General features: G+C 45.4%; 2 protein-coding genes and 2 pseudogenes across 2 annotated transcripts; all 4 read left to right on the top strand.

The window, feature by feature from the left end:
- Window positions 1–453, top strand: part of LOC149867156 (gamma-crystallin M2 pseudogene) — a 3102-nt pseudogene extending 2649 nt beyond the window's left edge.
- A 12500-nt stretch (window positions 454–12953) lies between these two features.
- LOC149867155 (gamma-crystallin B-like) lies at window positions 12954–23780 on the top strand. The gene is made up of 4 exons (XM_090041685.1): window positions 12954–12964; window positions 13528–13693; window positions 20265–20507; window positions 23493–23780. The coding sequence occupies exons 1-4, from the start codon at window positions 12954–12956 to the stop codon at window positions 23778–23780; spliced, it is 708 nt and encodes a 235-aa protein (XP_089897811.1).
- A 13443-nt stretch (window positions 23781–37223) lies between these two features.
- LOC149867154 (gamma-crystallin M2 pseudogene) lies at window positions 37224–40151 on the top strand (annotated as a pseudogene).
- A 20227-nt stretch (window positions 40152–60378) lies between these two features.
- Window positions 60379–70669, top strand: LOC149867153 (gamma-crystallin M2-like). Its single transcript, XM_090041682.1, has 5 exons — window positions 60379–60505; window positions 61653–61777; window positions 62042–62188; window positions 69117–69359; window positions 70400–70669. The coding sequence occupies exons 1-5, from the start codon at window positions 60379–60381 to the stop codon at window positions 70667–70669; spliced, it is 912 nt and encodes a 303-aa protein (XP_089897808.1).
- Window positions 70670–72089: the final 1420 nt, after the last annotated feature.

Raw genomic sequence — 72089 nt, 5'->3', positions numbered from 1 at the left:
ACCAAGTTTACCTTCTAAGGAAAAAGGGCCTGATTCTCTACGAGTGACACAAATATTATACATTGTGGCATCAGACCCCTTTTCCCATTGATTGAGGAAAAGTAAGCATTCATTTATGTATCACCAGGCTGTTACTTACATCCCATGTGCTTGTGTTGATATTTGTCTTCATAGTACCGGGGCACTGGAAAGATCCAGATCTATGAGAAGACCGACTTTGGAGGCAGGATGATGGAGTTAATGCATGACTGTCCTTCTCTCTCTGAAGCATTTCGGTATGGAGATATCCAGTCTTGCCGGGTTCTGGAAGGATACTGGATTTTCTATGAGCAGCCAAACTACCGTGGACGGCAGTACCTCCTGAGACCTGGCGAGTACAAGAGATTCACTGAGTGGGGAGCTATGACTCCCAAGGTTGGGTCCTTCAGGCATGTGACGGACAGCTCTTACTAAGCAGCACAAATGCTCCTCTTCACCGGTTAATACCATGTGTAGCTCAGTTAGGCTGGGACTTTGAAAGGCACCTAAAGGAGGCAGGCTGCCAGATCTCTTGGACCCTGATCCAAAGCCCAGCGGAGTCAATAAAAGTCTTTCCATTGTTGCACGGGCTGTGGATCAGGCCTAACATGATACGATTCAGTCCTGCTCAGCTTCCTCACAAAACTGAATCAAGTAAAGTGAACAGTATTTTGCCCATAATGGTTTAGCTCCCAGCTCCAAAAATGTAAAGGAAAAACAGGCACAATCTAAATTGCTGAAGAAGAATGTGATCTGCAGGGTGAGATGAATATGAACGGCTGGCTGCAGGAATTAACCGTCTCAAAACTAATTCTCAGTTCTTGTAAGCTGAAGATCAAGCATTCAGCTTGTGGATTTTCTTAACTCTAGAACAGCTTCCACTCCCAAATATTTATTCCCATGGCCTAGAGGCACTGGGCTAAATTCTGCACCTCCTTCACTAGGTGCTTTGCCTTATTTGAAGAGCTGGCCCATTGGCACTAATCATGGAAGTATTACTCAGTAAGTAATAGTGTCAGTGTTGATCCCACCGTTGTCTTACAAGTGGCATCCTTGTCCTAGTTATAGTGGAAACTAGGTTTTACAATGACTTCTGCAGTACCAGGATATCTGGATTAGGCAGGGCCAAAGTGTTTCAGATTGCTACATACCATCTCGCTGAACAAGATTTTTTTCCTAGCAATCTCCATTTGTAGTGTGATTGATATGGTGTCATAGAATAAATATCTTTTTTCAGCTTTCCTGTCTTCTTCCTTCATTTCTCAACAACAAACAACTCCAGAACTAAACAGACTAAAATAACTAAGCAGCAACATGGGTGTAGGTTGTAGCCATGTTGGTCTAAGGACATAGGCAGACAAGGTTCTTTGGGTTGTTGGTGTCACTGGGCATAACCCTAGGTAACTCAGAGGGATGGAAGACCACGAGTGTCGATGAAGTCCTTCTGCTCTGGGCTCAGACGAGCCAGGACCCCCCCTTGCCCAACCTTTGTAACCCTTTCTCTGGCGCCTGTAATCTCCTGTCCTTCTGGAAAACAGGCGAGCTAAAATCTGTGGAATGCAAGGGCACCGCTCAGAGAGAGAAGGGAGGAGGGAAAGGGGAAGAAGAGGGGGGCCAACTAGTGGAAAATCACTGCAGAAAATTGACCAGGGTATAAAAATACACTGTTGCAGGGCTAGGGGTGCAGGATTTGAGACTATACAGTCTCCCTGCGCCTTTTACTTGAGCTCAAATAAACTTTGTCTACTTCTCCCCCCAGTGTGTTTATTTGGTGCGACGCACACCGGGCAACGAACCCAATTGTTTCCTCCCTCGGGCACCTTGTGCCGGCAACAGTTTTTGGCGCCTAACGTGGGGCTCGAGGCTAACATTTCGCCTTGCCCGGATCCCTCCTGGGGTCGACGACTTGCAGCAACAACCGACGCCCAGCGTGCACTGTTGGTTTCATTGGGGGCCTCGGCAGAGACGCGGTTTGATCGACCCCGGAGGGCACAACAGTGCAACGTGCTCAAATAGTGGAGAAGTGATCGTGGGTGACGGTGTGGAAACGGTCCCTCGGACAAGGTAGGATAAGCTCAGCAGTCTGAGCATTGCCTGTTAAGACCTGGGGACGCCCAGTGTCTCCCTGGAGTATGGGGCAGGGACAGAGTACGTTTGGCAGGGCACAGTGTACACCCTTAGAATGCATTCTGACTAATTGGAAACTGTTTAAGTCAGATTTAATGACTAAAAATAATTTTAAAAGGTTTTGTACAGTGGAATGGCCTCAATATCAACTGGAGGATCAGGAAAGGTGGCCTCCGGAAGGGTCAGTTAACTACAATACAATCCTCCAATTACTCCTGTTTTGTCAGCGGACGGGTAAGTGGAATGAACATTTGTATGCACAATTGTTTATGGCTTTACAAAATAAGACAGATATTTTGCAGAAGTGTAATTTGACTCCGACAGGATCGGTAGTTGTCAGTGTTGAGTCTCAGCATTCCCCCCCAACCACTGTAATGCCAGAGCCGGCGTCCCCTTTGTCTTTAACCCCTCCACCATATAAAGGTCAGATGCCCCTGGTTCCAGAGATCCCTCCCTCAGTGGGATTTTACCCTTTACTTACTGAAACTGTAATAGCCTGGCCTGGGGCAGATGGGCATGTAGCCCAGACCATGCAAGTATACACCCATGTACCTTTTAACCCGGTGGACCTGGTGGCTTTTAAAGCACAGGCTGGAGAATTTTCAACTAGCCCGAGTAAGTTTATTTCTGTCTTTGAGGGATGTTTAGCTAGTCACAAGCCTGATTGGGATGATTGTAATATCCTTATGTGAACCTTATTATCTGAAGTAGAGCGGAGTCAAGTTATTTCCAAAGCAAGGGAGGAAGCACAGCGGAGGCATGAAAGGGATCCCGCCAATGTTCCTGGTCCGGCAGATGTGGTTCCCCTAGCAGACCCTAGATGGGACCCTAACAATCCTGTGGATCATACCCGTCTTACCTCTTACAAAGAACTGCTTATGCATGGACTCAGGCACTTGGCTGTCCAACATAATAATTGGGCAAAGCCGTATGAAATAGTACAGGAGCCGAAGGAAAGTCCAGTTGCGTTCCTACAGCGCTTCCGGGATGCCATTCGGCAAAATACCAATGCAGACCCTGATGACCAGGCGACGGAGGCAATTATAAAGGGTATTTTTTACCAGCCGCGCAGCCCCTGATATAAAGAGGAAGTTACAAAAGAAGGAAGACTTACTGGGTATGTCTGTAGCACAAATCCTGGAAACTGCAAACAGGACGTATACTCTCAGAGAAGGAGAAAAGGACAAGAGACAAGTTAGAATGCTAGTAGCAGCAGTACAGGCTGGAGTCAGAGAAAGGCCACAAGAAGGTGGGAGAGGCAGAGGTATAAGGGGTCGTGGGTGCGGGCACCCTGGCCCACAAGAAAGACGCCTGGGACGGAACCAGTGTGCCTTATGCCGGTGAGAGGGACACTGGAAGAATGAATGCCCAGAGAAAGGGAGAGACTGTACTCCTGTAATGGCAGCGGAAGGACAGGAGTAGGGGTGTCGGGGAAACGGACCACCCCACCCCTGGAACCCCGAGTAAAAATGTGGGTGGGGAATTCAGAAATTGATTTTTTGGTAGACTCCGGGGCAGCACAGACCGCTGTAAATCAACCTCTTCAATTTCCCGTAGCGGACTCTCTCACTGTGGTAAGTGCCACGGGAAAAAAGACTCAGTGCCCAGTGTATGCTCCTGCAGAATGTGCTCTGGGAGACCGGGCTCTTTCTCACAAATTGGTCTACCTTCCAGATTGCCCAACACCCCTGCTAGGACGAGACCTGCTTTGTCGATTAGGTGCATCACTGCATTTTACCCAGGATGAAATAACCCTCACATTGCCCCCTGAAAATTCATGGATAATGACCCTCGCGATTGAACCCTCGGCTATGAACGCCCCCCCGGAGTGGAACCAGTGGGAAGACCAGGTATACCCTTTGGTGTGGGCAAGGGGGGTCCCTTGAAAGGCTACACATCAAACCCTCATTAATATCCAACTACTGCCAGGAAAAGGTCCGGTATGAATCAAGCAGTACCCAATCAAAAAGGAAGCCAGAGAGGGACTGCAGGAGACTATAGACCGTTTCCTAAAGTACGGCATACTGCGAGAGTGTCAGTCAGCCTGGAACACTCCTATCTTGCCTGTACTAAAGCCTGATGGCACATATCGACTGGTGCAGGACCTAAGGGTGGTTAACGAACGGGTTAAAACTATTCATCCCCTCGTCCCAAACCCGTATACCTTGCTGGCCTCCATAGGGGGGCAGTATACTCATTTCTCAGTTCTTGATTTGAAAGACGCTTTCTTTACGATTCCAGTTGACCCCCCCCCCCCCCAGGAGATATTCTCTTTTGAATGGGAGGACAGAAAAAGGGTTAAGAAACAACTTTGTTGGACAGTATTAGCCCAGGGATTTAAGAACTCTCCTACCCTTTTCGTCCAGTCCTTAGCTAAAGACTTGGAGGAGTGGAATAATGAGCATGAAGTTCTCTTGTTACAATATGTGGATGATTTATTAATTGCTGCCGTAGATTTAAACTCTTGCCTTAACGCCACTGTAAGCCTCTTGAACTTTATTGGACTTCGAGGATATCAGGTGGCTCGAAATAAAGCTCAAATTGCTCTCCCCGAAGTACGATACCTGGGGATTTCACATAAGACAGGTTTCAAGTGAGAGAAAGGAGGCTATATGTCAGGTTCCCACCCCAAGCAACCGTAAGCGGCTCAGGGCATTTCTTGGCATGGCAGGTTTTTGCAGAATATGGATCCCTGAATTTAGACTATGGGCAAAACCACTATATGACTGTGTGAAAGGGGCAGACCATGACCCCTTTTATTGGACTTCAGAAGCCGACAAGGCATTTAAAATACTAAAAAGGAAACTAATGGAAGCCCCTGCCCTGGGTTTACCAGACCTTTCTAAACCTTTCCAATTGTATGTACATGAACGAAAAGGGATGGCTCTGGGAGTGCTTACTCAATTGTTGGGGTCGTGGAAACGTCCTGTTGCTTATTTCTCCAAACAGCTTGATCCAGTTGCCAAGAGATGGCCAGTGTGTTTACGAGCAGTTGCAGCAACTGCCCTAGTACTTGAGGAAGCTGAAAAGTTAACGCTGGGAGGAGTCGTGCAGGTGTATACCCCTCATATGGTCCAGGCTCTGTTAGACGCGAAGGGGGGTCTCTGGCTCACCCAGGCTCGGGTGGCTCGGTACCAAGCTAAGCTTTTGGAGAACCCTGAAGTGACTCTGCAGCCCTGCCCCTCCCTCAACCCAGCTACTCTCTTACCTGAAACAGAAGAACAAGAGCATGATTGTTTAGACATCATAGATGCACAGTACTCCAGCCGTGCAGACCTACAGGATCAGCCACTTCTGAATGCTGATTGTGAGTGGTACACTGATGGCAGTAGCATTGTTGTAGAAGGGCAAAGGAGGGCAGGTTATGCTGTTGTGACCCTCTATGATGTTGTTGAGGCCAAGGGTTTGCCCGCCGGAACATCTGCTCAACTTGCTGAACAGGTGGCCCTGACCCAGGCGCTAGAACTGTCAAAAGGGAAACGGGTCAACATCTATACTGACTCTAGGTATGCTTTTGGAGTACTGCATGCCGATGCTGGCCTATGGAAACAAAGGGGACTGCTGACAGCCCAAGGCTCCCCGGTGAAGTATGGACCCCAAATTCTCCGACTCCTGGAAGCTGTTCAACTTTCCTCGGCAGTGGCAGTAATGCACTGTAAGGCAAATCAGAAAGAGGATCAAGATGTAGCCAGGGGTAACGCCGAGGCGGACAGAGAAGCTAAAAATGCTGCCACCCTGAGGACACCAAGACCTGCTGACACCCATATGCATGCCCTCATTCCATCAGTGGGGGAGCTCCCGGATCCCCAGTACTCATACAAATCAGACCCTCAAGCATCATCTATCAAAGATCTGCCAGGAGGCCTCTCTGTAATGGCCCGGTGCTTTGCCCCTTGCTCTGCTTCGCATCCGTGCCCTCCCCAAGGGAAGATTAGGGCTTAGCCCCTTTGAGATTATGTTTGGAAGGGCATGGCCTATGAACGGGACGCCGGTTCTAGCAAGGGAGTGGGAAATAGGCTGTAATATTTTGTCACGGTATATGTGCTCTCTGTCTGCTGTTCTTTCTTCTCTCCATAGGTACACTAAAGACTTGCAGCCTCTTCCGCTGGATGCTCCAGTCCACTCGTTACAGCCGGGGAATTCCGTGCTCGTTCGTACCTGGAAGGATAAGCCCCTCCAAGAGAAGTGGAAAGGACCTCACACTGTCCTACTAGTTTCCCACACAGCAGCAAAGGTCGATGGACACAAGAACTGGATTCATCACGAGACAGATTTGGCATGATCTTTCTCCCGTCGTATGGAGTAGGCCGGTTAGCCAAGCTGTATTGTCAACTTTCTGCGTTTCTTACAAAATTTGCCGGTGACACTTTAGCTATTGAAAAGAGCCTTAACTCTGAGATTTATCAACTTCGTTTATTATCTCTTCAAAACCGTCAGGCTCTAGATTATGTTTTAGCATCTCAGGGCAGGGTATGTGCTCTAATTGGGAATGAATGTTGTACTTATATCCCAGAAAATTCCCAAGATTTTAACAAACACATTTTGTCAGCTGAACAGGCTTTTGAGCAGTGGAAAAGTCAGGAACGTGAACCCACTGTTTTTGATTCTCTCTGGAGCTGGTTGCCCAACCTCGGAGGCCTAGGAACGGGCATCCTTCACCTCCTGGTCACCGGTGTTGTGTTGTGTTTAATTACCCTCCTCTTATTTGCATGCTGTAATGCGCTCCTGCGCAAAGTCTGTGTATCCCCCTCCCCAAGCGCTTCACTATACCCCTGCATTGAAGATCCCAAACCTCAAACACTCAATCACTTTTTATCTTCAGAATATGAGAAAACTCAGCCAAAACTTTGTTGAGTAGTCTCAAAGGGGGGAGTTGTTGGTGTCACTGGGCATAACCCTAGGTAACTCAGAGGGATGGAAGACCACGAGTGTCGATGAAGTCCTTCTGCTCTGGGCTCAGACGAGACAGGACCCCCACTTGCCCAACCTTTGTAACCCTTTCTCTGGCGCCTGTAATCTCCTGTCCTTCTGGAAAACAGGCGAGCTAAAACTGTTATCTGTGGAATGCAAGGGCACCGCTCGGAGAGAGAAGGGAGGAGGGAAAGGGGAGGAAGAGGGGGGCCAACTAGTGGAAAATCACTGCAGAAAATTGACCAGGGTATAAAAATACACTGTTGCAGGGCTAGGGGCGCAGGATTTGAGACTATACAGTCTCCCTGCGCCTTTTACTTGAGCTCAAATAAACTTTGTCTACTTCTCCCCCCAGTGTGTTTATTTGGCGCAACGCACACCGGGCAACGAACCCAATTGTTGCCTCCCTCGGGCACCTTGTGCCGGCAACAGGGTGAATCTGATATCTTTTATTAGACCAACTTAAATAGTTGGAAAACAATTATTAAGCAAGCCTTTGTCAGGCTAAGGACATTTCAGCAGTTGGTGTGTGCTCTTCCTGGATGAAATGGATAAGCAGCAACATTGCACATGGGGGTTTTTGTTCTCCCCCAGAATCCCATTAAAGTTATTGCAGCTATACTGAAGACTGCAAATATCTGACAGCAAAATGAGAATAGTGCTCTTCAATAATGCCATGGAACTAAGCTTATTTTACAATTGTGAAATATGAGGCAATCAAAAAGCATGGTGAACTGGCTACACTCCATGCTTGCTTTCTCGTCAAATATATCTTGAGGTAAAATAGAAATGTCTGCATTCTATTTTTGCTTAAGGTGCCATGGGATGCCCTTCCTCTGCCCATCAATATACTTGAGCACCAACCACATATCATCATTGGCAGTAACAAATCTCCCAGGGGATATTAGGCTTATATTGCAGGCTCAGCCTTCCTTCTGTGCCTCACCCAAAGAGTGAGAGGGGGCCTACAGCAGTGCTCCTCACACATGTGTGAGGCCCTGCCTTAGTATTAACAGATGATGTTAGCTATAGGAACAGCAGAAGCTTTGGTTGCTTGTACACGCGACTGGGGTTTAGTCCTTCAGGGTTGCATTCTGTGCCCTCTAAATTGAAAAGGTGGGTTTTATTTTTCCGCGCTGGTTACATGCCATCAATCTTAAATCACAGGGCATACTCAGTGCACTATTCACAGTAACTTACTGCGGAGGGCGCCACATAACAATCCACCCGCTGATCTCTTCATACTAAATTACAGCAGGGGGTGCCGCATGCTGCTAATCCCCTCTACAGATTAGCGATGTCTGTAGCTCACCACTCACTGATATGTACAGATGACCAAAAGTGGTCCGATTTCATTAATGTAGTTGCCATTTCATTAATTTCATTAATTTTTACACATATTTTTAAAAATGTTTTGAATTGGTTTTATACCAATATTTTTTAAAATGTTATTATTTTCTTCATATTCTTTTCCTTCCTGTCTTTATTTTTATTCTTATTTTTTATTTTCCTATTTCTATGTCATCAAGTAAGCGTTATTTCGTGTGTAAAACCACTTGTTTTTTCTTTATTTCACTCAACCACTCCTATGAACAGGACACTAAAATTCCCTGAGCGCTACATAATATGCGCACGAATCTGCACCCCATGAGTTTCTTATAGATATTGTCACGCAGATATTGGAGTGCTGTGGTACGCTAATTGGAACTCCAATAATTTGCTCCCTGCATTATCTCACCTGAAGACACCTGGAACCCCCCCTTCCGCACCCACTTTCTTGCACTGTTGGGGGCCATTGTTTCATTCAATGTTTTCCTTCCCTCCCCAGAAACTGTTCACTACATCTCTGTTCAGGTCTCTGTTCTTGTAGCCCTTCAAGTCCCAGGTTCCTCGGAGGGTGTCTCAGCCTCCACTCTGCCCACCACATTCAAATCCACATACCAAACATCCAAGCTGCCCCCTGCCCCAGGCTAACAGGAGACACTGGCCTTCTGACTGGATATAACCTGCACCCACCCCCCGCTGGGAGGCAGGACCAGAGAGCCGCTTCATTATCACTTCCCCCTCTTTGAACAGGGCGCTGAAATTCTCCGAGTGCTTATAATATGCACACAGATAAGGACCCCAGGAATTTCTTATTTCTTCATGTCCTATTGGGTGTTGAGTTAAAATGTGAGCAGCAGTAGGTAACGCATTTTAATGTCCGTGCCACATTTCATTCCCCATACACACAAAGCAAAGGAAAACCTGTCGACTTAAGTCCTCCCCAGCTCCCCCATGCCTCCCCCACCATCAGAGCAGCCTGCGCCTCCCCCCTCCCATGAGACAATGTACTTATGAGACAGACAGAAGTGTTGCAATGAAATTTTTTATTTTATTTATAGAAACACTCAATGGTAACTGATGAATAGTTTAGCATTTAGCACTGATCAATTTGTGGCCTACAGAGCACCCTCTCCATCTCCAGCAAAGAGAATGTGTGCAGCCAGGCAATTCCACACAATGACTCCCTGACTAGCATTTGCATGCTTATTTTAGGGGGCACCATGCCCTGCCTGCCTATATCTCTGGCCACTGCCTTCCTCACTTCCTCAGACCAGGACTCACTGAATACCTCACCCCTGGTCTTGCAAATACTGTGGAGCATGCAGGCTGCCACAATGAATGCCGTAATGTTTTCTGGTTCCGCCTTGAGCCTGTAGTTCAGTGACTTCCACCATGCTTTCAAGTGGCCAAAGACTCATTCAACAGCCATCTGGTATTTGCTGAGGTAGTAGTTGAATACCACCTTTTGCCAGTCAGTAACTTGTCCTCCATATGGCTTCATGCATGAGCCAGGGCAGGAGAGGGTAATCCACATCTGCTATGATACGCAGGGACACGGCAACACTCTGGATCACTGCATCAGTGACCCTGGGCACTTACTGTCCTTTCTCTATCATGCCAGGCGGTGGCAAGTTTCAAAAGACACACACATTATGTGTGCTGCTTGCCCAGACTGTATAAATGTTAATTTATACATCCTTGGTGATCAACTACAGCCTGAAGGATCACTGAAGCAAATCACTTCCTGTTGGTGAATAACCAGCTCCCCTGGGATGGGGATAGGACTGGGATGTGTGTGCTGTCCAATACACGCATGCCATTAGGGAACCACATTGCCTTGAAGCCTTCAACAACTTACCTGGGGTTATGGAGGCAGGTGAAGCTGTTTGGCATGGCTCCCTGCAGCAGCTGACATTGCCACTCAGTCATACAGGGAGCCATGCCAAACTGGTTCCTGATGAAGCAGAGGCTGGTAGGGGTGGCCAGTTTCATGATGGCCATGGCCACCCTCTTTTCTGGTGTGATGGGGTGACACATGACAGTGTCCTGGTACTGAATGTGCAGCAACAGCAGCAAGACTATGTGCACAAATGTGTTCCAACAGTTGATCATCCCAAGTCGACAATACAATGTGCTCCCACCAGTCAGAGCTGCTCGCGTGTGCCATACCTTGTGATAGTTGCTCTATAGGTTGATCCACAGAACCCTGTCAGCCTTGAGATCCATGGCTTACTCTCAGTTCTCCGACTCCAGCTCATGGGCCATTGACTGGTACAGCAAGGCCTGAGAAGCTGCTACCCTGCATTGGTGCCTTTGTAGAAGGTCCATCATAGCCTGCATTGAGTTCAGTACCAGTATCTCTGCATTATTGAGTGCCCCCATTCTCTGGCCATTCAATTACTACACTCCTGTCTCTGTCACATTTCTCAATGGATATTCAGATTCTTAAGTGAAATTGTGAGCTATTTGGTTAACAATTTAAAAAAAAGTTAACATTAGGGCCTGCTTGACCAAGAGGTAGCCAACATTTGGGGGCATGGAAACATTTTCCAGCGGTCCCTGTGCAGTTAGGGTAACCTTATGGTCCAATTTGTTTACCAAATGTACAGAATCCCCATTGCCCCGAACAAGGGTTAGAACAAAGTATTCCAAATAGTCTCCTCATTGGCTAAGTCTACACAGAAACCCAAAAATGTCATTGCAGCACAGGCAGGCAGACCTGTTCTGGTGCTAATCTGGTATGGGATAGATATCTGTAGTAGGGAATAGAGAGCAACCCAGGCTTCAGCCTCTCTACAAGCCTACCAGGGACTTGCTTGCTTGTGTTCTCCCTGCTCTTACATTTGCAAGCCACTCCATGCAGCAATCACACCTACCATTTATGGAGGGGAGACTGTCTATTTAACACACCCAAAAGCACACCAGCTCTGCATAATTTTCAGTACCTCATGACTTGACACACAATGCAAGGAAACAATAAAAGAGGTAAAGAAATGTATACAAACCCAGCAGATCTCTCAAACCATTCTATCCTTTGATCAGAAAACTGTGATTGATCAGAAACAGAAATCAATCTGTAAAAATTCTCCTTTTGTTCAATTGGTTCCATCATGCAGTTCAGAAAATAATGATCCAGAGAATAAGACTTATCCTCTGAACAGCTATTATTCTATTGAATTGTAAAAAATTATACCTTTAATGTATTTTAGTTCAAAAGCACATCACTGCCATTTTCTCAGCACTGATTTGCATTTCACCATGTATGCAAATACATCCAATGCAGCGCCAGGCAGTTTTAAATGCGCCCGGCACTGCATTGCATGTATGTGTACAAGTGTCCATCAAGCCTGAATTTGATACCTGCAAATGCAGGTTTCAAATGTAGCTCCATTTAGTTAAAGCACATTAACACACATGTAGACATTAAAGTACATTAACACTGTGTATATGGACTGACTTGGGGCTACCTTTAGTCCCAAGTCAGTACGGTGACAGTGTCAATGCACTCTAATGCCTACACATGTAGATGCTTGCCTAAACCTGCCTAACATGCATTAAATTTAGGTGTGCTTAAATGCATGTATAGAAATGTCCTGCTTATTCTATCATATATCTGAGGAAGAATGCCAGTGGGCTTGTCACATTTGCATCCATACTGATGGCAGGATATGGTATTTTCTTTTTGTGGACGAAGGACGATGAGCATATACAGTCCTTACATGTGCTATTCAGTGGCCCACCTTATAGTAAACACTGTGCGGCTACAACACAGCAGTAGTAACCAGCACTCCTGTCCATATTGGGATTTAAGATGAGCTAGACACTTTCTGTTGTCTGAAAACTTTGGGCTGGCTGTAGTTATCACCAGAGCTCAGTAGCCTTCCAATTGTACATCATTCTGAAATCTGTATATTTCTTTATTGTAACCCTAAAACTAAATATACATTTTTCTTCCGTTGTTTCCCTACAACTCTCACCTGAGCAATAAGTCTATACCAGTTTTTGTCACTCCCCACAGCATGTTTTCCTTCCATACAGATGAAAAGTCACTCAGTGTTAATACTCTGAGGTGTAATGCTAAACCTGGCAAAGATACACCAGGGCATGACTATAGTAGAAACCAGAAACTAGTGCTATCACTCTGTGCACAGTACACTGATCAGTTACAGTGTGTCTGTAGCCTGTAAACAGGATTTATGGAAGACTGTATGGAATATATGGAATGTAAATTTATTTGTTCCTCTTCTTTTCATTGTGGTTTTCTGAAGTGCCAAGCAGTCAAGAAAGCTGTGCCCATAGGGTTTATGCAAAACCCTGTATTCATGTTTGAAAATGATATAGGGTTATAGAAGGGTTCAGAAAAGATGACATAATAATGCCATCCAGCCTTGAAACACACAAATGTGTAAAAACATTTTACTGGTGCAGCTACACCCTTAATGCCAGTCTCTGCCTCACAGTACCAACTTAAGCAAGAATTAACAACAGGTACTTGGTAAATATTACCTCCTTCTAAAGACATCGGTTCTTATACTAAAGACTAGTAGGACTGCTCAAATAGAGATGTCACAATGGATCACAGGTAAGTTTTGCAACAATTACTATAATCAGGTTTTCTAGCATCTAGAAAAAACTTTACCTATTTTAACATTTCAGGGTCAAAGGTAACAAGTGCAGTGGAACACAGAAATTGAGTAAACATCAGTTCATTAATGAAACACCATGCATCTTACTCATAACACTTGCAGTGAATCTGGCTCACAAAAGAATTAAAAAGTTGATCCTCGGCTCTTTCCACCAGAGATTTCTATATGTGACATTAAGTAAGTTGTTAATGTAAATTATAATGTAGCCATCATAACATTAAGTAAAATAAAATAAACCTATATGCATACCTATATATCAAATTACCAAACTATGCCTTCTCAAATGCCATTTGGTGGCTTTTCAGAGATGGTAGTACCATCTCTGTTCCCTTGCCCCCAAAATCCCTTTCTTGTATCTTTTATTTATGTCTTCTGTATGTAAGTAGATGGTATGTTGCTAGTTAAAATATGTCACCAGTCCCAATTAGTTCAACAGAAAACATGAGACATGCAAATCTATCAATCAGAGTTCACTAAAACAAAGGTTTTGTTGTTGTAGGTACAAAGTAGTTGGGGTAACATACAATATTGGTGAACAATATCACAAACTTGGTGATACTGAGAGCTGGCGGTACTATGATGGACTTTTAGAATTCAAAAAGGTCGTATGTGGAGATACGCTAGCAACTGAAGAAGAGCTCTCCATAGCTTTTAGGAAGGAAAGTGTACCAAGCCATGTCACTGCTATATGAATATCTTAGAAACAATATGGACAGCTGCAAGGATACACATAGATACTTAAATACATACCAAAAACTCACTTGCAGGGAATTACGAACACTGTACTGTGACTGTGATCAATTCTGAGCTACAGTTAGAGGTTAATAGTTAAGGTTTTGCTTGGGGAGTACCACTGTTCCCCTTTTTCCTTGTAATAAGCTTTTTTTAATTTAACATTTGCTAGTGAGTGTACAGGTTGCTTTAAATTACGACACCCTGTTTTAAATTACTTTCCCAAGTTTCTGGGTGGTTGCTGGAGGTAAATGTGAACAGCTGTTGAAAAATCCCTAGGGGTCTCTATACACATGCTCTGGGGTAGGGGAAGAAGAGTGCTTTACTTAGAATGGCTCTGAGAGCCACTCTAATTAAAGTGCCCACAGTGTTACATGTATTCAGCATCCCATGCTTCAAAATGGTGGCGGGGGTGCTTTAACAAGACTTGTTCAAAGAGCTCTAGTTAAAACATTGCCACTGCCATTTTGAAAGCTGGGGACAGTGAATACACATGACGCAGAAGCTGGTAGAGTGCACTAATTAGCATGCTTCAGCAGACTGGCAGCAGACTTGATTAATCAAGTCTGCTCTGACATGTGCTAAATAACATGCAACAGGGCAGAGGTCTATCATGTATTTAGGTGCTCTATATTTGCATGCAGCCATTTTTCCTGCCATCCAGTGCCTGGTGGAACAGCAACACAGAGGTCTTAAATGTTGGGTGACAGCTGGCAGGATTACACTTAAAAAGCAAGTATTGCATGGAAGACAGAAAAGCCCAGATTTCTTCAAGAGGTTCCTTTGGCAGTGGGGACATGTTTTGGGAAGATCTCCTGGGAGCAGTTTTGCCAACTGCTCCCAGGAGAAGGGCAACTCCTTATTGGCAGCAATGTAAATAGCAAATGGGGATGGGGAGTAAATTGGTGCCTGGCACGGCAAACATGCTGTTTGGACCACACAAGACCGTGGTAAGAGGGGTGCAGGACAGTACCTTGGTGGCACAGAAGTGTGCCATGGGGTGGCCCAAAAAGGGTTTCTAGCTATAATCCTAGCTCAAAAGGCAATTCCTTATTCAAGCCTATGCACTGAGTACAGTGGTAATGAGGAGCTGTCAGTTGGCAAGGCCAAACCGTGCTTTCAGCCAGGTAAGTCTCCGGTCAGAGATGTCCAGGATAATCCCCCGGTGCCACAGAGGTATGACATGGGGTGGCCTAAGAAGGACTTCTAGCTGCAATCCCAGCCCAAAATCCAGGTTCTTATTTGGGTCCATGTGCTTACCACAGTGGCTGGGGTGCAGTCAGTTGGCAGCCTGGCATAGCCAAACCGCATTTTGGTCCAGGCAAGTGTCTGGTCAGTGATGTCCAGCAGAGACCTCCTGTGCCACAGAGGGATGGCATGGGGTGGCCCAAGTAGTATTTCTAGGTATAATCACAGCCCAAAATCCAGTTCCTTATTTGGCTCCATATACTTAGCACAGTGGCTGGGGTGCAGTCAGTTGGCAGCCTGACATGGCCAAACTGTGCTTTGGGCTGGGCAATTCTCTCATCAGAGATGTCCAGGAGAGTCCTCCGATTGCACAGAGGTGTGGTCTGGGTGGCCAAGAAAGATTTCTAGCTATTATCCCATCCCAAATTCCAGCTCCTTATTCAGATCAACATACTTAGCACAGTGGATGGGGTGCTGTCTCTTGACAGCCTCGCATGGCCAAACCGTGTTTTGGGCCAAGCAAGTCTCTATTCAGAGGTGTCCAGAAGTGTCCCTCAGTGGTACAGAGACATGGTCTGGGGTGGTCCAAGAAGGATTCCTAGCTATAATACCAGCCCAAAATCCAATTCCCTATTCAGGTCCATTAATTTAGCACAGTGGCTAGGGTGCTGTTAGCTGGCACCCTGGCATGGCCAAACTGCGTTTTGGGCCGGGCAAATCTCTGGGCAGAGATATCTAGGAGAGTCCCTTGGTGGCACAGAGCTATTCTGATGGGTGGCCCAAGCAGAATTTCTAGCCATAATCCCAGCCCGAAAGCCAGTTCCTTATTCAAACTATTATACCTAGTATAGTGGGCATAGGGGCTGTTAGTTGGCAGCCTGGCACAGCCAAACTGTACTTTGGGCCAGGAAGGACTATGGTCAGGGTACTTTGGGACAGTCCCCCAGTGGCATCACCACAATATTTGGGGTGGCCTAAGAAGTATTTTGCCCCATAATCCCATCCTAATCTGACCTACATTTAGGGCTCTGTACTTGATATGGGATATTATTTTACATATTAATCAGTACATATGCATAGCTAATAAAATTCTCTATCTTTTGGATGGGTAATTCATTAACAACAAATTTTTACTGGGCCTAGATTAGCTTTGAAAAAGGACCTGGGAACTGGGAATAAGGAACAAACTTCAGGCTCATTGAGACCAGCTGCGGGGAGGGGAGCTGACACTGCGGAGAAGGGCTGCTACTAAGGACAATTGCTTCCAAGGGGATGACTGGCAGAAGACTTGTGACTGAGCGAGCTGCTACTGAGGGCAGAGGAGCCACCAGCTAAGGAGTACCCAGGATTGCCTGGTATCCTTTACTGAAGGAGCAGGGGTTGTGCAAACGGGATCCCCTCCCCGCTCTTAAGCTCCCTGGGTGCAGGGAGTCACTGGGAGGGAATTGGGGACAGGGTTTGCTAGAGGAGGCTTTCTGGGAGAGCTGGAGAAAGCAGCAGGGAATTGTGGCTGTGGGAGCTCCAGCAAAGTTCAATAAAGTACAGCCAAGAAGGGGCAGTCCAGGTGCCAAACACAGGGGAGCTGCCTTGGGAAGTGTCTGGGGAATGGTGCGACTGATTGCAGGTGCCCAGCAAAGACTGGACAAGGGAAGAAACCCTGGTCTCCACAGCAGCCACACCTGAGGTCCTGACAGGCATCCCCGTCTCCTGTCCAGATGATGGCATCGCCGCCCCTCTTCCGAGGCAGAGCGAGTGCCGCTCCCCGGGGCTCCACTGCAGCCACTCCACAGTGGGCTACTTTGCTGCAGGCAGAGTGGTTTTGTGGAGACCTGGCTGATTAAGTGCATATATCTGTTATAAGTTGCCTGAGTGTTAAAGTTGGTAACATAAATGCTTTTGTTATATGATAAGTATTTGCTTTATCTGCTAGTATAGATTATTATTGAGGTCATTGAAAATATTTTGTTTGTTATTTATGGGATGTCGAATTTGTCAATCTCTCAGTTAGTTATTATTGTAATAATAAATTATTGTAAATAGTTATTTAGTGTGTGGTCTGGTGCAGGGAGGACCATGGGAGAGCACTCCAATGAGTGGCGCTCCCAGCCTGTAGACCAGGGGTAGGCAAAATGCAGCCCGGGGGCCAGATGCGGCCTGCCAGGCCATTCTATCTAGCCTGCAGGGCCTGTAAAAAATGTAGAAAATTTAATATTAATCTGCCCTGGGCTGCCTGTCATGCGGCCCTTGATGGCTTTCCAAAACTCAGTAAGCAGCTTTCTGCCACAAATAATTGCCCGCCCCTGATGTAGATGGAGTGGGAGTAGACCAAGACCTACCGGCACCCCAGGATCCCAAAAATTTGGACATGGCTGTGGGTAGCACCACTACCAGGGTTACACATATTTATTTGCATATTGTACACTGGGAAATATGCAAATAAGTCCTCTTCTTATTTACTTTATATTGCTCACTGTAAGCTGCCAGTGAGTGAGTAAAAACTGTCACACACCTCTACAGCAGCAGGTCTAGGAAGGGAAGAAAGCTAAGGGTTTTTAAATCCAACTCCTGTGTGGGGGGGTCCTCCTGCTCATGAGTGTCTCCAATCTTTTTCTTGCCCTGGGCCCCAAAAAGTCTTAATCTGCCTCTGCTTTTACCTCTATCTTAGTTTTACACTGCTGCTCATCATTATAGCTGAGCACCCTCCACATATAATATCACCAGGGGATACACAGAGTCATATTACAACAATGATTCTCAAAGGTTGCACCAAGAGTGATAGAAGTGTGCTGTTAGATCCTCCTGTGTAAGAAGGAAAATGTTCTCCTCCCACATCCAGCACCTCGTGCCTGTCCTTAGCTGCTCCTCAGGGGATTGCATTCTCATTTACAAGTACTCAGTTTATATTTCGAGGCAAGGACATTAATCTGGAACTGATCAAGGCAAGTGTGGAAACTATTTTGGAATTCTTATACCAAGGACTATGTTAAGCCATAAGCAGTCTCCCGACTAGAAGTAGAGTAGTCACTTGCATGGCATGCTTAAAGAAGGGCATTTATTACTCATAAGTAACAGTACTAATTTGTCTAGCTCCAGGACCATTAGTGGGCCCAAAACTTTGCACAGAGATGGCTTTTGATTCATGTGAGGTATTCCATATGTTATATTTGTAATGCATACACCTAAGGAAATACTGGACATTTAAATTAACATTACTTTTTTAAAATAACTTAAAACAGCCATATATAAGTGACTAGCTTAGTGCTCTATCTGTGCTTTCCCTTTTCTGATAACTTTGGTACGATAACAATCTGGAGAAGCATGGCCATTTTGAGGGTGCAACTGTTGGACAAAATATTTTGGCAGTTAGAACATGGCCAAAGTGTTAATACAAGACTACAGTTCCACAAAAGACTAAAGATGCACCATATAAATATCCATGTGACAATAATTTCAAGAAACAAAGGAAACAAAACACAACAACAGCAGACCTCTCATTTGGGCACTGGAAGGCTTCTCCCAGCTATCCTTTACTACCTCCATGGTGCTCAGGTATACCGTGAATGTCAGGGGAGCTCTAAAGTCTTTGTCTTGTAGGATTAGAGAACAATGAGAGATTAACAGTAAGAGCCAGAAAACAATCCCCTGGCAGCAATACCAGCATTTTCTCTTGAACACCAGACCCTTGGTGACATAATGACAATATTGCCCACATTCTCAGTAGTTATCGAGACTAACAATTAACTTGCTACTCAGTAAACAAAAGACATCAACAATAGTTTACAATGAAAAATGTTGCTGTTGATGTTGCTCATTTGTTTTACTGAGCAAAAACGGTCTCTTTTGTCCAAGTCACATGGACCCAGAATTGTGTTTCCTATATAAAGGCCCACTCCATCCTTGCAGAGCATTAAGGTCTTACCACTAAATAGGAGCTAAAATGGCAAAGATAAGAAAAAAATGAGTGAACATAGCCTAATACATTGTGTATGTAAAACAACTTTTTTATTTTCTGCTTAATTTGCTCAATAGGCTGTCAATAATTTCTTTAAAAACTCATATTTACATATTCCTTAGATTTAGGGAATGATTAGATGTTTTTATTTGATTATTGGAAAACTGCAGTATGGGAATGAATCTGAAAATTCTCTCCATACCTTTTTTTTAAAAGAGATGAAAAAATCTCACACGGCATTCAACCAAAATTTCACAATTACTATTGCGGCTAGTTGACTGTTCAGTATAACTGAAGCGTTAAATATATGCCTTACAGAGGCTGGGGACTAAGACCCGAATTCTGCCCCTTTAAGTTCAGTGGAACCATTGCCATTCCCTTTAATGAGCATAAGTGGTGTTGGCCATGGGGAGAGCACCGGAATGGAGAGAGGGAGGGTGCCTGGAGGACTGCAGGGGTCTGCAGGTCACCAAAGGCTGCTTGCTCCAGATGGGCTGATAGCCCAGAGTCATAATTCCCTTGGCAGCCTGGCTTCCCCTCCACCACTGCATTAACCTTTTCACAGCCACAGCCAAATTAAAGTTTTTACAGCTAGCATCTACAAGAAGATCCCAGCACCTGTGAAAGAAGTAATGGAGGAGAGGGTGAGCTAAGCTGATGAGGGGACTCTGCTTTGGAGTTGCAGCATGAGCCTGCGGCTCCCAGGAGAGCTCACACTGCAGTGGAAAAGACTCCGCCTGGCTGACCCTGCTCCCCCACTGACCCCGCTTCTCCTGCTCTCAGAACAACGCCCTCCCTACCCTCCATTCAGTGTCCAGGGCACAAAAATAATTAGTTATGCTGCTGGAACGGTGGTGCCACCCAATTCAGAAAAAGTATGGAGGTGTGCCTGGAGTCTGAAAAGGATGAGAACCACTGGCATAGGACCTGCCTTTGTCAAGGGGATGCTACCTCCTAGCCTTATCCCTCCATGATGCTGTAGTTCTATCAAAGCCTCAAAATCTCCAGTGTGCCAAAGTGGCTAATGATTCCATTCTCTTGGAGTCCCAAAAACATAGTACCCAATCCCCACTCCAACAACTGAGAAGCCTGCCAAACATCAGCACTGTGAAATCCCGAAGAAGGAGCTGTGAACATCTCAGATGCTCTTCGGCTGCTTAGCTAGTTACATTTTCTGATTAGGTAAGCAGCTAATGAAATCTATGTCCAGGTTTAATTACATATCCTGACAAAAAGTCCAACAAGGACCATAGAAGCATTTCCATAGATTTGGGTATATTGTGAAGTAAGCATTACTAAGTCAAAGCCAGTGTTAAAACCAAGGCTTTCTAATGTTACTAGTGTTGCCTTTTATTTTTATGCAGATCATATTTTATGAGGGCAGAAACTTTGAGGGCCGCTCCCATGAGGTTACCTCGGATCAGCCCGATATGGAGTCTTACCTAAGCCGCTGCAACTCCATCAGGGTGGAAAGTGGCTGTTGGATGATCTACGAGCACAGCAACTACTCAGGCCACCAGTACTTCTTGAGGAGGGGAAGCTACTCAGACTACCAACAATGGATGGGATTCAATGACTCCATCAGATCCTGCATCCTAATCCCACATGTAAGATCACTGACATTTTTGTGGTTGATCTTACTGGAATGAAACCTGTGTCAAGGATCCTCAGCTAAGTGCAGAACTCCCTGACCCTAGCTACTGCACATGCAGTTCCTCCCCCAAAAACTTGCAGTCTTGACTGAGAAACAGGCACAAGGTGCAAGATGACAAAGAAGGGCAATTAATTTGAGGCATTTTAAAAGGGGTTTAGATGCCTAAAAATGCAGAGTGGTGGGAAGTGAGATTTTCAATGAAATCAAGGACATCTCAACACCTGACCACCCTTGAAAATTCTTCCAGCGAGCATCTTCATCTTTCAGCATTTCTATAACTTGAAACATTCAAGCTAAAAGGGATTTTCCCAAGGAGCTGGTCCCAGTTTAGTGTCTCAACCACAAGACCCTCCTTTCTTCTCTTTCCTTCTATTATTAAGGTTGCTTGATATGCAGCATTCCAGGTTCTTGGTTGCCATTTTTAGACCTTTGCCAAACATTAATCCTTTCAGCTGAAATTCTCCTTGTTTTGTTGGGCATGGGAATTTTCTCTTTTACCAGGAAACTGTGCCCAAATTTGCCACAGTACACACCAAACCAGTTTCAGAGGGTGGAGTACTGGAGCTATAACTGATCAGGGCCCAGCTGTGGTAGATACTGTGTAAACACCTGATAGGAGACAATCCTGAAACACAGCATAGGAGCTAGATAGAAAAAAGGTTGGTAGAGGAGTAGAAGCAGTGGAAGATGAGATGACTTAGTGAAGGACTCAGACCCATGTATTTCTGAGTAGTGTCACATCTCCCAGATTACATTCACATTTAAAGCTCTTGGCATATGACCACTCTGGGAATCCAGCTACCAATTACCATTTTCTTTGTGTCACAGGAGCACTGAGGTGTCCTGTGCCATGGAAGTAAAAGGAACCAAGCTGCCAATCAACAGGGCAGTGCAGCTGGGGGTTGCTATGGCAACCAGCTGGTCAGGTGGCCAGAAGGGGGCAGGGCCAGGCCTTTATAAACAGCCCAGGCCGAAGCCTGACTAGCAGTTCCCTTCTGGCACCAGCACCAGCACCAGCACCAGCACCAGCACCAGCACCAGCACCAGCACCAGCACCAGCACCAGCACCAGCACCAGGACCAGGGTGTCCTGTGCCATGGAAGTAAAAGGAACCGAGCTGCCAATCAACAGGGCAGTGCAGCTGGGGGTTGCTATGACAACCAGCTGGTCAGGTGGCCAGAAGGGGGCAGAGCCAGGCCTTTATAAACAGCCCAGGCCGGAGCCTGACTGGCAGGGGCAGGAGGGGCAGGGGCAGGGGCAGGGGCAGGGGCAGGGGCAGGGGCAGGGGCAGGGGCAGGGGCAGGGGCAGGGGCTGGGGCAGGGGCAGGGGCTGGGGCTGGGGCTGGGGCTCTGTGGCTGAGCGGCCAGAGTTGGTGATTGCAGTCTTACCTGGCTGACCAGCTGCAATGATGCTAGGGAGGAGAGATCCCTGAAAGGAGGTATGGTGGAAGCCCTGCTGGGGGCTGGGAGCTTGCATTATGAGCGGGAAGGCTCTTTGGGTTTTTGTTACAGCTGTTTGGGCTTCGTTTGTGTTAGTTACTCCAGAGGGCCGGGTGAGGCTGTAGGAGCGTGAGGAGGCCTCACGGGAGCTCCCCAGCAGCTTGGGGGTTCCCGGTGCCCAGCAGGGGCACTGTGCCAGTAGGGCATAACTGTTTGTGCTGGAGAGGCACGGTGTGCGGGGTTTCGGACCCCAGCCCGTAAGGGCGGTGTTTTGCCCAGTAGGGCAAAAGACCCAGAGAAGGGTCAAGGGCTAGGCATGGCTACAGCCACCTGAGCCCCAAGCGCGAGGAGCGTGGTATAGGCCCCAGAGAGGACAAGGCCCCAGAGGGGCGGAGGACGCGGGCGAAGAGCGCGGCATAGGCCCAGAAGGGGGGCAATGGGCGCAGAGAGCATGGCAGAGACCGCTAGAGGCACGGGAGAGGCCCTGAGAGGGGCAGCCTAGAGGTGGGCAATAGGCCCCAGAGTGGGGCAATGGGCTGAGGAGTAGCACAAGAGCATGCCAGGCCCAGGGGCGCCGGTAGTAGCCAGACAGCGGTAAGATAGGCCAGGGGCGCCGGTAACAGGCCGGTGGGTAAGAGCCCGGCCCGGGGGTGCGAGGCGGGTGACGAGCCCAGGGTGCCAGAGGGAGAGCACCCAAGGGGCAGGGGACCGTACAACGTCCCACGGAACAACTGCGAGGCTTGGGGTGTGCTAAAGGGGAGGTTTGGAGGCACGCATAGCCCTTAAGGCAGGGGTACCCAGCAGTACCCCATATGGAGTAGGGGTAGGAACACACACACCGTCTACTTGGGGATAAAGGCAGCCTCCCATACAAACCTATTTATTATCAAAGTCGTGGCGGGCGAGAATCCAAGGGTGCTGAGTCCACCGTGAGTGACGGTAGGGGGCGCTAGGGAGTTCACGGCTGCTCCTAGGCCCCACTCCCTCACACTTTGGCCTGCCATTTTCTAAATGAAGCTGTGATATAAACCTACAGGGCTTAGTTAAACACTGCTGTGTCCCAGTGTCACTTCACTGATGATCAGAGCTTTGGCAGGAAATGGGGTCTGATTCTCTTCAGAGTAACACCAATTTAACAGTACTGAGTCAGGCTCCCATTCCTGCTGGTGAGCAAAAGTGATAATTCACTTAGGCAGAAAAGGTTCTTTGGTAAATGTGGTATCTTTTATTAGACAAACTAAATAGTTGGAAAAATTGTTCTTTGCAAGCTTTCAGGCGCAAGAAGGGCTTTTAGTTGGTCTAATAAAAGATATCACATTTACCAAAGAACTTTGTCTGCCTATGTCCTTAGACCAACATGGCTATAAACAACACTCCTGAAACATGGAAGATACAATCACTAAGGTATCATTCACAGCAGAAAAGCAATGAATCACTTGCTGGCAGATATAGCTAATATTTACCTCCTCTGTCCGTGTTTTTGCATTTGTCCTCATAGCCTATGGATATCAGCAGGATCCATATCTATGAAAAGAATGACTTTGGAGGCAGGATGATGGAGTTCATGCTCGACTGTCCTTCTATCTATGAGGAATTTCGTTTTGGAGATGTCCAGTCTTGCCAGGTTTTTGAAGGTTGCTGGATATTCTATGAGCAACCAAACTACCAAGGTCGACAGTACCTCCTGAGACCTGGCGAGTACAGGAGATTCGCTGAGTGGGGAGCCATGAATGCCAAAGTCAGGTCCTTGAGGCGTGCAATGGCCAGTACACCTCTCTGTCGGTAAACAGTACCTCCTAGCTTCTTCCAACTGGGAATGCTTCTCTTTTTTAGCTAATGCAGTGTGTCACTCACTCAGGCTGGGATTCTGAAATGTTAGGCTGCTAGATCTCCTTTCAGGATCAAGGCCTTGAGCTGAGCATCAATTGGAGTCAATAGAAGATTTTTTCAGTGTTCATGGGCTGTGGATTAGGCACCAACAGGATAATATCCAGCTCTGCTCACCTTCCTCCCAAAACGTAATTCCACTGAAATCAAAAAAAATGAGCAGGGTTCTGCCCATAATGATTTAGGTCCAAGCTCCAAAGGCAGCTATAAAAACATGTATCTAAATTACTAAATTCAACTCTGATCTGCCAAGTGGGATTAATTTAAATTGTGGCATGATTTGGCCCTCACAAGACTAACTCAGTTTTTGTAGAATGGGGAACAAGCATTCAGCTTCCAGTTTTTCTCAATACTAACACATTTTTCTCACCTGAGCGTTTATTCAGGTAGTATAATCACTAGGCAAAGTTCTGAAATTTCATTTACTAGGAGCTGTACCTTCACGAGGAGTTGGCTCACTACCATTACCAATGAAGGTACTAGCCAGCGGCAGCATTCATCATGTTGCTGTCTTAAAAGTAGTATCTCAATCCTAGAGATAGTGGAAGTTAGGATTTATAACTACTTATGCAGTATCAGAATGCATGGACTAGACTGGGCTAAGCATTTCAGATTGCTACAGACCATCACTACTAACAAAAATTATTTTCCTATATTGTGAAATGTTGGGTATGCTGTCCTAGAATAAATCTTTTGAGCTTACCTGTTGTCCACCTTCATTTCTCTAAGGATAAAACCACAGAAACTAAAAATAACCAAGCAACCAAACAACAGATCTAGGTGTTGGTTCCCTCCTGCAATGTCATTGAAATGGTTTATGTTTTTGCTTACCATTTACACTGGTGATTTGCGAAAGGGACTGAGGGATGGTTTGGAGATACAATTAGTGCCTGAGGGGCATGTGACTGCCTTGAACCCTGCCAGTGATCAAGCTCAAGTGGCAAACTGGAGCCAGAGCCCAGAGAAGAGCAGAGCTTGGGCCTGGAGGACCCAGCGCAAAGGACACAGGGGCCAGAGGCCCAGAGATGGGGGGCCTAGCCCAAGAAGGATGGAATCCAGATCAGGGGTCCCATGCTCGGAGAAGAATGAGGTTGGGGCCAGAGACCCAGCACAAGCGACAGAGGGGACAGGCCCACAGATACTAACAACCAGCAGGGCTGAAGCCAAGATAGACAAACCCAAATCCATGGGCCAGGGCTGAGGCAAAGCATGGTGGAAGGGGTGCCTGGAGCCATGTAATTAGCCATTAATAGAAAAGCTTTGTTACTATGGCCTATTTGGCCAGGAAGTGGCTAAAATGTGGAACCTTATGAGGTAGTTTCCACTGTCATGGAAATAGTTGATATCAGGTATGTTTCTAATGCAATTTGTTTACCGAATGTACACATCCCCCATGGCCCTAGAGTTAGGAACAGAGTGCTCCACAAAACCCACTCAGGGGCTGTGTCTACACAGTGAATCAAAGATGTGATTGTAGCACAGGCAGAGAGACCTCTACTGGTGCTAATTGCATCACATGGGTAAGGGTAGCAGTGAAGATGGAAGGCCCCAAACTTGAGCCTCTACAGAAGTTCCAGGAACCCCGCTCTGAGTACTTTGTAGCTTTTGTTGTCTCTGTGAGCCCACCCATGAAAACGAACACACCTTTATTTTTCCATGTGGATATCCTAATAAAGACCTCTGTCCATTCCAACAAGTGGTTGCATCTTCTGTTGAGATCTCCAAGCTCGCCATCAAATGCAGAGAGTTTCCTTGTAGGGGTCAGATGAAAGGTGCACTCCTTTCTGCTTAAAAAAACTGGCTTCTTCCACCATTCAGGCCTAAGTCTGAGTCTAGGAAAACCAGCTCAGACATCTAGGAAAAATCCTCCTGCTATGGGGTCTTGAGAAAAGCAAACTGACAGGTTTATCTCTGATGACTTGTATCACAATGATTTTGGTCCAAACCAGGTAGAGGCAGATCTGAGTTGCAAAGCCTGGAGGGCAATCTGTTTAAAAATTGTACATGTTCATATACCAGATTCTGGTCTAAGCAAATCACAGAAACAAACAAAATCTTTCTTCCATAGTAAACCATTTCTGGAAAGAATGACTTGGGGTTTAAGGTACCAAGTTTTTGGATATCTCTGAGCCCTGTGGTACAATGAGATGATCGTCATGGCCCAAGGAACTCCCTGGCCCCCATCCCTCATTTCTACATTCCCTACCCAAGAAAAGTACGAGACAGAAGCAACATGAAACTCAATGCAAGGAATACAAAGACCCTCAGCACCACACAAGCAAAATAGGTCTAGAGAGAGCCAGAACCAGCTGCAGAACCAATCAAACACTGCAGAGGCAGATGAGGAGAGCTCATATGGTAACTTTGACTGCTATACTTACCTGTTCCATTAAAAAACCTACTGCAATGTGGTTTGAAATGGAGATCTGACAGCAGGACTCAGATAACTCCTCTCAGTCAGCCATTATCTTTCTTCTTCCTACCACTACCCACCATCCAGGGGGGTTGGGTTGTCTATGCAATATACCCCCATGTCCATGTTTTGCACTACTGGCACTGCAGCACACATTTCACAACTATAAAATCTTACTACTTTAAAAAAAAATTTGTAAAGATGAGCTTCAATTCAAGCTCAGAACCTCCTGAGAGAGGTTCCTGCCAGAGGGCAGGATTCAGGAGCCGATGGCTTCAGTACCCTATCAGTTCTCTAGTACCAGCTCTAATGATTCTGAACCAAAGGTTGCTCTCATTTACCAATATACTGTAGCCCCTCAGGCTCCTCTGGGTCCTCTCCCAAGAATTCTGATTTTCCAGAACCCAGTCATCCCATCATTCCTGTAATCCTTGAGTCCTGGGGCCCAGAGATGGACCTACATTTTCACTCTCTTTCAGGGGCTATTAGCTCATTAGCATCTGAGATGCTTATTAAGGCTGTGCAAGGCTTTGGACAGAGCTTTGGATCCAGAGAAGCTGCAGACACTCTGGGGTCTGAAGCAGCATGTCCAGGTTGAAGCGCTGGCCTCATTGGGCTTCCCAAAGAACTTTGGAGCTGCCTCGGAGATCCAGCCATAGGGTATAATGGGGAAACAATAATATATCTATAATTTTGTTGTTTTTTGTCTGATTTGGATGAAGCTTTCAGAGGTGGTAGACTCTCCAGAGAGAATGAGGCAAGCCAAGTTTCAAAAAGATCAGTGCAGGAGTTTGGGGGGAATGGCACCCCAAGTTCTTGAGAGCAAAACTCATGTCACATCTAGGCGTTACAACATAGCAGGGTCAAAACTTCATGGGGTGGCTCTTACTGAGGCTACAAAGCCTGCCAGATTTCGAGAAGATTGGTGCCCCGAGGTGCATGTGCAGTCACTGCCAGTACGGAGATGATACCAAAGCTGTAGAGCCCAGTGCAGCTGTTTGCAGCCTGCCCCCTGCTTGCTGCAGCTGCCCAGAGCCCAGGCTGGCCTCAAACAGCTGCGCTGAGCTCCGGATCCCTGCCATCACCTCCGTGCGGGAAGTGGGGGAGAGACTGGGGCTGCACTGCCTCAAGCCCCTCCCTCACCACCTGCTTTGACGTGTGGGCACATGAGCCAGTGTGGATCTGATGCCAGAGCCCAGAGCCTGGCACAGCTGTTTGGAGCCTCCTGGCTCTGGGCAGCTGCTGCCAGCTGGGAGCCTGGGCTGCTCACAGCAGGCAGCTGGGATGCTGCAAGCCCTGCTGGGAGCAGCCTGGGCTCCAGTAGCTACCCAGAGCCAGGGTAGCTGCTAGCAGCCACAGAGCCTGGGATGGGGGGCAGGGGCTTTGCGTGGGGGGCAAGGGGCAGTAGGGGTGGGGGGCAAGAGGCACAAGCAAGGCATTATGCCATGTACCCCTTGCCCTCATTTTGTTTTTCTGGCATGCCAGCACTCTGGCTCCTTCCAAGGTAGGCATTGTGGTGTTTTTCAGCACTCTGGCCAAAAAATGTTGCCTACCCCTACTCTAGGACTTACATGGAATGATATTTCTTTATTGACACTCTAGGACTTCTTGTTTGAGGGACAGACAGTAGTGTGCCTTCCTATGAGATATGGTCTTTTAAGAACTACAGGTCCCAGAGTTCCTTAGTTCATGCTGGCTTTTTCTGTGTATTTGCAGAAGTCAACAGGGCAGCCAGTTGTCTGCAGGAGAGGGAACAAGCAGTCCCTCAGCTGCCCATACAGAGTGATTGTTCAGTAGTGAAGGCTTAGTTTTGCAAGGCAGAAGAGGAAAATTGCCAGATGTACATTTTGAAATGGAGCATGTTTAAACAGCTTCTGCTACGCAGCTGAATATTCTTTTTCTCATTTAAACTGATTTTCCCATTTCAGTGTAATTTTGATTTTCAGACACTTTCATTAGCTTTAATTCAGATGTACTCCATACCCTTTTGTTACCTTTTGAGCAATAAAAATTGTAAAACAGGTTTTCTGCAGAAATAGCTTCCATTTGTCACCTGGCTACGAATATCTCCTTTCTGTTATTCTGGTATACCTATATGATGCATTAACTTTTACAAAGTACTTCACATGGAGAGGGTGAGAGGGATCTAATATTACACAGGTATTGGTGAATTGTTATTCTGAAAACTGTATGACAAGTATAACATTGTTTTCAGGTAAAGCAGGATGAGTTCTGAGGAAATTAGTGTGTTTCTGTAGGCTTATGGAAAAGAAACCCACTCATTGCATTTGAAAATGAAAAATGATGGTAAGAGACAATTCACCATGTTTCATGCATTTCTCACGAATCAACTTAACTTTTAACTAGCTACTCTTTTTTAACTTACCTTTTAACTAGTTGAAAGTGGAAATATTTAGCTTTTAACTTAACTCAAGTTAATTTTAAAGGTTGCTAATTTTTAACTTTAACTAGTTACATTTTTCATAAACTTTTCCCATGACTGCTGTTGTGTGTTGGGGAGAACTTTTGGTACAGCCAGTGGAGAGGCCAATGGAGGAGAGGGGTGGGGGGAAACTCTTCTCAACTTGTAGCTCACAAACACAGAGAAATTCGCTGATAATGTGAAAGTGGAAAGTAACTTGGGTGATAGTGACCAGAAAGTAACATTGCTCAAGCGTTTAAGAGGAAGAAGGAAGGACAGCAGCAGAAAATTGATACTAAACTTCATAAAACTACATTTAACGATCTCAGAGAGCTGATGAGGAGAAGATGTTAAACAATACTGAGCACAGGACAGATGCCTGGGGAAACCCACCAGCACCTACAGGAGAACAAGGTGATCAGAACAGCCAGTATGGATTCACCAAGAGCAAGTCAACAAAGAGGTAGACAGATTGGAAAGAGTCTAGCAGAGTGTAACAGGGGGTACCTTCATGGCCAGATCCCAAAGCAGCCAGCCCACCTGCCTAGGGCAGTCTACCCTGTCTTGCCTGCCATGACTTGGTAGTTAACTTGGTTTATTAAGTGGGAGGCTGCCCATTCCTTGCCCTGATGCCAGGGTGCTATCTGTGGCTCTGAACCTTCCCTACACTGTAGCCCATGCCTCACAGATGGCATCCAGATTATGATTACTTCTCCCAGCCTGAGGCTTGGGCAAATTCATTCCATAATTGGGTTCCATTCACTCTCTCACTCACTCCACCCCCTCCTCACAGGGGGCCTCTTGCATACTGCCCATCCTGGGCCACGCTCCGCTGCCCTAGCTCCTCTTAAGCAACCCCTTGTGGGTTTTCAGGCTTAGCTACTCTCTCCCTGGTACCACTACACAGCAACTTTGATTCCCCTGAGTTCTCCTACTCTATGTGGCATAGCCTTAGACCAACACTGGGCTGCATTTGCCCCAAGCTCCTCACCAGGAAACGCTATACCACATGCCATCCTCATCATACTTACAATTAGCTACTCAAGGGGCTGGCCCTTGCGCTTGCCTTCAGGCTTACCCTCAGTTTGGCTCTACTCAGTGAACCCTTGGGACTGTCCTTCAGACCTACTCCCAGTTCAGCCCTACTCTGTGCGGGGCCTCACACCGTGGGAAGCATGGCTTATGAGGAAAGACTGAGAGAACTAGGATAATTTAGTCTAGCAAAGAGAAGACTGAGGGGGGATGTGATAAGTCTTCAAATACCTGAAGGGTGGTTTTATAAAAAGAATGGAGATAGGCTTTTTTTCAGTAGTGCCAGGGTACAGGACTTGGGAGTAATGACTTTAAACTGCAGCAGAGGACATTTAGGTTGGAGATTAGTAAGAACTTTCTGATTATCAGGGAGTCAAACATTGGAACAGGCTACCTTGAGAAGTTGTGGCATCTTCAGTCCTAGAAATTTTCAAGAGCAAGTTAGATAGACACTTCACTGGGATGATTTATTCAGGGATAATACTTTATTGAGTAGGGAGATAGATTAGATTGAGGGTGGGCAAAATGTGGCCCACCAAGCCATTCTATCAGGCCTGTGGGGCCCCTAAAAAATTTAGAAAATTAATATTTATCTACTCCTGGCTGCCTGTAATGCCCCTCAATGGCTTACCAAAACTCAGTAAGCGGCCCTCCACCCAGAATAATTGCCCCCGCCTGGATTAGATAACCACATGAGGTCCTTTCCTGCCCTACTTTTCTATGACACCCATCATCAAACAAGAGGGGTCAGGTAAACATCAAGCAACACTTCAGCAGTACCTTTATGTCAGTGTAAGGAATATGCAGTATTAAGTACACAATCCCTCAAGGTTCTCTCTCTCTCTGTCTCTCTCTCTCACACACAAGCACGCACACACACAAAATGAAGTGTATGTCTGTATGTATGTATGTTAGCTTATAGCTTGAGAATGGCTTGTCCTATCTACTTACTCTAAACCTTCCAAAATCACTGAATACCACCCAAGGAAAATTGTAAGCAGGTTATTTCTCACTTGACCCTTTTGGGGGTTTCCAGTGACTGGGATTACTTGACTACTTGACTTCTCAGACAACAAACTGGTATTACTCCATTTTGGATGCAGTGAATTCAGTTCAACTGTCATTATTATAAAATGAAGTGTATGTCTGTCTGTCTGTCTGTATGTTCATTTACAACTCAAGAATGGCTGGTCCTATCTACTTTAAACCATCCAAAATCACTGAATATCACCCAAAGAAAATTATAGGTGAGTTATTTTTCACTTGACCCTTTTTGTGGCTTCAATGACTATTTAAGGGAATAATGCTGGTCACACAGTTATACGTAGCTTGCTCCAGAGTTCGTAGTTGAAGAAGGTTGTATATACTGGCACCAACAGGAAACACTGTGAACATTGTTTACAAAGAAGTTCTACAATAAAGATAATCCATTTGGATGACATTTGAAATGTTGCTCCACATTAAATATTAAATGTTAAATATGTTGTACTATGTTCTTTAAAAATAAGCAATATTTTAACCTAAATATGTTGTATTAAGTACTTTTAAAAATAAACAAACACTGCAGTTACAAAAATAACGACCCGGGCAAAGTATGGGTACTTCAGCTAACAAAATAAAAACCAGTAGCACCCTGTGTGAGGTCCTTGGCATTAAACTTGTCTCACTGACTAACAATAAAGAAAATCATGTCCACAATAATTTTTTTACTACAACAACAAATGGATAACAAAAAAATCATGTAAACCATACAAAGAAAACATTATACAGCAGAATATATGGATATTAAATTGTTCATCAATGGCAAATAACCTTCAAACCCGCTTCTCCATCCCTGAGAACTCCTCCACTTAGTTTTCCTGTTCTAGTAAATTAATTAATTAGTTAATCAATTTAGCAGAAACGGGTGGATAAGATGGATCAAATGATGAAATAATGAAGCTGTCTGATCCAGCTTCAAAACTAGACTTCTTAAACAGTTAGGGACACTAACACACTACTAGAACAGAAGTAGGGTTGGCAACTCTATTTGAATCTATACCAGGAAGTTTCATCACACGACATAATGATATTCATGACTGATCTACTGTACTCTAAAACTCATTCACTACATAGACATCATTTGTCTTTAGTGGGAATAAGGAGCATCTTATAATCATAATAATGTCACACTTTAAGCGTATTGAATAAATAAACAAGACTGCAAAATCTCAAGTTGTAATGTGAATCTTATTTTTAAAAAGCGAGATCCAGTTAGGGATACTTTGCTTGTAAATACACGTTGAAATATCTGTGCATCTGTGTGCATGTGTGTGTTAATTTCAAAATACAGAAAATTAAATAATGTTCTAATACCATTATAAAATGACAGCTACAGCAAAAACTCATTAAATACACTTAAAATCAACAGTTATTGTATTCACCTTATAGATACTGCAGAAACATGCCCGCATGGTTGTGTATATCAGTTATGGATTACAGTGCATAAACTTTACATCTGGAAGGCAAATGCACATTACTGTTACACTTTAAAAACCTACTGGACTATTGTATAAATCGGATTCAACATCTAATATTTATTTTAATGAATGCTCTATCATTTAGCTCCAGAGTGACTCTCAGCAGTCTCCTGCTGGAGATTTACGTCTAACTCCTGGAGACTCCAGGGCAAACCTGAAGGGTTGGAAACCATGAACAAAACAGAGGAGTGACATACTTACATTAGGCCTTCCATGCAGATTGAAGTCTGAGGTCTCCTCTCACTCCTCTCACTCCTCTCACTCTCCTCCTCGTGAAGGAACACCTTCAGGTCAGCCGGCCCTGACAATCTACACCCCAGGGTACTCAAGGAGCTGGCGAGCATCACAGCCCAGCCTCTGGCATGGATCCTCAAGAACTCCTGGTGCGCTCATGTAGTGCCTGAAGACTAGAAGAAGGCCAATGTGGTGCCTATCTTCAAGAACGGGAGGAAAGTGGATCCGTCAAACTACAGGCCCATCAGCCTGACCTCTATCCTGGGGAAGGTCTTAGAAAAGATTATCAAAGAAGCCATTCTTAATGGGCTGGCCAATGGCAACATCCTGAGGGATAGCCAGCACGGGTTTGTTGTGGGTAGGTCTTGCTTGACCAATCTTATCTCCTTTACAACCAGGTGACCTATCGCCTGGACAAGGGAGAGGACATTGACATCATATATCTTGACTTCAAAAAAGCCTTTGATCTGGTATCCCATGATCACCTCTTGGCAAAACTGGCCAACTGAGGCCTCGGGTCCACCACGATCCATTGGCTGGGGAATTGGCTCCATGGTTGGACCTAGAGGATGGTGGTTGATGGAAGTCAATCATCATGGTCCCTTGTGACCAGTGGGGTCCCCCAAGACTCTGTCCTTGGACCTATATTGTTCAACATCTTCATTAATGATGTGGACATTGGAGTCAGAAGTGGACTGGCCCAATTCGCTAATGATACCAAACTTTGGGGCAAAGCATCCACACCTGAGGACAGGCGGGTGATCCAGGCTGACCTCAACAGGCTCAGCAAATGGTCAGATGAGAACCTGATGGTGTTTAACACTGAAAAATGCAAGGTTCTCCACCTTGGGAGGAAAAACCTGCAGCATCCTTATAGGCTTGGCAGTGCTACACTGGCTAGCACTACAGAAGAAAGAGACTTGGGGGTCATCATTGACCACAAGATGAACATGAGCCTTCAGTGTGATGCTGCGGCCGGTAAAGTAAGCAAAACACTAGCTTGTATCCATAGATGCTTCTCAAGCAAATCCCAGGATGTCATTCTCCCCTTTTACTTGGCCTTGGTGAGGCCGCAGCTGGAGTACTGCGTCCAGTTTTGGGCTCCACAATTAAAAAAGGATGTGGAGAAACTTGAGAGAGTCCAGAGAAGATCCACACGCATGATCAGAGGTCAGGAAAACAGACTTTACGATGACAGGCTGAGAGCTATGGGGCTCTTCAGCCTAGAAAAGCGCAGGCTCAGGAGTGATCTGAGGGCCACCTATAAGTTTATCAGGGGTGTTCACCAAGATCTGGGGGAATGATTGTTCACCAGAGCGCCCCAAGGGATGACAAGGTTCAACGGTTATAAACTCCAGGAAGACCGTTTCAGGCTGGACATAAGGAAGAATTTCTTCACTGTCCGAGCCCCCAAGGTCTGGAACAGCTTGCCATTGGAGGTGGTTCAAGCACCTACATTGAACACCTTCAAGAACAAATTGGATGCTTATCTTGCTGGGATCCTATGACCCCAGCTGACTTCCTGCCCCTGGGGCAGGGGACTGGACTCGATGATCTTCCGAGGTCCCTTCCAGCCCTAATGTCTATGAAATCTATGATAGACTTTGTCCTGCTGATCAGTGCCTCACTACAGGGACTGGTCTGTCTGCTTCTGGATTGGACCACTCTCTCAGAAGCCAGCCACACTCAGCAGCTACTGTACAGATCTACAGCTATTTCCCTTTAATTAAAAAAAAAAATTGCATCCCAAGCCAAATCAGCCAAATCATTTCCAAATCTGTGTGAATCATTCAAGAACCATACATGGCTCAGCTACCAGCAAGTATCCTCCACCCCAACCTGGGGCTTCAGATGCTTCCAAATCCTTTGGCAGGCATGCTATATGCAGGCCCATCCCCGGAGGCTTGGGGTTTGAATGCCTCCAAGTTTTGCTTTCCCTTATGCCATATGGCTGCAAGATGAAACTAGAGAGGAGTCTCCCATTTCCATAAAGTCAGTGTGTAGCCAAGATCCTCCCACCAGAAGCTGGCCAGTGGGAAGATAATTATGAAAATCTCATAGGGAGTCCTGTCCACAAGCAGACAAGAGAGCAACCCTCCACTACACATTGCCATTTTAATCGCATTACCTCGGTAAAGGTACTTCCCCTGCCACCATCATGGTCATGGTGTTTCCCCCCTGCAGATGTGCCACACAGACTCAGACTTGCTTCCTCAGGCACATATGAACCCAGTTCTGGAGTGACCTAGCCACACTCATAGAGCACCCAGATGTGCACAGAGATGCTCTTCCTGCATTATTTTATAGCAAAGGCCACCTTGTCATTACCTAATCATACACTAAATATTGCAGTCTCCTTGACAACCAGGCCTTCCACTCACTGAAACTGCAACAACCCTTCAAGGGAAAGCTCTTATCTCTCACCCATGCCTCACTCACCTGTCAGTCACTCTACTTTCCCTGCCAAAACTCAGAGAGGCACTGCCAGTCCACATTTATGGGAAAGTGGGACAGGAGTTTGATATTTTACTCCTTGGCCTTTCTCAGCTAAGCCTCAGCTGAGCCTGCTTAATAACACAACAGTGCGAGTTCAAAAACCTGGGGGTTACATCAGGTCTTAATACTCAGTTCCTGACATGGTCATCTGAAACTGCCATTACGCAGGATCCACAGCCCTCCTACTGGGGTGATTCAAACCTCTGAGGATTGATCTCAGTTAACACAGACTGAATCCTCCTCCTCTGGAGCCTCTGGATGGATCCAACATGCTTGTGTTTCATTTCTTTTTTTCTCAGCAGGTCCTCAGAACAGGATGCATGCTTCTCTGGTTGAGAAAATTTATTTAAATTCCCCTCAATGTCTTTCAGTTCCTGGAAGACTGGACAGTTATATTACCTACGTGCTAGTAGGAGACAGAGCTCACTGAGCCCTGATGAGGCAGTGTTTTCCAAAAGCACAGTTCATTTTAGTCAACGAAACCCTGCTCCTCTGGACCCCAACTGTTGCAGGCACTCTAACCTAGTTGCTAGTACAGTGGGGGGGTTTTCCCCTTGACCTCAACTGCACACCCAACATGGCCACCAGCCACCACCATTATTCCACCATGCTCAAGAGGGTCTCACTGACCTTCCCAAGGTGGATACATTTTCAAAAGTTCCCTTCTGCAGTATAAGGAGGTTATACCAGCACCTAAGGAAATTCAAAGTCCTCACCCTTCCATGGAAATTCAGTCTTCTCTGTCCATGGGCAGAAGCAAACCTTCTCTTGTTTCGAGCCCTATGCATAGAAAGGAATCAAAACATTAAGTCAGCCTGACTATGCAGGCAAAGGGCAGATCTGGGAGAACAGAATCCACAGCCCAACATTTCCTAGTGGAGAGCCAGGGATCTGTGCATTGTTCAGGAGTCACTCAGATCTCAGGCACTGCCCAGAGCAAACCTTTGTCAAAGTCCTGGGCCCTAACTGATCAGCATGAAGCAATGTGGGTCTCTGCAGAACTCAACAACTGGGACCAATGGCCCTTGTGATTGCCTCTGGAGGCTGATTCCCTCTGAGGCAGCACCATGTGCTGCCCAGGACACAAGACAACCACCAGTGACCTGACCAGTGAACTTCCAGGTTCAGAGCATCCCTAAGGGAGGAGGTTGGGTATGATTGAGTCTGTCTTGGTTGGGACATGCCACTACCATGGAGACAAGACTAGAAAGCCACCCTTTCTCACAGCTTGGGCTACCATTAGTGGCCTTGGTCACACCTGTTTGTTGGTCCTCAGTTCTCAGTAGTCTCCAAGACAACCCAGAAAATACAGGAAAGCAAATACACAAAAGGTCACCAGACCCTCATTTTTCATCCCTCTTCTGTAGATCAAAATGAGATGGCAATGAGCACATTCATCCTAGCGAGGCAGGAAGAACATGGTCACACCCAGATCAACCTGGATTCAGGCCAGAGAAACTGAACCCAGCTGGATGGGATGCTGATTACAACAGGTTATTTGGGAGAAATCCTCAACTCCCTTCAGGTCGAAAGGAAACATTCTGGGACCATTCTTTCTTGGAGGCGCACAGACTGAAGGAAGGATATTAGCCTGGAGCTGACAAAGCCAGATGTGCAAATTTGTGGAATTTTTATAATAAAGACCATGTGGAAACTATACACTGGAACCTGGAATATAAGACAAAAGACCCATGATCCCAATAGCCATGTGGCCTCCCTTTCCAGAGACAAAGGAAACAAGAACAGAAAACATCTCATCTGATCACTGGAAGGCTTCTTTCACCTGCCCTGTTTCATAACTCCCTCCAGGCAGCTCAGGTGCACTCTGTATATCAGGAGAGCTCTAAAGGCTTTGTCACACGGGATCAGGAACAATGAGTAATTAACAATAAATGCCAGAAAACAATTCCCTGGCAGCAGTTCCAGCATTTTCTCTTGAACATGAGACCCTCCGTGACATAATGACAAAATTGTTCAACATATTCTTTGCCCTGATCCTTTAGTTATTGACCTTAACAATAATCTTCCCACCCAGTAAACAGAAGACATCCACAATAGTTTACAATGAAAAATGATGGTGTAGAGGAACAGAGGACTGTTAATTTGCTTTACTGAGCAAAATGGTCTCTTTTGTCCAATCCATGTGAACCCAGCACAGTGTTTCCTATATAAAGGGTCACTTCCTCCATGCAGCACATGGCAATCTCCAACTAAACAGGAGCTAAAATGGCAAAGGTAAGAAAAAATAAGTGTATATTTTCTAAAATTGAGTGTGTGTGTATATATGTGTGTGTGTGTCTACACACACTGCCCTTTAATGCCTTATTTTCAGGGTTTTTTGCTTAATTTTCAGTTTGTCATTACTTAAAAGCTCTTGACTGCTGCTGTTCAACACCACTATGACTGAGGTGTTAGACAAATGCCTTACAAACACTGGGGACCAAAACCTGGGTTCAGCCTATTAAAATCAGTAAGAGCATTGCCACTCCATTCAATGAGCATAGCACCTGCCTTTATAGGAGGGATGGTCCTTCTTGGCCTGGTTTTTCTGTGCAGCTGCTCTAGCATTGTCAAATCCCTAAATTCTGTAGCACATCAAAATGGCTAATGTTTCTGTCTTCCTAGACTCCCAGAAATCTAACACACAATGTCTATCTGACCAGCTGGGAGTCCCAACAAACCCTAGGGTTGTAGCATCACAAACAGGGACATTTGCAAATGTCTCTTACACTCATTTTCATTTCCAACTGGAAAATGTGTGTGGGCTTCCTTAAGGGTGCATAAAGAAGTGCAGCTTCCAGCTGTAACTCAGAACATTGTTTCTAAAGTGCTCTGAATTACACTGTTACCCCAGACCAAACAGAAGTTCACTGTTGGTTCCAGTGGGGATGGGAATCTAGCTGCTGGCTGGGAGCCTGCAGCCAGCCTCCCTGAGCAATGGCCACTCTGCCAGTGCTCCAGAATGGGAGGGAGGAAAGGGTGGGGTGTGAATTGGAGCCCCACAACCTAAGGGGTTTCCAATCCACCCTCTGGGGAGCTGAACCCCACTCCCCTCTGGACTGAACTCCTTCTGTTCCCTTTCCCCCTTCCCATTCTGAAGACAGCAACAGGCTGAGAGCTCTGCAGAAACAAGTTATAGAAGACACTACATTTTTAAATATCTTTATCTGATACCTCATGCAATGAGGGTTCAGATTTTCACTCGATCAGCCATTTTTCAAGCTGTCTGCAGCCATGCACTTGTGTTCAGTCACAGCCATAGTCTGCTTTCTGTAGCCGGATTAGGTGAAAATCATTACTTCTTTCTGCATCCAGGTATCCTGATGATTTTTTAGCCCTGATACACAGTGAGGACAGTGCAAGCCTTTCCACTGCTTCAGAAAGATTGTAGATCAGAACCAGAAAGTCAGAGTTGCAGAACCAGAAGGCCAGAGTCACTGTTTAAAACCAAGGCTTTCTAATATTATGAGTGTTACCTTTCATTTTTATGCAGATCATTTTCTACGAGGGCAAAAACTTTGAGGGCCGCTCCCATGAGGTTACTTCAGATCAGCATGATATGCAGTCTTACCTAAACCGCTGCAACTCCATCAGGGTGGAAAGTGGCTGCTGGATGATCTATGAGCACAGCAACTACACAGGCCACCAGTACTTCCTGAAGAGGGGAAGATACTCAGACTACCAGCAGTGGATGGGATTCAATGACTCCATCAGGTCCTGCATCCTAATCCCACAGGTAAATTCACTGGCATTGCTGTGGTTGACCCTTGTTGGTATGAAAACACAGTGAGTGGCCTCTGCCAAGCTCAGGGCTCCCTGCACAGTCCCAGCCCTAGAAACCCTGCAGTCTTGACTGAGAGACAAGGCCAGGATAGAGAAGGACACAGAAGGGTGATAAGTTTAAGAGGCAGATTTCAAAAGTGGCTTAGCTGCCTAAGAATGCAGAAAGCAGGCCAGTGGAGGTCACAGGGGAGTTTGTAGCAGAGCTTCAAGTTGGACCAAGTATTACATGAGTTCGTGTTTAATGCCTCGATCACAAGACCTTCCTTTACTCTGTCATTGTGTTATGGATGGCTGATAGCTCTTCCTATTACTAAGGTTTCCTGATACACCCCAGTTGAAGATCTTGTTTTCCATTTTTTATATCTGAGTCAGACATAAACCATTTCTGGTGAAATTGTCTATTTTGTGCCAGGTATGTACTTTCTCTCTGGATATAATGCTTAAATTTGGGAAAATTAACAGAGTCATCTAAAGAAACCAGCCCCCCATGAACCCTTATCTAGTGCCCTTATCCTTGTAAAAGCCAAGAGACTGAGAGTGAGTGAAGTGGCGTTTGCTTTAAATTTGCGGAGATCTTCAGGAGAGGGGGTTTTTTTTCTACTTTCTTATATTAATATTTTATCCTGCTTCTGTAACTCATATTGTCTTTCATTGTAAGTTTCCCTGAGCCTATTTTGGGGAAGGGTAGTTGACAAATCTAACACGCCAATTAATAAATAAAACTATCTCATGCCCTGGACCATATTCAAGTTCAGAAAATCGTTAGCTTAGGCACATACTGGCCATCCAGGTACCACTTACCCTTTTCCTGTCTGTTCCTAAAGGAAGACAAAATACATAAAAACAAGACTCAGTTCCCAAATAATGTAAACCAATGTCACTTAATTGACATCTCCTCCGGTGCATTTTGTGTACCTCTGAAGGAAAAAGGTACACAATAATTCACTACTGAGTAAGGAATGAATGAGGCCTTTTTTTAACCGATTAAACAAAAGGGATCTTTCATTTACTTTTCATGAATGGCTTAAAAGCAGAATGACCTACAGACAGACAGAACTATTGCTTACATCCCATATCCTTGTGTGTTTGCCACAGTTCAAGGGTACCAGCAGGATCCGAATTTATGAGAAGACTGACTTTGGAGGCAGGATGATGGAGTTGATGCATGACTGTCCTTCTCTCCATGAAGTATTTCATTATGGAGATATCCAGTCTTGCCAAGTTTTGGAAGGATACTGGATTTTCTATGAGCAGCCAAACTACCAAGGACGACAGTACCTCCTGAGACCCAAAGACTACAGGAGGATCACCGAGTGGGGAGCCATAACCTCCAGGGTTGGATCCCTGAAGCGTGCAGTGGACAGTTACTAAACCATACACATCTTCAAGTGGTGAATGCTTCGTTTCATTGGTTATGTTGCTCTGTTAGGATTTTGAAAAGTGGGATTTTGAAAGGTGCCTGCCTAATGGAGTTAAGCTGGGACAAAATGATCCAGTTTGCTCACCTTCCTCACGAGTCTAACATCAAGGAAAGTGTGCAGCATTGTGCTCATGACTTTGTCCCCGGGTCAAAAAACCAAGCATGAAACACATAGGGGAACATAAAATGCTGAAGGGGAATTTGATCTGCAGAGTGAGGTGTATATAAACTGCTGCATGATTTGGCCCTCAGTAAAAAAACTATTCTCCGTTCCTGTAGGAAGAGAAGCAAACATTCAGCTTCTTGGTTTCCCTAATCCTAACAGAGATTCTTTATCTGAGTGTTTGTTCCCATAGTATAGAGTTACTGGGCTATGTTCTGCACCTCCATTCCCTGGGAGCTGTAGCTTTAGGGGGCAGCCTGAAACATTTCTCATGGAAGTACTATGCAGTGAGGAAACCTGGCATAATTGGTCCCATAGTTCTCCTGCAAGTAGCATCCTAGTCCTAGACGTGTGGTGGAAGTTAAGAGTTTTAACTAATTCTTCAGTACCAGGACACATGGACTAGACTGGGACAAAGCATTTCGCATTGTTACATACCATCTCTGTTAACAAAACTTCTTTTCCTGGCAGTCTGCAGTAATAGTATGATTGGTGTGATGTTGCTGAATAAATCTTTTGAGCTTATCTGTCATCCTGCCTCATTTATCAAGGAAAATACTCACTGATCCTAAAAGCAGAATAATAATCCTGCAGTTGACCTGCCTTTGGTATCCCCCAGCCCTCCTGAGCTCATTGTGTGGCCCCTGACTCAGCAGGCTCCATGGAGCTCCCCATCTCACAATCTTAGCAGGCTAGGGGACACCAAGCCAGTCCACTTCCAAACTGCACATCACCAACAGCTCTACATGTTTGTGGTCCAAACCCTCCACCATCCCATGCTTATGTCCCACCTGGACATGAAGTGGCGGGACACTCAGCAAGGACAAGGGTCCCCGGTGGACAAATCTATATTCTATCGTAATGTCAAGAGCCACTGAGGAACTCAGCTGGCAGCTCCTTCACGAAGCCACTGCCTTGGGCATATATCTGGAACACTTTACTGACACCCCCAACACCTGTCCCTTCTGTGAGCAGACATGGCCCAGGCACATGCCTACTTGGAATATGCCAGGCTGCAGCCCCTTTATAGCCTCCTACAGAACCTCCTGCTGAGGATGGCCACACTATTACCCACACCTTTTTTGTTATACATTTCTCATCTATGGCCCCACCAAGCACCAAGACCTCCTGGTCAACCTTCTGCTGGCTCTCGCCAAACAGACCATCTATAAAACCAGGAAGGAGGCTCAAGCTGTGGGAAACCCAGGTGAATATAGAGCTGCCTGCCTGTCACTCCTTCATTCATGTCTCAACCACTGTTTCACTGATCAGCGGCCACAGGCTCCCTTGACTTGGCCAGTGGTCTCCGGCTAGTGTGCTCTGTTCAGTGTTCCCTTCCGGGTTCCTTGTTATTAACCTTTGGCCTCATTCGCATCCTCATTTGTTTTTTAAATGTCCCAGTTAATCAGTTGGCATGTTCCCAGTGGCCTTTGTTAGTAAGGGAGACTGATAGTTTTCCATGATGGGCACAAGTCTATGGCCCATGGTACATCAAGGAAACCATGGTACAACATAGGTTTATGTTTCTCAGTGCCAGAGAGGTGCTGAAAAGGAAAGTGAACTGAGAATGATGAGAGTGTTTTCCACTGTTCCTCTCTCACTTGCAGCCTACAGCATTTAAGGTCTAGGAAGTTCTAATTCAGAGGTTGTACCCCTAATTCCCATGCTCTATAGCTACTGGTGCCCCTTTACTCCAAGAATTTGTCCCATCCCTTCTTTGAATTTGGTTGAGCTGGCAGCTTCCCAATCATCTTGTGGTACTGAGTTCCATACTTTAATTACTACATGAGATGTTTACTGGGGAGTAAACTAATTAGCTCCACAGTAAATGTGCATCTACATGTGTGCCCCTATTAGGCTGGATTAAACTAATTAACTCTGCAGTGGGATAGCACTACTAAATACAAATACTATCCTGCTGCTGTGGAGTTTTTTACTGCGCAGTAGTGCACATGTAGATGTTTTCCTGGCTGGCCGGGGCACGGAGGTGCTTCAATGCAGGGGCTGCCTGCTGGCTAGCCCTGCACTAGAGCACATGCCCCAGCCAGGCCCTCCACAGCACATTGAGCTGGGTGGGGGGAACAGCCCCAGACTGGCAGGTTGACCTCCAGTACCCCCTGCCAGGTCAGGCTGCTCCAACCCAGTTCAATGTGCTACAGTCCCGGGCACACATTCAAATGGTGTGGCTGGAAACAAAAAACCCCAGAGCAATTTATTGCTTTGCATTAATTGCACATGTAGACACACCCACTGTGTGCAAAAGAACTTCCTTTGGTTAGTTTTAAATTTACTCTCTACTAGTTTCATTTTGTGATCCCTAGTTTTTGTATCATCGGAGAGTAAATAATAAATCCCTATTTACTTTCTCTTCCCCATTTAGTATTTTGTAAATCCTTATCATGGCCCCTCCTGAAGCATTTCTTTTCTAAACTGAATAGGCCTAGCCTCTTTAGTCTCACCTCATATGGAAACCCATCCATACCACTAATTATTCTGGGGTGCTTCTATACATGTACTTTACTGAGGAGTTGGCAAATTAGCTAATTAATAGACAGGCTGCCCTTCAAGAGAGGCACCTGCCCTTCAGGATAGGCATGTGGAGGCCCAGGAGGACCCAACGTATGCCAGGCAGTGGAGGCCACCAAAGACAACTGGAGAACCCTGGACATGGTGCTGGCCCTGGCAATCCCTTTATTCCACCCAGCACCCAACCCTGGCCCCAGCTGGCTCCCGGCAGCCACCACAGGCCTGTGTCAAATCTCACCAAGCCCTGGGGAGCCCCACTGTCCACATCCCTCCAGGTCAAAAACAACCTGTCCACCACCACTCTCTGTGTGCAACTGTCCAGCCAATTCGCCACCCATCTGACTGTGTAGCCATCAATGCCACAGTCACCTAGTTTTTTTTATGAGAATGGGGTGAGAGACAGTGTCGTAGGCCTTCTTAAAGTCCAGGAAGACAACATCCACCCCCACGCCTTCATCCAAGGACTTTGTGACCTGATCGTAAAAGGAAATAAGGTTAGTATGACAGGATCTTCCCTTAATGAACCCATGTTTGTTCCCCATGAGCATGATCTCCCCTGCTTGTCCTTCACAGATGTGCTCCTTGATAATTTTCTCAAAGATCTTCCCCAGGACCGAGGTAAGACTGATGGGCCTTATGACAGGTGTGCCCCTTCAGGGTCTGTCCACTGGTGACCCCGACCACCTGTTATGGGCCAACCTCCAGCCTTCTCATCTGCTACGCCTTGTTGTTAATTACTTAATTAGATGTTAATTAAGTGGGAGGTTGCCCATTTTGCTGCCCCAATGCAAGTGGGCGCTATCTGTGGCTCCTTTCCTCCCCTACACCGCAACCCAAGATTTGTAGATGGTACTCACATCATTTAGTCTGGGCCTTAATCTACTCTGGCCCCCCTCATCCTCCCTGGGCTCTCCATGGCCCTGCTTCACTGGGCACCTCACTGGGTGTTCATCAATGCTGTCCCCCTCTCTGGGGCTCCTCGCTGCCCCCCTCTCTGGGACTGGGGTCTCCATGTACTTTACTAAGGAGTTGGCAAATTAGCAGCCATGGCTCCCCTATGAGGCCTCCTCCAACCACTGATAGCCTCACCCAAACCTCCGGGTCTAAACAGCAAACACAAAACACAAGCCCCTAGGCTATAACATAAAATCTAAGCCGCCCGGCTAAACAACATTCAACATTCAATCCCTACCAGGGTTTAAATGTGAACCAGGCCCTGCCCCTTCTGGTCAGCTGACCTCTGGCAGGTGTGGGTCACTAGCTAACTGTGGTTGCCCTGGCAACTGGCAGCTGGGGCTCCTCACTCACTGCTAGAGCTCTTTCCTAGCAGTTTCCCCTTTCTGAAAGGAGCAGAGCACCTAAGTGCTCTGCAACAGGCCTATAGTTACATGGGTCCTCCTTTCTCCCTTTCTTGTCAATGAGAATGTTGTGGGAGACAGGGTCAAAACCTCGATAGAGTCAAAGTATGTCACATCTGTTGCTCTTCCCTTCCCTGTCACATCCATAGAACCTGTCACCTTATCATAGAAGGAAATCATAGAATCATAGAAGTAGGATCAGAAGGGCCCTTGTAGATCTTCAAGTCCGACACCCTGCCTGGGCAAGAGAAAAAACTGAGCTCAAATGATCCCACCTAGGTAGGCATCAAGCCTCTTCTTAAAGACCCCCAGGGTAGGAGCCAGCACCACTTCCCTTGGAAGTTGGTTCCAGATTCTAGCCGTCCTAACTGTGAAGTAGTTCTTACGGATGTCTAATCTAAACCTACTCTCCAACAACTTGTGGCCATTATTCCTTGTTATGCCAGGGGGTGCTAGGGGAAGCAAGGTCTTTCCCCAAACCCTTCTGGTCCCCTCTAGTGAGTTTACAGAAGGTCACCAGGTCTCCCTTCAGCCTTCTCTTGTGAAGGCTGAGCAGGTTCATGTCCCGTGGTCTCTCATTGTAGGGTCTGCCCTGTTGTTCCTGGATCATGCAGGTGGCCCTCCTCTGGACCCTCTCAATGTTGTCCACATCCCTCCTGAAGTGGGGTGCACAGAACTGGACACAGTACTCCAGCTGTGGCCTGACCAGTGTTGCATAGAGGGGGAGGATCACCTCCTTGTCCCTACTAGAGATGCACCTGTGGATGCACAACAAGGTCCAGTTAGCCCTGCCAACTGTGACCTCGCATTGTCGGCCAAGATCCCTTTCTGCCTCCATGCTCTCAAGTAGGGAGTTTCCCATCTTATAAGTGTGCTGCTGGTTATTACTGCCCAAGTGCAGCACCCTGCACTTGTCAGTATTGAAGCGCATCCTGTTTTTGTTAGTCCACCCCTGTAACCTATCCAGGTCTTGCTGCAGTCTTTCCCTCCCTACTAGCGTCACTTCACCCCATATTTTGGTATCATCAGTGAATTTAAACAGGTTGCTTTTCACCCTGTCATCCAAATCCCTGATAAAGAAATTGAACAGTGCGGGCCCAAAGACCAAGCCCTGGGGGACTCTGCTGCTTCTCCCCAGGTCAAATATGACCCATCCATCACCACCCTCTGAGTGTGACCCTTCAGCCAATCTGCAATCCATCTGACTGTGTAGGCATTAATGTCACAGTCGCCCAATTTTTTAATGAGGATGGGGTGGGAGACGGTGTCAAAGGCCTTACTGAAATCCAGAAAGACTACATCCACAGCAACACCTGCATCCAATGCTTTTATGACCTGATCATAAAAGGCAATCAGGTTGGTCTGACATGACCTGCCCCTAATGAACCCGTGCTGGTTGCCCTTGAGCATCATCTCTGAGGCCAGCCCATTGCAGATGTGCTCCATGATGATTTTCTCAAAGAGTTTCCCTAGGATTGAGGTAAGACTGATGGGCCTATAGTTGTCTGGGTCCTCCCTCCTCCCTTTTTTAAAGATGGGGACCAAATTGGCTATCTTCCAATCATCTGGCACCTGGTTCGAGCACCATGAGTGCTCGTAAAGCCATGCCAAGGGCCCTGCAATGACCCCTGCTAGCTCCCTCAACACCCTGAGGTGGAGAGCATCTGGACCCGCTGATTTGAACAAGTCCAGCCCCTCCAGAAGCTTTCTAACCCGGTCCTCCCCAGCCTGAGGTCTGGAGGCATTTCTCTCGAGTCCGTCTTGCATCACAGTGGGAAAGTCCCAGTCCCTGCCCAAGAAAATGGAGGTAAAGTATTGGTTAAAGAGGTCTGCTTTCTCCTCCGGTACAACCACCAGATTGCCCAGAGGATCTTGCAGGGGCCTCACATTTCCCAGTGCTTTCTTTATCCTCCCTATATATTTGAAAAAGGACTTTTTATTATCTTTGATTTTGGACTCAAGTTCTAGCTCTATGTACGCCTTATCTGTCCTGACAGCCCCCCTACAGGCCCAAGTAGAGGAGGTATACTCCTCTTTGGAGATAGCACCCCCCTTCCACTGGTTGTACGCTGCCTTTTTGGCAATCAGGCATTCCCATACACCCTTGGTGAGCCAGGGGGGCATTTGGACACTCCTGCCCCCCTTGCTTTTTGTTGGGATGGTCACCCCTTGGGCCCTGAGTATTGTCTCCTTAAGGAACAACCACTCATCTTGGGCACTGAGCTCCCCTGCTGTCGAGAACCCCAGCACCTCTCCCACTAATCTCAACTCATTGAAGTTGGCCCTCTTGAAGTCTAGGCCTACTGCCTTGCTGCTGGCCCTTGACACCCTGCATTGGATGGTGAATTCCAGCAAGCGATGATCACTATCACCCAGGTGGTCAAGGACCTGGCGGCCCCTTACCAGGTCTTCGCCTGTGGCCAGGACCAGGTCCAACAGGGCATTTCCTCTGGTGGGACTGTGCATCTTCTGAATTAAGTGGAGGTCCTGTATCTCGGCCAGGAACCTCCTGGAACAGTCCAACCTGGCTGACTGTTCCTCCCAGCAGATGTCTGGGTAATTTAAATCACCCATGACAACTACATCCCTTGCCTTAAGTGCCTCTGCAAGCTGGCCTGAAAATTCCCGGTCCAGCTCCTCTCCTTGGTTGGGGGGTCTGTAGAGCCCCACCATTAGATCCCTCTCCCCATGGACCCCTTGTATCTTGACCCAGAGTACTCCCACTTGCCCCTCTGACCCCATTTTGCTGGCAGAGGATGTGCATTGCTCCTTGACATAGAGCGCCATGCCCCCACCTTTCCTTCCTTCTCTATCCTGCCTGTAAAGCCTATGGCCCCTAATGGTAACTGCCCAGTCATGGGATGAATCCCACCAAGTTTCTGTAACCCCTATTATGTCTGGGTCTGAACTGGCTATTCTGAGGGCGAGTTCCTCCTGTTTATTCCCCATACTACAAGCATTAGTATATAGGCATTTAAGGCCCTGCTTAGCTGCGTGTGCCACCCCCATAAATCTTCTTACTTACTAGGCCTGTATGGGGCCAGGGCTGCTATGGGGCAACATGGAGCTGGAGCAAGCAGTGGGCAGTGGGGGGTTTGGCCACTGGAGGGCCATGATCTGGAGCAAGGACTGGGGGCCCTGGCCACTGCAGGTGGTGCTATCCCTCACCCATACTGTTCAATATCTTTATCAACGATTTGGACAAGGGGGTAGAAAGCACATTGTCCAAGTTCACTGATGACACCAAGATGTGGGGCAAGGTGGGCATGCCAGAAGGGAGGGACAGAATCCAGCTAGATCTGGACAGGTTACAGAGGTGGGATGATGAGAATAGGGTGGAATTCAATGTGGACAAGTGCAGGGTACTACATCTAGGGAGAAGGAACCAGCAGCATACCTATAGGCTGGGGAACTCCCTTCTCATCAGCACAGAGGTGGAAAGGGATCTTGGAGTCATTGCTGACTCTAGGTTGAACATGAGCTGCCAATGCCAGGAAGCTGTCAATAAGGCTAACTGCACCTTATCATACATCCACAGATGCATCACAAGCAGGTCCAGGGAGGTGATCCTCCCCCTTTATGCAGCATTGGTCAGGCCACAGTTGGAGTACTGCATCCAGTTTTGGGCACTGCACTTCAAGAGAGATGTGGCTACCATTGAGAGGGTCCAGAGGAGGGCCACTCACATGATTGAGGGCAGCAGGGCATGCCATATGAGGAGAGACTAGGGGGCCTGAGCCTAGCCTCCACAAGAGAAGGCTGAGGTGGGATCTGCTGGCCATCTACAAATTCACCAGGGGAGATCAGCAGGGAATAGGTGATACCCTGTTCCCCTGGGCACCACACAGGGTAACTAGGAATAACGGCCACAAGTTGATAGAGAGCAGGTTCAGGCTAGACATCAGAGGCATTACTTTATGGTTGGGGTGGCTAGGACCTGGAACCAACTTCCAAGCGAAGTGGTGCTCGCTCCTACCTTGGGGGTCTTTAAGAGGAAGCTGGGTAGACACCTGACTGGGGTCATATGACCCCAGCATCCATTTCTGCCCAAGACAGGGGGTCTGACTTGATGATCTGTTTAGGTACCTTCTGAACCTAGCTACTATGATACTATGAAACTAAAAAGATACAGACTAGACAAAAGTACTAAAAAGTAAGTCCATAACCAATTGCAACATTGTGCTCAATGAATAGTCAATTAATGGCTCAATGTCTAGTTGAGAGGAGGTATCTGGTGGGTTGCGCCAGGCATCTGTCCTGGGCCCAGTATTCTTTAACATCTTCATCAATGATTTCAATAATGGGATCGAGTGCACACTTAACACATTTGCAAAAGACACCCAGGTGGGTGGAGTTGAAGATGCTCTGGAGAGTAGGGCTAGAATCCAGTATGACTTAGAAAAAAGGTCCAAAGTCAAGCAGAGGAAATTTAAGAAGGAAAACACAAAGTCCTACATTTGGGACAGAATAATTGCCTGCACAAACACAGGTCAGTGGATTATTGGTTGGCTCAGTACTACAGGGAAGGACCCAAGGGTTACAGTGAACCATAAATTGAATATGAGGCAGAGGTGCTTTTGTTGCAAAAGAAAAAGGGCAACAGCATACTGGTTCACACTAACAGAAGTTTTATTTGCAAATCAAGGGAAATGATTTTTTGCACACTATTTAGCACTAATGAGTCCTCCCTTCAAGTATGTTCATTGTGCAACCCCACACTTCAAGAAACAGGGGACATATCTACACTTGCATTTACACTGGCTTAAAGTTGCTGTGCAGTAAATGGGAATAAGCTGGCATCTACACTTGCAGGCATTAAAGTACATTAACGCTATGTGTGGACTGATTTGAGACTAAAGTTAGTCCAAGTCAATCCACACACACAGTGTTACTGTGCAGTAAGGCGTCTACATTTGCTTTACTGCACAGTTAGATTGGGCATGAATTTGATATCTGCATGATGCAGGTATCAAATTATACCCAAGCCAACATAAGTCACTATATTTACTGCACAGTATGGGTATGTAGGTGTAGACATCCACCCGTACTGTGCAGTAATTGTAGTTACTGCACAGTAAATGTGCATGTGTAAATATGCCCAGGTACGCAGATTGGAAAGATTCTAGCAGAGAGTGAGGAATATGATCAATGGCCAGGGAAGAATGATTTATGAAGAAAAAGAGAACTAAGATTATGTAATCTAGAGAAGAGAAGACTGAGGGGGGATGTAACCAGTCTTCAAATACCTGAAAGGTGATTGTATAAAAAGAATGGATATCACCTTTCCTCAGTAGTGGCAGGGTACAGGACTTGGGAGCAATGACCTCAAATGGAAACAAAGGAAATTTAGGCTGGAGATTAGGAAGAACTTTTTGACTATCAGGGGGTCAAACATTGGAAGAGGCTACCTTGAGAAGTTGTGCCATCTTCATTTCTGGAAATTTTCAAGAGCAAAAAAAGACATTTGACTTGGATGGTTTTGTCAGAAATGCCTTTCCTGAGCAGGGGGCAAAAACTAGATGAGCACATGAGGTCCCTTCCAACCTACCCATAATCAGACAAGAGGGGTCAGACAGACATCCAGCAACACTTCAGCAGTGGCTTTATGTCAGTGTAGCTAACAGACAGTATTAATACACAGCCGCTCTAGATTCCCATGGGTGTGTGTGTGTGTGTGTGTGCGTGTGCGTGCGTGTGTGTGTGTGTATAAAAACCAGTAGCACCTACTCTGGGGTCCTTGGCATTAAACTTTTCTCAATGACAAACAATAAAGCATGTCCAAAATTATCTTTTTATTATAACAACAAATGGATAACAAACAAAGAATGAAAATCATACAAAGAAAATAATAACCATCACAATATATAGACATTGTATTGTTCCTTGATGGCAAATATGCTGCAAACCAGTTTCACCAGGCCTGATAACTCCTCCACTCGGTTCGGGGTCTTAATACTCAGTTCCTGACTTTGGTACCTGAATCCTTGGTATTATGCAGGATTCACAGCCCTCCTACTGGGAACTATTCAAACCTCCGAGGATTGCTTTCAGTTATCATAGATAGAATCCACCTCCTGCAGAGACTCTGGAGAGATCCAACACAATTGTGTTGTATTCCTTTTTTTTTGAGCAGGCACCCACAGCAAGACGCATGCTTTTCTGGTTGAGAAAAAGTTATTAAATGTCCCCTCAATGCCTTTCAATTCCTGGGACACTGACTACATTTTTACCTATCTGCCCACAGGAGACAGAGCTCGCCTAGCCTGATCAAGCAGTGTCTTCCAGAAGGTCAGCCTGTTTCAGTAATTAGACCCTGCTCCTCACAGAACCCTTCCCTCTGGACCCCAAATGCCACAAGTACTTCAACCGGACTGCTAGGTTATTGTAGGGGGTTCATTTGACCTCAGAAGTCCCCCCCAACATGGCCACCAGCCACCGCCATATTCCACCATGCTCAAGAGGGTCTCATTGACCTTTTGAAGGTGGACACATTTTCAAAAGTTCCCTTCTACAGTACAATGGAATTACACCAGCACCTAAGGAAGTTCAAAGTCCACAGCCCTTCCATGGAAATGCAGACTTCTCTGTCCATTTGCAGAAATAAAACTTCTTTCATTTCAAGCCCTATTCATAGAAAGGGATCAAAACATCAAGTCAGACTGACTATGCAGGCAAAGGGGAAATCTGGGAGACTAGAGTCCACAGCTCAACATTTTCCAATGAAAAGCCAGGGATCTGTGCATTGTTCAAGAGACACTCAGGGCATGGGAGCCTGACAGAGATTTGCTCTGGGCAGTGCCTGAGACCTAACTGATCAATATGGATCAACCTGGCATAACTCAACAACTGAGACCAAATGCCCCTTGTGATTGCCTCTGGAGGCTGATTCCTTCTAATAGAGTAGCATGTGCTGCCCATGTCACAGGACAACCACCAGTGGCCTAACCAGTGAACTTCCAGGTTCAGAGCATCCTCATGGGGTCGGTTGGGCATGATAGCACCTGTCTTGGTTGGGATACATCACCACCTTGGAGGCAAGACCAGAAAGCTACCCTTTCCCGTGTCTTGGGCTACCACCATTGATCTTCATCATCCTTGTGGTTTCATACCAGCTGTAAAGTTCAACAGGCATGTGAGATGTCCATCTGAACAGGCAGGAAAAAATTTAAATGTGTGTTGGTCTATTCTCAATACTCCCCAAGGCAAACCAGAAAATACAAGGGAGAAAATGTACAGGAAGTCACCAGACCCTAGTTTAGTAAGCGGTCTTCTGTAGATCAAATTAAGTTGGCAATGAGCATGCCGTTCTTCTTAGTGAGGCAAATAGAACATGCTTACACAAGAACCAACCTGGACTCAGGCCCAGAGAAACCGAACCAAGCTGGATGGAAGTTATAGATGCTGATTACAACAAATTATTTGGGTAAAATCCGCAACTCCCTTCAGGTTGAAAGGACAGTCTAGGACCATTCTCATTTGGATGCACACAGCAAAAATATTTGCTTGGAGCTGACCAAGCCAGATGTGCAAATCTGTTGAATTTTTATAATAAAGACTATGTGGAGACTATACACTGGAACTTGGAACAACATACTCTGATAACATTGGCTCCACCACCAAAGTTCCTACTATCATCACTACCAAAGAAAGACAGTGTGTTGGGCACAATGAGCGGAGAGGTTGGATGTGGCCAAGTTGTGAATACAAGACAAAAGACCCATGATCTCAATAGCCATGTGGTTTCCCTTTCCAGAGACAAAGGAAACAAGCACAGAAAGCATCTCATCTGATCACTAGAAGGCTTCTTTTACCTGCCCTGTTTCATAACTCCCTCCATGTAGCTCAGGTGCACTCTGAATATCAGAAGCGCTCTAAAGGCTTTGTCAGATGGGATCAGGAACAATGAGAAATTAACAGTAAATACCAGGAAACAATTCCTTGGCAGCAGTTCCAGCATTTTCTCTTGAACATGAGACCCTCCATAACATAATCACAATATTGCTTAACGTACTCTTTGCCCTGATCCTTTAGTTATTGACAGTAACAATCATCTTTACCAACCAGTAAACAGAAGACATCCATAATAGTTTACAAAAAAAAAATGTTGATGGTGTAGAGGAACAGAGGACTGTTAATGTGTGTTACTTAGCAGTGGTCTCTTTTGTCTAATCCACCTGAACCCAGTGCAGTGCCTGCTATATAAAGGGCCACTTCCTCCATGCAGCACATGGCAATCTCCATCTAAGCAGGAGCTAAAATGGCAAAGGTAAGAAAACATGAGTAAATATTTTCTAAAACAGATTGTGTGGGGGTGGGATATATATGTATGTATACATGTGTGTGTATGTATGTATTGTACACACACATACACACACCCTTAATTATTTATTCTCAGTTTTGTTTGCTTAATTTTATGTTTGTCATTACTTAAAAGCTCATGCTTGTATATTCCTTAGAACAATGGCATTATTAGATGCTGTTGTTTGATTACTGGAAAACTGCAGTACTGGGGCATAATATCAAAATTTTCTGTAGTATGTCTTTACTTATACATAATAGGAAACAAAGCAACCCCATGATGTATTCACCCAGAACTTTGCAATGATTGTTGCTATTTGATTGTTCACTATGACTGAGGTGTTAAACAAATGCCTTACTAAGTTAAGGACCGGAATCCAGGTTCTGCCCCATTAAAATCAGTGAGAGCATTGCCACTCCATTCAATGAGCATGCATCTGCCTTTATAGGAGGGATGGTCCTTTCTGGTCTGGTTTCTCTGTGCTGTTGCTCTAGCATTGTTAAATCCCTAAACTCTACAACACATCAAAATGGCTAATGTTTCTGTCTTCCTAGACTCCCAGAAGTCTAACACACAATGTTTATCTGAGCAGCTGACAGTCCTGGCAAACCCTAGGGTTTCAGATTTCACAGACATTAGGACTGGAAGGGACCTCGCAAGAACAAGTCCAGCCCCCCGCTCGAAGGGCAGGAAGTCAGCTGGGGTCATAGGATCCCAGCAAGATAAGCATCCAATTTTCTCTTGAAGGTGTTCAATGTAGGTGCTTGAACCACCTCCGATGGCAGGCTGTTCCAGACCTTGGGGGCTCAGACAATAAAGAAATTCTTCCTTATGTCCAGCCTGAAATGGTCTTGCAGTTGTTTATAGCCATTTGATCTCGTCATCCCTTGGGGCACTCTGGTGAACAAAGGTCCCACAGAAACTGGTGGTCACCCTGATAAACTTATAGGTGGCCATCTGATCACCCCTGAGCCTGCACTTTCCCAGGCTAAAGAGCCTCATAGATCTCAGCCTGTCGTTGTAAGGTTTCACCAAGGCCGAGTACAAGGGGAGAATGATGTCCCAGGATTTGCTTGAGAAGCATCTATGGATGCATGCCAGTGTTTTGGTCACTTTACTAGCCACAGCATCACACTGGGCGAAGCGGCTAGTATTCGCTTTGGATTCAGCCAATTCAGGGGACACCCCCACCAGGTCTGTCTGCTTTCCCAAATGACCCCTCTGTTTATCTGAGACTGTGCTAAGGCAAGCAGGGCAGATATGAATTCTTTCACAATGCCTGTAGGCCCACTCACTACAACCCCAAGACAGCCTTATAGAAAGCATTACCATAGAAATAGTTTTGGGGAGGAGACATGGCCCCTTGCCCAAAGACTCTTTGAGACACTTGAACCTGTTCGGGAAGATCCAATGAACAGGCAAATGGAGGAGGCCCAGACCCTCAGAGCAGACGTTGAGAATTTGGAAGATGGTATCTTTGTGCCAGAGCCTGCATGCGAAGTAGAGGTCATCGCAGAGGAGAAATCAATAAGAGACTTGAAGCATGTCTGTGGGGGCACTTGGGTTTTCAGGGTATTGGTGTGTGTTCACTCCATGGCACATGTGTGTTTGGAAGTAGCTAAGGACTGATTAAACAGCAGCTAACTAACTAAGTCCTTTATTTGAACTCCTTTGCAGTTAGATGAAGCCTTTTTAATGACTCCAGAAAACCTACTCACCAGTACACAAGAACAAAGACTGGATGAGGCTGACGAGTTCAGAAGACATCTAGGCGTTGAATCAACACAAGCTATTACATCACGCGAATGTAAAGTCTTTATGAAGTCTTTTGCTCACGTTTCCTTTCATGGCATAATGAAATACTGCTTGAGGAAGAGACTTTTTGACCTATGCTGGGGGTGCACATTTGACCTAGGGGGTCAAGAAGCCCATGAATGTATTACTTGCTTAGATGAAGACATAAACCAAATAATTCAGGAACTTTGCCAGGAAATATGTCTTGATAGCATTTCAATGCTGTTATAACCATTGGGTTTGCCAGGAACATTCTCAGAATTACTGAGAAACATTTGATTCAAGTTAGAGAGCTTCTAAACACTGTGTATTCTACAGAAGATCCTAATGCTGCTTTTCATGATTTGATCACTGAGGAAGATAAAACACTCATACCCCATATTGAATGCTTAATTGTTACCAGAGATTATAAAACTCTGCTTAAGAGAAGGGCATAGCAAAAACAGTATAAAATGGGGTGGGGGGGTTATATCTTTTGCTGATCTTGGTGGGAGGGTGGGGAATGTGAGGTTGTAAAGCACATCAACAGTTTCCTACAGCTAATGTACTTTAGCATTTGCTTTAGTGTCTTGGTTCTCTAATCACATACATATAGGGTTTTTTGTAAAGATAAAACCAATGACACTTAATGACAACTAGAAATGATTTAAAAAAACCTTCTTAGGAGAAGGGATACGAAAATAAACTAGTAAATATTGTAAAAGTTTTGATGGAAATAAAAACTGAATTTAAAAATACATATTCTCACAGCTTTTGTATGGTAGGGAGGTGGTGGGGGGGGGTGTTATAAAGATAAACCAGACCACAAAAAAAAAATGACCATTGTGTTCAGAGCTCTTCCTGTTTGAAGACCAAAGGAGTTATCTTTTGCCAAAAGGCCAGCTGTAAAGATAAGGCTGACAAGGCTTAATGGTCACAGGAAATGATAAAAAACACTTCTTACAAGAAGATTTAACAAAATAAATCAGTAAATATTATAAAGGTTTTTGATGGAAATAAAGACTGAATTTAAAAAAATATATTTTCACAGATTGTGTATGGTATGGGGTGGCGGGTGTGTATCATAAAGATAAACCAGAAGAAAATAAATAAATAAATAAATAAAAGCTGATCGATGTGTCCAGATCTCCACATATTTTAAGACTAAAGGGGCAGAGTTGTCTTTTAGTGGTGACTATTTTAATACAGTTATATTTTACTTTATACATACACTATTTTCCTTAATCTATTATTTAATTTTTTAATACAGAGAACTTACTTATTGTATCATTTCATTTATATTACAGAATGCTTATCAGGTGGGGAAGCCCCATGCAATTTTACCACAGCAAGGTAAAAATTATTTTCAAATGGTGAGTTATTTGTGGCTATGTTACTATAATCTCACTAAGTTATAACAACTGTTTGTTTCTAAAACAGAAAAGCAGAACGAACACATACAGTCATGTTTTTTCCAGTAGTAAAAGGTAATTTTTCTGAAATCACTTTCTGAACCTTTGTGTTTCTTGTGGGAGGAGAAGTGGTTTGTAGGGGGTTAAGCAAATTTTAAATTTGTAGTGTGTGAGGAAAGTGAATTCTCAGTGCTGAGATGTAAATTTTATATTTCCTAAGTGATCACACACATCACTCCTGAAGAAGAGCGGGAGTCTGGGCAGAGACCTCTAAAAGCACAAGCAAAAAACCCCAGAAATGCCTGCAGATCATAATACCCAAGGATCAGAAGACCACCGGGACAGAACAGAAGGGTTTGATTCCTCAGAGGAAAACAAGCCATGTACCTCTGAGAAAACCATATGTAAAAAGACAAGGATTCATACCCCCAAAACAGGTGATCTGGACCCCTTGAATAAGAAACCCAGGACTGATCACTCACACAATTTAGAGAAAGAGGAGAGTCTTTCTCATTTTTTGAAAGATCATGATTATTGTGAAAAAAAGAGGATGGGTTTTTGGGGTGGCAACTGACAAAGGACAGATTTTAGAATGGTATCAGAATAACCACGATAAGACCTTTCACATGCAAAAGGAGTTGGCCTATTATTGCCAGCGGGACGTAAAAATTTTGAAAGAGGCCTGCTGCCTCTACAGGGATGAGATTATGAAAATGACACGGTGGGTAGACCAAGTGAAAGTAGATGGTGGACTCCAAAATGTAGTACACTGCATAGATCCTTTCCAATACATCACGCTGGCCTCCATCTGCATGGCTTTGTACAGGTTTATGTTTTTGGAACCGCAGAACATAGCACTTCTCCCCCCAGACAACTATCACAGATAGAAAAAGAGGTTTTCAACCCCGTCTATTCGGTGGCTAATGTACATTTTGGAGAAAGAAAATATTCAAATTCGACATGCTTTACAAGGTGGGGAATTTCAGGTAGGCCCCTATTTTTTAGACGGCCGTGCCAACATTGATGGGGAACCTATGGCGTTTGAATTTAACGGATGCTTTTTTTCATGGTTGTGTCACTTGCTACAATGAAAAAGACCAGAACCTGTTTACAGCGACCACCTTCAGGTTTCTGAATTATCAGGCATTGCACAAAATCGATTATCTCAAGAGACAAGGGTTTATCATTAGGACCATTTGGGAGCACGAGTGGAGGGCTCTGTTAGAAATGGATGGGGAGCTGGCAGATTTTTTAAACAGAACCCCGCTGCCTTCTCCACTGGTGCCTAGGGATGCTCTTTTTTGGGGGGAAAACTAATGCCATCTGTCTATATTACCAAACTAAACCCGGCGAACAAATACACTATTACGATTTTACCAGTCTTTACCCCTTTATAAACAAAATGAAGGAATACCCAGCCTGACACCCTGAAATCATTCATGACAATTTCCAACCCCTGTCGAGCTATTTTGGAATAGCCAGGGGGAAACTGCACCCACCATGAAACCCTGTGCTACCCACCAGGGTGAACGGGAAATTTATGTTCACGCTGTGCCGCTTCTGTGTGGAAACAAGACAGCAAAAATGCGACCACGCTGATGAAGAGAGGGCCCTCCTGGGTACGTGGTGCACACCAGAATTGAATAAAGCTATTGCCAAGGGGTACAGAGTAGCTCAGTGCTATGAAGTCTGGCATTTTGCCGAGAAGTCTAGCACCCTTTTTTCACAGTACATAAAAATGTACATCCGACACAAGCAGGAAGCCTCAGGCTACCCCGCCTGGTGTACCAACCAAGAAAAACAAGACAGATATGTGGCCAATTCTTGCAAAAAGAAGGTGTGACCTTATGCCCAGAGCATATCAAACCCAACCTTGCAAAGCACCAAATAGCAAAATTGTTTCTAAATTCTTTGTGGGGTAAATTCAGTCAGAGAACCAACTTGCCCAACACCAGTGTCATTAGAGATCCTGAAGAACTCTTTAGCTATCTCTTTTCTCCCGCCTATGAAATTTCATCTTGTGACTTTATTGATGATGAGGCAGCCTGCGTGTCTTGGAAACACGCCAAAGAGCGTTACACCGTCTCTGGTAACACATCTTTATAGCCTGTTTTACAGAGCTGCGAGGGAGAGTGGAACCCCCCACTAGGCGATTATTTAGGCAAGCTCACCAGCGAAATCCCACCAGATGAACACATCACAGAGTTTGTGTTGGCCGGTCCGAAAACCTATGGGTACAAGTTGTCTGGGGGAAAGATTTGCTTGAAGGTCAAAGGGATTACCCTGAATGTGGCCAACAGTAAAAAAGTCATCTTTGAAACCTTGAGAGATCTTGTTCTAGATTATGGGGCAAAGCCCTAAAACAATCCTGATACAACAGTGCTGTATCGTCAGGAACAAAAGCAAGTGGACGATAGAAACCAAAACCTTGAGAAAAACGCAGAAAGTCATTTATGACAAAAGGGTCCTCACAGAAAACTTTAACAGCCTCCCCTATGGTTTTTAAAGATGGATATGCATTGGAAGCACCCGTTTTCTGTGATTTTGGCAGGCCCTAGCAATTATGGTAAAAGTTACTTTATAAAAAACCTTTTGGATCACACTGATAAAATGTTGTCTGTTATGCCTGAGAATATCGTGTGGTGCTATAGCTGTTGGCAGCCTTTGTATAAAGCACTGTTTTGTAAATCATCAGTGATTTGGACAAGCGGGTAAAAAGCACCCTGTTCAAATTTGCTGATGACACTAAGATGTGGGGGGACGTGGGCACACTGGAAGGAAGCAACAGGCTACAAACAGACCTGGACAGGTTACAAGGGTGGGCGGATGAGAACAGGATGGGATTCAACACAGACAAGTGCAAGGTGATGCACCTCGGGAGGAACAACCGGCACCATACCTACAGGTTGGGGAACTCCCCTCTTGTCAGCACGGAGGCGGAAAGGGATCTGGGGGTCATCATTGACTCCAAGATGAACATGGGCCGGCAGTGTGGGGATGCAGTCAGGAAGGCCAACCGCACCTTGTCATGCATCCAAGATGCATCTCGAGCAGGTCCAAGGAGGTGACCCTCCCCCTCTATGCAGCACTGGTCAGGCCGCAGCTGGAGGACTGCATCCAGTTCTGGGCGCCGCACTTCAGAAGGGATGTCAACAGCATGGAGAGGGTCCAGAGGAGGGCCACTCGTATGATCGGGGACAACAGGGCAGGCCCTATGAGGAGAGGCTATGGGACCTGAATCTGTTCAGCCTCCAAAAGAGAAGACTGAGGGGGATCTTGTGGCCTGTTATAAACTAGTCAGGGGGGATCAGCAGGCATTGGGGGAGTCACTGTTCCCCCGAGCCCCGCCTGGAGTGACCAGGAATAACAGTCACAAGCTGGCAGAGGGTAGATTCAGGCTAGACATCAGGAGGCGCTACTGCACTGTCAGGGAGGCCAGGATCTGGAACCAATTTCCAAGAGAAGTGGTGCAGGCTCCTACCCTGGTGGTTTTTAAGAGGAGGCTAGATGAACCTTGCTGGGGTCGTTTGAGCCCAGTACTCTTTCCTGCCATGGCAGGGGGTCAGACTTGATGATCTGCTCAGGTCCTTTCCGACCCTAGAAACTATGAAACTATGAAATATCCTTTTATCAAGTTTGTGGAAGGTCTACCGGACAGTCTCAATGATGACGGTTTGCTTCCTCCTAATAAAATAAATATGGTTGTAGTAGATGATTTGATGGACTCTGCCTGTGACAGTGGCGAAATTGTGAAAGCCTTTACCAAGTACGTGCACCACCGGAATCTGAGCATTATGTATATAGTTCAAATGTTTTCTTCAATCCACCCCACAGTAGAGAAAAGCTATACTCTGCTCAGCCTCTGATGATTTAGTAGTGGCCATTTCAGAAATTGCTCTGAACATCTTAAAAGGAAACATCCCTTTAACATCACATCAAATTCACGTGCTGAAAAAGAGACGCGGGATTATAAAAAACCTAAGTAACAAAAGATTGCCCCTTAAGAAAAAGGAACAGCTGGTGAAGCAGTCTGGGGGATTTATCGGACCTCTGCTAAGTTTTGCTCTTCCTCTGATTACGGGACTTTTGGCTAGCCCATGATGGAGCACACAGAAAAAATGTACCTGGTGCCCAAACATGAGCTGGAACAATTAAGAGCTCCCCCACCACCTCAGAAAAATATCAGAACTGAGGCAACCCACTTATTGGATGTTGAAATGAGGGATATTCTCCAAAGACCGGGTTTAGCAAAATATGATAAGGCTAAATTGTATGCATCCGTGCTTCAGAAATACCTGACCTATGTAAAGCAGGGTGATCTGGACAGAGGGAAATTAACCCTATTTCTGCCAGAACAGACCCCCCCCAAAAGCCGGATAACCCCCAGACACCCCCACAAAACCCAACACGGTTGTTCAGGAGGTATTGGATAACTTACATGCCCAATGCAGGAAAAATGCTAAAGTACTTCTCACTAAGCTGAGCCAGCACAAGGATATTTCTTCTTGGGATGATCACGGGGGTTTTGTCTACAAAGGGTTGCTCATCAAGGGGTCTAACATGCTCAGCTTGGTTTGAAGAACCCTTCAGACTCATGCCAGGACAACTAAACATCCGCCTAAAGGCTGGGACATCTTTATGAAAGCCATGGCCAAGCTGAATGTACCATCTTCTGTTATGGGCAACGTCATGAATCGTGATCATCTGGAATGCCTGAAAGTATCTGCCTCAGAACAAGAAACACCAACAACACCGCCTAAGAAGCGAAAAAACTGTCTCTAAAAGCCATTGGCTCTCCATATGAAGTTTTATGCTTTGAAATAAACTATTCTATACTGCTATGAAGTTTGTGTCTACAGAGGATTTTTTGAATGAAAACATGTACACACACACACATTTAAATAACAACAGCTTTATTTACACAACATCAGCTGAGTGTTTTATTTAGACAAAGCATTCGTGAAAGTCGTAGCAAGAAATACATGTCTGTGCATGTCGAAACATGTTCTGAGCAGGCCCAGCCACACAGAAATTTTTAAATTTACTTTTTACAAAATTCATCACCACCCTATCATTTTGTACTAAATTGTCGGAATAATACAATTTTAAAATCTGTTCAAACGATAGCCCCTTGCTACGGTGCAGCAGGAAAAACACACAATGGTATCCACAGGCGACAGACTGGGGTTCTTGTAACTGTTTTGTCTGAAAAACAGTGTCGGTAGCGTTCTTGTTTAAAAACAACATAATGCTTTGAGGAAAGAGAGCGCTGTTTGGGGAGTGACTGTACAAGTCGAAAAATTCTCCACAGTTCTGATCCTCCAAGTAAACAGCCAACCAGTGTTCTCCGGGTTGATTATGCTGGTGCGTGTTGACCACCAAGCTCAGGGCCTTTTGGACAGCCGAGTCTTAGGAAGCCAGTCACTGGGGAAAACGTCTAAGAAAGTTTCTTTGGCATAAGGATCTGAGGATAAAACCCTGACGAGCTGTTCGGTGTCCATCTTCACATATAGTCCAACAGGACATTTCTCCTCTGATTTATTTCTGTGACATTGTCAAAGACCCTGTACACGATCATGTTAACCGTGGTGGGCAAAGCTGCAGCAAAGCGTATTTCTGCTCTCAGGTTCCTGGTTTTAATCAGCGAATAATGATCAGCACACTCCTGGTCAGGGGACAGGTGAAAGGTAAATAAAGTGTACCCCAGAGCAAACTCCTCACGGTTGATTATCAGGGTCCTGTCTTTCGTATGTTTACCAGCTGTCTGTACCAGCTGCATGTATTCTCTCATGCAGTTACCGCTCTCAAAACCTGGTTGTAGGGGCTTTGTCAGGGTTTGTTCTCCAACAATGTAGAGGGCCACAAAATTAATATTGTGATGTTTAAAGTTAAAGGGGTTCTTAGCATAATTCCCACTAAAGGCATCATTATCCATGAACCCGATGACAATGAGTTTGGGCAACTGTCCCAGAAACAGATTCTCCTGGTTGCTGACACGGCTGCCAGCAGGAGTGCTAAACACTTTCATACCCATGTGGTCTACAGGGTATTTAGCACTGGCTGTAAGCAAGGCCTCCGCATGGCCCAGTCAGATGCCAGGTGTTACCTTCACTTTTTTCACAAAAAGTGAGGCAGATGTGATTTTTAGTTTTCAGGGGCCAGCTGCTGCGGTACCCATCAAGCAGAAGGCATCTTTGCTGCATGTCAGCTTAATTTTTACATCCACGCCATTCAGGAACAGTTTTTCTTGAAAAAACAAATCGCTATGGATTTGAGCAAGCAGCTCTATCTTTTTGCTCCGGTCTGTCAGGTTTGCCCATGTCCAAAACCCCTGATTATTACCATCCTGCGCAACCGTTTCATGATGGCTGGGGCTATCTTTGTAAAACAGGCCGGCAGAAAATTGTGTGGCAAGGGTGTCATCGCTGTAGTTGAGAACCGATTCGATGAAAGCTCGGTAGGGGTAACAGTTGTTGCTCTGACATATCAGATGGTCTCCCAGAGTGACATCCAGCTGACTGAAGACAGAGGCTAGTGGGTAATTCACCAAACCCACTGCTGCCTTGGCACCAAGATCAGTTCTGTTGCCTTTTACAATTTTCCAGCAGATCCAGAGGTTTAACCAGTTGTGTGGTAAAGTTCAAGCTGGTGTTCTGCGGAAAAATGCTGAGGCATGCATTGCTGGGCAAAGTAATCTAAAAGTTGCCATCACACATCTTGGTCTTCTGACTGAGGTACCCCTATATGTTACAAACTTGGTTGGCTTCCACCCAGCTGTTAAATTTAGATGGCCACCCCAACCATTTCACCAACAACTGCTTCTTTCTTCCCTTTCCTTTTGTTGCTAGAACTTTTTCAACCCTGTAAACTCTGTCCTGTTTGGGGTTCACTTTTTGTAGTTCTCCAGGGTAGAAAGAACCCTCGATAGGTTAGTCTTTGTAATCTTTTAGACGGTATACCGGCATCTGCACGCTTCTAAGGACTTCATCCACTATGAAAACCTCATAGATGAATGTTTGTTCATAACCTTTTTAAAACCTCCCTTTGGTCCTAGACACTTTCACGTGGTCTCCTTTTCTAAACAGAGGTGCTTCTGATTTTATTTTGAAATAGTCCCTGTATACGGTTTTCCACACCCTTTGAGAGTTCAAGACATTCACGTCAACAGGCCGGGTGCGGATAGTTCTGTGAAAACTGTGGTTGTAGCTCTTTATAAACTCTGGTAACACATCACTGTAGCGAAAGGTGTTGCGGGCTGTAAAATACTTCCACATCTTTGATTTCAATGTTCTGTTAACCCTCTCTACCACCGCTGCTTTCACTTCACTATTCGTCATGAAATGGTGAATATTATACTGTTTTAACAGCTTACTTAACGACTTATTTAAAATACTTTTCCCCAATCAGTCACTCTGCTCAATCCCTGGCCAGGAAGGATTCTGCTCCCCTTTCAAGCCCTATAAAAAGGGACCTTAGTTCCATAGGAAGAGGGCAGTTCTGCAAGAGCAGAATCCACAGCCCAGTGTTTTCCAGCGAAGAGTTGGGGAACTCAGAACTCAGGGCCAAGGAGCCCGGTAGAAATTTTCTTCGGTGCCTGAATTCTGACTGACCAGGATGGAGCAACATGCGTCTCTCCCTGCACAACTCAACAGCAGGACCAAATGGGTCTTGTGAGAGTCTCTTCAGGCTGTTCCCTTTTGAGGCAGAAGCATGTCCAGCCCAGAACAAGGGACACCTCCAGTGGCCTAACCAGTGAATTTCTGGTTTTGAAACCTCCCTGCAGGAGTGTATAGGTCATGCTTGGGCCTGTCTTAGCTGGGACATGTCACCAGCATGAAGACATCCCCTGAAAGACAACCTTCCCCACAGCCTAGGCTGCCCATCAGTGGGATTCACATGAAGTCACTGGACCCGCATTTTTCACTCTTGTTTCATAGATTCAGTGAAGATGGTAATGATCATGTTGTTCTTCCAAACCAGGCAGGAACAACCTGCTCTCACCAGGACCAACCTGGACCCAAGACCAGAGAAAATGAACCCACCATTAGGCTTAGCAAATTGGCAGGCTGGGCATGGCCAAGGTGTTAATCCAAGACTGAAGGCCCAAGATGTAAAGTTCAAAATGGAAGCCTCTTCAACAACAGAAGCAAACAAGCCAAGCAGCCCATTTTCTCCAGACTTTTGAGGACATCTTCCATATGCCCTGCTTGCCAGTCCTATATAGGAAGACCTTTCCCTTCATAGTACAAACAGCAGAACCACATAATTCATGAAGGCAAAGTTGTGCTAAGACCAAGGACATCCTTTATCCCCTAAATGAACTAAGCTCAGTTGGTCACCAAAATGTGTTCTTCCATCCTTTTGCCCACATCAAATGTCCCTCTGTCCAGTTCAGATGTTCTGTGGATTTCAGGAGAGCACTAAAGTCTTTGTCTCATGGGATGAGGGAATAATGGGAGATTAACACTAAATGCCAGGTTACCTCAGATCAGCCCCATATGCACTCTTTCCTGAGCTGCTGCAATTCCATCAGGGTGGAAAGTAGATGCTGGATGATCTGTGAGTGCAACAACTACTCATGCCATCAGTACTTCCTGAAGAGGGGAAGCTACTTAGACTACCAGCAATGGCTGGGATTCAATGACTGCATAAGGTCCTGCATCCTAATCTCAAAAGTAAGTTCACTGTCATTGTTGTGGTTGACCCTTCTTGGTAGGAAAACAGTGTAAGAACTCCCTGGCATTAGCTGCTGTATCTAAGGTAATTGGACAGAAGTAACATAGCACAATTTCATGGTCATTGTATCACATCTTGGAGAGGCAGATATAACTGTGTGTCTGCTTTGCATTTCTGGCTGCAGGCACTACAGCACGTATCTCACAGGTACAAAATCTTACTATTTAAAGCATATTGTGTGCAGATCACCTGCAAGCAGAACTCAGAGCCTCTTGAAAGAGGCTTCTGCCAGAGGGCAGGATTCAGGTGATGGTGGCCTCACCATCACTCTTCTCTACTCCACTCACAGACCAACATGCTGCAGCCAGTCAGAGTACATGGATCATACCCAGAAGAGTCTTATTTTCCAGAGATTAAATGACCAGTCATCCCTATCCTTCTCAAGTCCTCGTGCCCAAGGCAGGATCTGTATTCTTTTTCCATTTCATAGATTTCATAGATTTCCAGGGTCAGGAGGGACCTATTAGATCATTGAGTCCGATCCCCTGCTCTGGGCAGGAAAGAGCACTGGGGTCAAGTAACCCCAGCCAGGTGCTTGTCTAATTCTCTTTTGAACACCTCCAAGGTAAGGAAAACACCACCTCCCTTGGAAACACATTCCATATTTTGGCAACCCTCACCGTAAAGAATCTCTTCTTGATGTCCAATCTAAATCTACTCTCCTTCAGTTTATGGCCGTTGTTTCTAGAAACCCCGAGGGGCGCCCTGGTAAACAGAGTATTCCCTATTTCCTGATGACCCTTCCTCATGAGTTTGTAGACAGCCATGAGATCACCTCACAGCCTTCCCTTACAGAAGCTGTAAGAGATTCAGGTCCTTCAGTCTTTCATAGGATCTTACCTGTAGGCCCATAATCATATGGGCTGCTCACCCCTCCTCTGAACTCTTTCCAGGATATCCACATTCGTCTTAAAGTGCAGCGCCCAAAACTGAACGCAGAACTCCAGCTGTGTCCTCATCAATGCTGCATAGAGGGAAAGTGTCACCTCCTTAGAGCTGCTCGTGATGCACCTACTAATGCAGGTAAAAGTGCAGTTAGCCTTACTTATTACCTCGTCACATTGGTAACTCATGTTCATTTTTCTGTTGACTATGACTCCGAGATCCCTTTCTGCTGCTGTGCTACTTAAAATGGCACTTCCCGGTCTATAGGTATTGGTGTATTGGTGATTCGGTCTCTCCAGGTACAGCACTTTGCACTTATCTTTGTTAAATTGCATCCTATTCTGATCCGCTCACTTCCTCAGTCTATCTAAATCCACCTGAATTCACTCCCTACCCTCTAGTGTGTTTACTATAGCCTATAGTTTGGAGTCATCTGTGAATTTGGACAGAGTGCTTTCTACCCCCTCATCAGAATCACTGATGAAGATATTGAACAGTACTGGTCCAAGGACAGCACCTTGGGGAATACTGCTGCCCACATCTCTCCAGGTAGAAACTCACCCATCCACCACTACTCTCTGGGTGCATCCCATAAGCCAGTTTTCCACCCACCTGACTGTGAAAAAACCATGTCACAGCTACTTAGTTTACTTGTAAGAACTGGATGCGACACTGTCAAAAGCCTTTTGGAGGACTAAAGGAGGTGTTTATTTGTAGGCATCTCAGAATGGGAAAGGATTGGTGGTGACAAGGTCAGCTTCAAAACCACACTTGTTCAGTCAAGGAACAATTTCAGGCAATGGGCAGAGGTCAAACATAATATCAACAAGAATGAGGTCAGTGTCAGATCTGCCCTAATATCATCAACTCCCTGATCAACCAACACATGCCATGGACATTCAGCAAAACTTCATCAGTGGTTTATGTCAACACCAAAGGAAGCTGCAGGTCCTGGATGATGTGATGAAAATTCAGCCTTCTCTGTCCATGGGCAGAAAGGAACCTACTCCCCTTTCAAGAAGTATCAGTGGAAAGCAGGGGTGTCAAAGATCTCAACTAACTGATGGAGGCTCAGATATGACCAGAGGAGCTGTGTCAATTGGCCAGTGAGAATATCCACAGAGCCAGAAATATGATGGTGGAATAACCAGAAGCAGTATGGGGCGCCCCATAGGGTGGATGCATAATGTCATCTGCACCCGTGGAGCCAGAAATTTGTCAGCTGGAAGAGCAGTAGCTACCACAACTCTGAGACTAGAGACAGTTCATACTGTCACCGCTACATTTCTTGCCCCACAGGCCTGATGATAATGGCTCCATGCTGTCAACCCAGCCCATATACCAGGCCCTTAAGATACTCATTTGGCCTGCAGGACTAAATGAGTTTTACATCCCTGGTACAAAGGGACTGAAAGATCAAGCAACACTGCTTGCATAGGCTAAGGGCAGATCTGGGAGAGCAGAGTCCACAGCCCAACATTTTCCAGTGAACAGCCAGAGACTTGTGCATTGCTCAGAAGTCACTCAGGATAGTAAGGAGCCTGACAGATTTGCTTTAAGCAGTGTCTGCATTCTAACTGAACAGTATGGAGCAACGTGGGTTTCTGCACAACTCAACAACTCTTCAGGCTGGACCATTCTGAAGCAGAAACTTGTCTGGTCCAGATCAAGGGACAACCCCAATGGCCTGACCACTGAATTTCTGGGTTTGAAGCATCCTAGTAGAGGTGGGGAGAGGGGGCATGCTTTGGCCTGATGTGATTGGGACATGCCTCCAGCATGGAGAGAAGCTTGGAAAAACATCCTTCTTCATGGCCTGCACTGCCATCAGTGGACTTAATTACTCATGTGGTTTTATACCAACTGTAGAGATTAGCAAGCATTGGATGCGCCCACCTGAACAGATAGCCAAAAGCATGAATGTGTGTCTATCCTCCATTTACAATACTGTCCTGGACAACCCAGAAGGTAGAAGAAAAAAAGCACACAGGAGCACACAGGCCCCTCATTTTTCAGCCCCAGTTTTTAGATCAAATCAAGATGGCGATGGCTTTGCCTTTCTTCTTACCCAGGCAAGGAAGGACCTACTCTCATTAGGACCAACCTGGACGCAGGCCCAGAGAAACTAAACCCAGCTGGATGGAATCCCAGGACTCTGATTAAAACTGTTTATCTGGGTGAAGTCCTCAACGCTCTTTAGGCCTAAGGAAACATTCTGGTACCCTACTCATTTGCAAGCACGTAATTTATATTTCAAGGCAAGGACCTTAGCTGGATCTTATCAAGACAGGGGTGGAAACTCTTCTGGGATTCTTATAACAAGGGCCATGTCAAGACAATAAGCTGCCTCAGAACTGCAAGCAGTGCAGTCACCTGTACACTGTGCAGGTGGGGTAATTAGATCTGTTGAATGACCAGACCAGTTTGCCTGCTCCCATGCTCAGTAGCCTACTGCCAGCATTGCATGTAGATGGCTGCATAGCTTGTGATTCAGGAAGTTACCAAGCTGGAGCATCATCTTGCTCCAAACCTCCAACCGTCCAACTCAGGTATGCTGTGGATGTCAGGAGAGCTCTAAAGTCTCTGTCTCATGGGTTCAGAGAACAATGAGAGATTCACATTAAATGCCAGGAAACAATCCCCTGGCAGCAATACCAGCACTTTCTCTTCAACAGGAGCCCCTCAGTGACATGGTGACAGTATTGCTCCACATTCTCTTTTGTCCTGATCCTTTAGTTATTGACCATAACAATAAACTTGCCACCCAGTAATCAAAAGATACTAACAATACTTTACAAAGAATAATGTTGATGAGGAAGAAGGAGAAAGAACTGTTAATTTGCTTTACTGAGCAAAATGGTTTCTTTTGTCCAATCCATGTGAACCCAGCACTGTGCTTCCTATATAAAGGAACACTTAATCCTTGGAGAGCACTGTCTCAGACCTAAACAGGAGCTAAGATGGAAAAGGTAAGAAAACATGAGTGAATATAATCAAAATTATTTGACTGTAAAACATTATTGATTTTCTTTCTCCTTTTTAAGCTTGTATTTACATAGTCTTTACACTTTTAGTGTTACTGGATATTCAGTATGAGAATTAATTTGGAAATGCTGCCAGCTGCAAAAGATTAAAAAAAACCCCACACTGCAATTAACCAGAACTCTGTAATTGCTGCTGCTATTTGGCTACTCATTGGGCCTGTCTATATGATCATTTACACTGGCTTAAATTTTCTGTGCAGAAAATTACTGAGCAGTAAGTAGGAACAGGCATTTACACACACAGGCATTAAAGCACATTAACACTGTGTATGGACTAACTTGGCACTAAAGTGCGTTACTGCGCTGTAATTAATTGGGCATAAATTTGGTACCTGCATGATGACATTTATGTTCAAGTCAGCATAAGTCGCCATATCTACTGCACAGTACAGGTATGTACATGTAGACATGCGCCTGGTCTGCACAACAATTTTGGTTACTGCACAGTAAATGCACACACAATTGAAATCTTAAACAAATGCTTTCTCTAGACTGGGGACTACCGCTGTAATTCTAACCCCTTGAACTCAGTAGGACCTTTGCCCCTGAGTTCAATGAGAATAGAAACTACCTTTATAGAAGGGATGCTCTCTCTTGACCTAGTCCATCTACAACACTACAGTATTCCAGAAAAGTTCTGAAAGGCCTAGAGTATTTTGTGGGGAAACTGGTCCAATGCAAGTACTTTATATATTTTAAGGCTTTCTAATGTGCTGCCAGATCATTTTCTATGAGGGAAGAAACTTTGAGGGCCACTCCCATGAGGTTACCTCAGATCAGCCCAGTATGCACTCTTATCTAAGCCACTGCAACTCCATCAGGGTGGAAAGTGGCTGCTGGATGATCTACAAGTGCAGCAACTACTCAGGCCATCAGTATTTCCTGAAGAGGGGAACCTACTCAGACTACCAGCACTGGATGGGATTCAATGACTCCATCAGGTCCCGCATCCTAATCCCATGTGTAAATTCACTGGCATGTCTGTGGTAGACCTTTAGTAGTAGGAAAACAGTGTAAGAGTCCTCAGCAAAGTTCAAAACTCCCTGATGCTAGCTGCTGTGCAGACAGTCCCTGCCCCAAAGATCTTGCAGTTTAGATCAAGACAGGCATAGGATGGGAGAGGATACAAAAGTGTGAAGAGATTTAGAGACAGGTTTCAAAAGGGGCTTAGATGCCTAAGATGCAGAGGAGGGAAGTGACATTCTCAATAAAACTAGGACATGTCACTACCTGAGCACCCTTGAAAATTCCTACGGGCAGCTTCTCCATCTTTGGGCATTTATATACTTTTGAACAAATGATCTCTGAAACCTTTTCTCATGGTCACAGAAAAACTCTGTGGCAGAGCCATAACCTGGACCGAATATTAGTCGAGTCCCAGTTTACAATCTCAAGCACGTGACCCTCCTTTCTTTTTTCAGTGTATTACTGACAAGGCTGCTAGGTACTTCTATTATTAAAGTTAATGGACATGCACCATTCTAAGGTCTTGTTTTCTATTTTTATACCTTTGCCAAGCATTAACCTTTTCATGTGAAATTGTTCATTCTGTGTCAGGCATCTCTGCCTTTCCTTTGGTTCCAGGAAATGTTGCCCAAATTTGGCAAAGATCACACCAAACTGTTTATAGATGTTGGAGTACTGGTCCAAGTCCCCCTGTGGTAGACAGTCCTGAAACACTGTAGGAGATAGATAGACAAAGGGTTAGGTGGGAAACAGAGGCAGTGAGGGGTGAGATGAATCTCCATGGACACATAGCACATCATCAGCAGAGTCATTTATAGAACCAAGTTCCTGCATGACCTTCTCTAGTGTCCCATCCATCAGATGACATTCTTTCACTAGTTTTATACCTTGTGGAGTCAGGCCTCTTTCTCTGATGATTGAGCAAAAGTGATCTTTCATCTATCACTAACAGCAACAGAAAAAAAGCAGTGAATGACTTATGAACAGCTAGAACTACTACTTTATCCATATCCTTGTGTTTGTATTTGTCCTCATAGTCCAACAGGATCCAAAACTATGACAGGACCAACTTTGGAGGCAGGATGATGGAGCTCACACATGACTGCCCTTCTCTCTATGAAGAATTTCGCTACAGAGATATCCAATCTTGCCACATTTTTGAAGGATACTGGATTTTCTATGAACAGCCAAACTACAGAGGGCGGCAGTACCTCCTGAGACCTGGCGAGTACAAAAGAGTCACTGAGTGGGGAGCCATGACTGCCAGAGTTGGGTCTTTGAGACATGCGATGGACAGTTATTACTAAACAATATGCTTCTTCAGGCTGTGAATGCTTCTCTTAATTGGCTAATATAATGTGTTGTCTGAGATTTTGAAGGAACCTATGGGAATTGAGGTCCTAAATTTCCTTCAGTGTTGAAGTCCCTGAATCAGAGCTCTCTGAAGTCTATAAGTCTTTTACCAATTTTGCATGGATTGTGGATCAGGCACTAACATGATAGGATCTGGTTCTGCTCATCTTCCTCACAGAAACAGTTCAGTTGGAATCAATGAAATTGAGCAGGACTGTGTCCATAATAACTAAGCCCTAGCCCCAAAAACATCTAGGGGAAACATGATGGAATCTAAATTGCTGAACTGGAATTTGATCTGCAGAGTGAAATGAATGTAAACCTGCATGATGTGGTCCTCAGCAAAAATATTCTCACTTCTTATAGGAAAAGAAACAAACAGTCAGCTTCTGAATTTCCTTTATCATAACAGAGCTTTCACCTGAGTGTTTATTCCTGCATTCACAGTGTGTTTGGCATGGTGTCCTTGAATAAGTCTTTTGAGCTTATTTATCACCCATCATTTCTCAAAGGAAATAATAAGTGATTCTAAAAAGACAACAATAATCCTGCAACTCACCTGCACTTGAAGATCTTTGTTCCCACCTGGAGTTTCATTGCAACTACTGCAGAGACTCCTGAGTATGACCATAAACTGAATCCAGCTGGAGGATCTAGTGGCAATGTGGTGGAGCTACTTATGGTGGGAAAGCTCCTATAAAATATCGTAATATTTCGACCTTCAGAGTAAGGAGAGTATACAGTACCTCAAAACCCTAGCCTCTGCCTTGCAGACATCACCCTGAGGGAAATGTGCCCTTGCTGAGGCATTAGGTAGTCAACAGACGTTTATGTTGCAGATATAATTGTGATAGATCTACAAACTTTCCTGCTTCAAAAAAAAAAAGCATTATTCATGTTTCTGAATTCATGAGAGCACATATAAAGAAAAATAATGTCGCACATACACATACAGACAGGGGGAGAATATGTCACTTGGATTCCTCTGATCCCAGCCATGCTTCAAATAAAGGGATCTAGAAGATTCATTTAAGAACTAAAACTCTATGATTTTGGTATAATAAATTTGTGAAGTTTGTATCTATGGCTAGGTGGAATGGATTGAAAATATCCACAAGAGACTGAGACAATCCTCAGACTTTAAGGGCAGGAAATAGATACCCAATTTTCACTCTCTTCTTTTTGTATTTGCATAAATATAGGATCCATATACAGGTCTCATATTTTTTGTGATAACCTTGAGAAGTTGTATCACCAGGAATAATAAAGAAAATGGGAATGTTGAGACAGACACATATGCTCACTCCTAATTATACTGCTCCCATTTTAGACCTTTTAAACTCCGTTATCAATAGTTTACTAAGAAACAAATCA

This window comes from Crocodylus siamensis, chromosome 4 (genome assembly GCF_052110815.1).
Source record: "Crocodylus siamensis isolate JL-2025a chromosome 4, ASM5211081v1, whole genome shotgun sequence".
Taxonomy (NCBI): domain Eukaryota; kingdom Metazoa; phylum Chordata; order Crocodylia; family Crocodylidae; genus Crocodylus; species Crocodylus siamensis.
This window is presented reverse-complemented; position numbering and strand designations above follow the sequence as displayed.

Coding starts and splice junctions, on each gene's coding strand:
- LOC149867155 (XM_090041685.1), top strand. Junction 13,694..20,264: donor TAGCTTTTAGGAAGGAAAGT/GTACCAAGCCAT, acceptor ATTTTTATGCAG/ATCATATTTTATGAGGGCAG. Junction 20,508..23,492: donor CCTGCATCCTAATCCCACAT/GTAAGATCACTG, acceptor TTGTCCTCATAG/CCTATGGATATCAGCAGGAT.
- LOC149867153 (XM_090041682.1), top strand. CDS start 60,379: ATGGCCAAGCTGAATGTACCATCTTCTGTTATGGGCAACGTCATGAAT. Junction 60,506..61,652: donor GCCTAAGAAGCGAAAAAACT/GTCTCTAAAAGC, acceptor TTCCCACTAAAG/GCATCATTATCCATGAACCC. Junction 61,778..62,041: donor ATACCCATGTGGTCTACAGG/GTATTTAGCACT, acceptor CCGGTCTGTCAG/GTTTGCCCATGTCCAAAACC.